General features: G+C 25.5%; 2 protein-coding genes across 2 annotated transcripts; both read left to right on the top strand.

The window, feature by feature from the left end:
- The first annotated feature begins 4,574 nt into the window (after window positions 1–4,574).
- Window positions 4,575–9,678, top strand: LOC135922414 (uncharacterized). Its single transcript, XM_065456798.1, has 4 exons — window positions 4,575–4,620; window positions 4,719–4,893; window positions 5,610–5,749; window positions 9,614–9,678. Exons 1-4 carry the CDS (start codon window positions 4,595–4,597, stop codon window positions 9,654–9,656), a joined length of 384 nt encoding a protein of 127 aa, XP_065312870.1. The 5' UTR covers window positions 4,575–4,594; the 3' UTR covers window positions 9,657–9,678.
- A 26,569-nt stretch (window positions 9,679–36,247) lies between these two features.
- LOC135931838 (uncharacterized) lies at window positions 36,248–71,029 on the top strand. The gene is made up of 10 exons (XM_065469144.1): window positions 36,248–36,330; window positions 36,384–36,450; window positions 36,495–36,627; window positions 36,669–36,808; window positions 36,851–37,013; window positions 37,117–37,226; window positions 55,504–55,647; window positions 69,070–69,207; window positions 69,815–69,984; window positions 70,459–71,029. Exons 1-10 carry the CDS (start codon window positions 36,323–36,325, stop codon window positions 70,601–70,603), a joined length of 1,218 nt encoding a protein of 405 aa, XP_065325216.1. The 5' UTR covers window positions 36,248–36,322; the 3' UTR covers window positions 70,604–71,029.
- Window positions 71,030–72,089: the final 1,060 nt, after the last annotated feature.

Here is a 72,089-nt window from a genome sequence, read left to right as displayed (position 1 = left end):
ATTTTTATTTTTATTAAATTTTTATTTTTAATTAAATTATATTTGGTTATTTTAAAAAAATGGATTATAATATTTCAATTTTTTTATTAATTCATTGAAATAAAAATTTTATAATTTCATTAATTTTTAATTTATATTTTTAATTAAATTATTTGGTTATTTTAAAATAATGGAATTTTTAAAATTATATGTATATTCTATTTAAGTTTTTTTTCAAAACTAAATTGATAGTAAGTATAACGATATTGTGAGTACTGGATTAGGGAAAAGGCTAACATCTTATATGCAATTTTGAATATTTTTATATCATTATACTCAGAATTAAATTTCCTATCTAAATATGCTTTGATGTATTTTTTCACGTTATTGGTTCAAAAAATAAATTTTAAAAATTTTTTTGTGGTAAAAACTTTGGAAGGGAAAAGGCTAACATCTTATATGCAATTTTGAATATTTTTATATCATTCTACTCAGAATTAAATTTCCTATCCAATTATGCTTAGATGTATTTTTTTACGTTTCCGGTTCAAAAAATAACATTTTTGTCGCGAAAACGTTCGAAGGGAAAAGGCTAACATCTTAAGTTTAATTTTATAAATTTTTATATCATTGAACTCAGAATTAAATTTCCTATCTAAATATGCTTTGATGTAATTTTTTACGTTATCGGTTCAAAAAAGAAATTTTAAAAATTTTTTTGTGGTAAAAACGTTGGAAGGGAAAAGGCTAACATCTTATATGCAATTTTAAATATTTTTATATCATTCTACTCAGAATTAAATTTCCTATCCAATTATGCTTAGATGTATTTTTTTACGTTTCCGGTTCAAAAAATAACATTTTTGTCGCGAAAACGTTCGAAGGGAAAAGGCTAACATCTTAAGTTAAATTATAAATTTTTATATCATTGAACTCAGAATTAAATTTCCTATCTAAATATGCTTTGATGTAATTTTTTACGTTATCGGTTCAAAAAATAAATTTTAATAATTTTTTTGTGGTAAAAACGTTGGATAGGAAAAGGCTAACATCTTATATGCAATTTTGAATATTTTTATATCATTCTACTCAGAATTAAATTTCCTATCCAATTATGCTTAGATGTATTTTTTTACGTTTCCGGTTCAAAAAATAACATTTTTGTCGCGAAAACGTTCGAAGGGAAAAGGCTAACATCTTAAGTTAAATTATAAATTTTTATATCATTGAACTCAGAATTAAATTTCCTATCTAAATATGCTTTGATGTAATTTTTTACGTTATCGGTTCAAAAAATAAATTTTAATAATTTTTTTTTGGTAAAAACGTTGGATAGGAAAAGGCTAACATCTTATATGCAATTTTGAATATTTTTATATCATTCTACTCAGAATTAAATTTCCTATCCAATTATGCTTAGATGTATTTTTTTACGTTTCCGGTTCAAAAAATAACATTTTTGTCGCGAAAACGTTCGAAGGGAAAAGGCTTACATCTTAAGTTTAATTTTATAAATTTTTATATCATTGAACTCAAAATTGAATTTCCTATCTAAATATGCTTTGATGTATTTTTTTAAATTATCGGTTCAAAAAATAAATTTTAATAATTTTTTTGTGGTAAAAACGTTGGAAGGGAAAAGGCTAACATCTTATATCCAATTTTGAATATTTTTATATCATTCTACTCAGAATTAAATTTCCTATCCAATTATGCTTAGATGTATTTTTTTACGTTTCCGGTTCAAAAAATAACATTTTTGTCGCGAAAACGTTCGAAGGGAAAAGGCTAACATCTTAAGTTAAATTATAAATTTTTATATCATTGAACTCAGAATTAAATTTCCTATCTAAATATGCTTTGATGTAATTTTTTACGTTATCGGTTCAAAAAATAAATTTTAATAATTTTTTTTTGGTAAAAACGTTGGATAGGAAAAGGCTAACATCTTATATGCAATTTTGAATATTTTTATATCATTCTACTCAGAATTAAATTTCCTATCCAATTATGCTTAGATGTATTTTTTTACGTTTCCGGTTCAAAAAATAACATTTTTGTCGCGAAAACGTTCGAAGGGAAAAGGCTTACATCTTAAGTTTAATTTTATAAATTTTTATATCATTGAACTCAAAATTGAATTTCCTATCTAAATATGCTTTGATGTATTTTTTTAAATTATCGGTTCAAAAAATAAATTTTAATAATTTTTTTGTGGTAAAAACGTTGGAAGGGAAAAGGCTAACATCTTATATCCAATTTTGAATATTTTTATATCATTCTACTCAGAATTAAATTTCCTATCCAATTATGCTTAGATGTATTTTTTTACGTTTCGGTTCAAAAAATAACATTTTTGTCGCTAAAACGTTCGAAGGTAAAAGGCTAACATCTTAAGTTTAATTTTATAAATTTTTATATCATTGAACTCAGAATTAAATTTCCTATCTAAATATGCTTTGATGTAATTTTTTACGTTATCGGTTCAAAAAATAAATTTTAATAATTTTTTTTTGGTAAAAACGTTGGAAGGGAAAAGGCTAACATCTTATATCCAATTTTGAATATTTTTATATCATTCTACTCAGAATTAAATTTCCTATCCAATTATGCTTAGATGTATTTTTTTACGTTTCCGGTTCAAAAAATAACATTTTTGTCGCTAAAACGTTCGAAGGGAAAAGGCTAACATCTTAAGTTTAATTTTATAAATTTTTATATCATTGAACTCAGAATTAAATTTCCTATCTAAATATGCTTTGATGTATTTTTTTAAGTTATCGGTTCAAAAAATAAATTTTAATAATTTTTTTGTGGTAAAAACGTTGGAAGGGAAAAGGCTAACATCTTATATCCAATTTTGAATATTTTTATATCATTCTACTCAGAATTAAATTTCCTATCCAATTATGCTTAGATGTATTTTTTTACGTTTCCTGTTCAAAAAATAACATTTTTGTCGCGAAAACGTTCGAAGGGAAAAGTCTAACATCTTAAGTTAAATTTCATAAATTTTTATATCATTGAACTCAGAATTAAATTTCCTATCTAAATATGCTTTGATGTATTTTTTTACGTTATCGGTTCAAAAAATAAATTTTAATAATTTTTTTGTGGTAAAAACGTTGGAAGGGAAAAGGCTAACATCTTATATGCAATTTTGAATATTTTTATATCATTCTACTCAGAATTAAATTTCCTATCCAATTATGCTTAGATGTATTTTTTTACGTTTCCGGTTCAAAAAATAACATTTTTGTCGCGAAAACGTTCGAAGGGAAAAGGCTTACATCTTAAGTTTAATTTTATAAATTTTTATATCATTGAACTCAGAATTGAATTTCCTATCTAAATATGCTTTGATGTATTTTTTTAAGTTATCGGTTCAAAAAATAAATTTTAATAATTTTTTTGTGGTAAAAACGTTGGAAGGGAAAAGGCTAACATCTTATATCCAATTTTGAATATTTTTATATCATTCTACTCAGAATTAAATTTCCTATCCAATTATGCTTAGATGTATTTTTTTACGTTTCCGGTTCAAAAAATAACATTTTTGTCGCGAAAACGTTCAAAGGGAAAAGGCTAACATCTTAAGTTTAATTTTATAAATTTTTATATCATTGAACTCAGAATTAAATTTTCTATCTAAATATGTTTTGATGTATTTTTTTACGTTATCGGTTCAAAAAATAAATTTTAATAATTTTTTTGTGGTAAAAACTTTGGAAGGGAAAAGGCTAACATCTTAAGTTTAACTTTAGGTATTTTTATATCATTAAACTCAGAAGAAACTGATATAATTAGCTTTGTGAATCGCTATGGATAATCGTTGACGAAGAAAAAAACCCTCTCGTGGTTCTTCTGAGAGTTTGCTGATTTGTGATCCTAAGTTTTTGAAAAATGCTAAGGCGAGTTTGCCGAAGGTGCCAAGAGTGGTTGATATGATTGGGATGAATTTGATATAATCATAACAAACCTACTGTGCGACCAACACTATACATTATGAATTTTAGCGTTCTTATTTCTGGGAGAGAAAGTTATATTAATTACCGTATATTCATTTAATTATGAATGTTGGGTAATAATATAGAGGACAAATAGGCACTTGAAGGGATATCCCAAATCATTTATTTCCCCATCTTATTAACCTTTTCAAATATTTTCTTAAAATTCAGGTATTTTAGCCCTGTCATTTTATCCCAAAAAATTACCACCTTCTGTTTGAAATCAAATTAACAATAAAAAAATTTGTCAATATATTTGAGTAAGATTTTATTAAGAAAATTAATTTCAATTATTCGAATCGAATGCAATGGTAGATTTTATTATTCGTACGAATTCAAACACTATTCGATTCTAATTTATTTGTTTATTATAATTTTTTTTTCTAAATTGTTGAAAATATTATTTACTTACATACAAAATCACCGACATAATTATTCTTTCATATTTTTAATTATTATCCGTCTGAAAAAAATGTTTTTTTATTTATTCTCTTACAATAAAAACTCTAAATTTATAAACAAAAAAAATAAAACAATAAAACGACTCCATTAGCATCCTTCCATATTCCTTAACTGGTTTACCTAAAAATTTACTATCCTTATTAATTATGGATATTGAAAAATTAATTAATAAGTAAGTAAAATTAATTTTATATTTCATATAATAAATACTATATATAATTTTTTCGGGGTTTATTTTCTAAATACCAAAATTTTCATCATTTCTTTAAGATTATCTAGATGTCCAACAGAGGATAATGCCAATGCTATATTGACTAAAATTTCGGCTTACGGAGAGTCTTTACCCCATCGTTTCCCTCAATTTACTGGCACACAAGATACAACAGCTGAAGAGATCTTAAGATTGACACAAGCTCAGGTACTTACGCGGTATAATCCATTAAAGGTAATATAATATAATTTATGACTATTTATATACTACTATTTTTGTATATTATATATTATTATTTTGCCCTTTTATAAAGGTTTTGTTCCATTTCGGTTTTTTTTGAAAAAATTCATATCGGTTCGGTTCGGTTTATAATTTATAACGGTTCTTATCGGTTTGTTCCGGTTCTTATAAATTTGATTTAAAAAAAAATTTAATCATAAACCATATATATTAATATTAGAGAAAAATCTTTTTAATTTATATTTTTATAATTTCTTATTTAATTTAACTACGATAATCAAATAGATATTTTTATTAATGGGTCGAGATATATAGCTGAGCCAAAACGACATTTTTCAAATTTATTTTATTGCAGAATAGAAACTAAAAGTATGGCAAAAAATTTCTTCAAGGAAAATTCAAATTTCAAATTTAGGTTAATGGTTTAAAATTAATTATTTTTTAAAACCGTTTTGAACCGTTTAAACCGGTTTAAAATATTTATAACAGTTCGGTTCGCTCTTTTTATATTTTCTTTATAACGGTTCGGCTACGGTAACGGTTCATAAAATTATAACGGTTAATTCCGGTATGGCGGTTCGGTTCGAAACCCTGATTTTTATAATATAGCTTTTCTGGCTACTTAAGACGGTAATTATATATACATCAACTAAATATTATGTTTATATATTATATTACCCATATGTAATTATAAATTTCATTTATAAAAGGTTGATTCAGATGGTAATTGTGCATATAGAGCTGCATCTTTGGGTCTTTTTGGAGATGAAAAGTATCATCTATACATCAGACTTGTGGCCGGAATAGAAATGATTCTTTTTAGACATATATACGACACCAAAGACCCCATGTATGAAATCATTATTAGTAATTATATTATAATAAGTAGTTATGACAATTTATTAAGTGATATTTTAAGAATAGGAGGTTGGGCCGAGACAATGCATTTATACGCTATAAGTGCTGCCATTAATTTACCAATTTCTACTTTTTATCCTCCTGTTAATGGCAATCTTTTAATGGAAAACCCCTATACAATGAAAATATATGGACGGGGTGTTAGAAAACAAACCCCGTCTAAATTAGTACTAATGTGGTCCAGTTGTTCTGAAATTTATAACTTAAATGATATATTTAACCATTTTGCTTTGTTAAAACCCATTTTATCAGCCCAACCACCTTTTGAAGATGTAAAGATTAAGAAAGATAATATTTTTAATGATAAAAACAATAATTCCTTTATTATAGATGAGTCTACACAAGATATATCTTATGAAATAATAGAGAATAATTTCGTCGATTTTGATTTATCTTTACCTATTAATAATATAAAAAATCTATCTTTTAATAATTCTTCTGACTTAAGTGTTAATTTAAATTATAATTTAGGCGATTTAGATATAGATTTAGAATCAACTTTATCTATACCTATTAATGATAAAAAAATGTATCTTTTAATAATTCTTCTGATTTAAGTGTTAATGATAATTATAATTTAGGCGATTTAGATTCAACTTTATCTTTACCTCATAATGATATAAAAAATGATACTTTTGTTGTTAATGAAAATAATAACGATATGTCTTGTGTAGATTCTGATTCAGATATAACATTATCTATACCATTTACATCAAAGCATATTTAGATAGGAAATTCAATTCTGAGTTCAATGATATAAAAATTTATAAAATTAAACTTAAGATGTTAGCCTTTTCCCTTCGAACGTTTTCGCGACAAAAATGTTATTTTTTGAACCGGAAACGTAAAAAAATACATCTAAGCATAATTGGATAGAAAATTTAATTCTGAGTAGAATGATATAAAAATATTCAAAATTGCATATAAGATGTTAGCCTTTTCCCTTCCAACGTTTTTACCACAAAAAAATTTTTTAAATTTATTTTTTGAACCAATAACGTAAAAAAATACATCAAAGCATATTTAGATAGGAAATTTAATTCTGAGTTCAATGATATAAAAATTTATAAAACTAAACTTAAGATGTTAGCCTTTTCCCTTCGAACGTTTTCGCGACAAAAATGTTATTTTTTGAACCGGAAACGTAAAAAAATACATCTAAGCATAATTGGATAGGAAATTTAATTCTGAGTAGAATGATATAAAAATATTCAAAATTGCATATAAGATGTTAGCCTTTTCCCTTCCAACGTTTTTACCACAAAAAAATTATTAAAGTTTATTTTTTGAACCGATAACGTAAAAAAATACATCAAAGCATATTTAGATAGGAAATTTAATTCTGAGTTCAATGATATAAAAATTTATAAAATTAAACTTAAGATGTTAGCCTTTTCCCTTCGAACGTTTTCGCGACAAAAATGTTATTTTTTGAACCGGAAACGTAAAAAAATACATCTAAGCATAATTGGATAGGAAATTTAATTCTGAGTAGAATGATATAAAAATATTCAAAATTGCATATAAGATGTTAGCCTTTTCCCTTCCAACGTTTTTACCACAAAAAAATTTTAAAATTTATTTTTTGAACCGATAACGTAAAAATTACATGAAAGCATATTTAGATAGGAAATTTAATTCTGAGTTTAATGATATAAAAATTTATAAAATTAAACTTAAGATGTTAGCCTTTTCCCTTCGAACGTTTTCGCGACAAAAATGTTATTTTTTGAACCGGAAACGTAAAAAAATACATCTAAGCATAATTGGATAGGAAATTTAATTCTGAGTAGAATGATATAAAAATATTCAAAATTGCATATAAGATGTTAGCCTTTTCCCTTCCAACGTTTTTACCACAAAAAAATTTTTTAAATTTATTTTTTGAACCAATAACGTAGAAAAATACATCAAAGCATATTTAGATAGGAAATTTAATTCTGAGTTCAATGATATAAAAATTTATAAAATTAAACTTAAGATGTTAGCCTTTTCCCTTCGAACGTTTTCGCGACAAAAATGTTATTTTTTGAACCGGAAACGTAAAAAAATACATCTAAGCATAATTGGATAGGAAATTTAATTCTGAGTAGAATGATATAAAAATATTCAAAATTGCATATAAGATGTTAGCCTTTTCCCTTCCAACGTTTTTACCACAAAAAAATTATTAAAGTTTATTTTTTGAACCGATAACGTAAAAAAATACATCAAAGCATATTTAGATAGGAAATTTAATTCTGAGTTCAATGATATAAAAATTTATAAAATTAAACTTAAGATGTTAGCCTTTTCCCTTCGAACGTTTTCGCGACAAAAATGTTATTTTTTGAACCGGAAACGTAAAAAAATACATCTAAGCATAATTGGATAGGAAATTTAATTCTGAGTAGAATGATATAAAAATATTCAAAATTGCATATAAGATGTTAGCCTTTTCCCTTCCAACGTTTTTACCACAAAAAAATTATTAAAGTTTATTTTTTGAACCGATAACGTAAAAAAATACATCAAAGCATATTTAGATAGGAAATTTAATTCTGAGTTCAATGATATAAAAATTTATAAAATTAAACTTAAGATGTTAGCCTTTTCCCTTCGAACGTTTTCGCGACAAAAATGTTATTTTTTGAACCGGAAACTTAAAAAAATACATCTAAGCATAATTGGATAGGAAATTTAATTCTGAGTAGAATGATATAAAAATATTCAAAATTGCATATAAGATGTTAGCCTTTTCCCTTCCAACGTTTTTACCACAAAAAAATTTTTAAAATATATTTTTTGAACCGATAACGTAAAAAATTACATCAAAGCATATTTAGATAGGAAATTTAATTCTGAGTTCAATGATATAAAAATTTATAAAATTAAACTTAAGATGTTAGCCTTTTCCCTTCGAACGTTTTCGCGACAAAAATGTTATTTTTTGAACCGGAAACGTAAAAAATTACATCTAAGCATAATTAGATAGGAAATTTAATTCTGAGTAGAATGATATAAAAATATTCAAAATTGGATATAAGATGTTAGCCTTTTCCCTTCCAACGTTTTTACCACAAAAAAATTATTAAAATTTATTTTTTGAACCGATAACTTAAAAAAATACATCAAAGCATATTTAGATAGGAAATTCAATTCTGAGTTCAATGATATAAAAATTTATAAAATTAAACTTAAGATGTAAGCCTTTTCCCTTCGAACGTTTTCTCGACAAAAATTTTATTTTTTGAACCGGAAACGTAAAAAAATACATCTAAGCATAATTGGATAGGAAATTTAATTCTGAGTAGAATGATATAAAAATATTCAAAATTGCATATAAGATGTTAGCCTTTTCCCTAATCCAGTACTCACAATATCGTTATACTTACTATCAATTTAGTTTTGAAAAAAAACTTAAATAGAATATACATATAATTTTAAAAATTCCATTATTTTAAAATAACCAAATATAATTTAATTAAATAAATTAAAAATTAATGAAATTAAATAAAATTATAATCGCAATTTATTTCAAAGAATTAATAAAAAAATTGAAATATTATAATCCATTTTTTTAAAATAACCAAATATAATTTAATTAAAAATAAAAATTAAATAAAAATAAAAATAAAACCGCAATTTATTTCAAAGAATTAATAAAAAAATTGAAAAGATCTTAAAATTTCCATTTTTTTAATATATTATAATGTAATATTATTATAATATTTTTCTCGTAAAAAAAGCAATAAATCAATCAAATTACACATTAATCATTTTCTTTGTTATTTTTATTTTCAATATTATTTTTTAGCCTTTCGTATCATGTAGCCTTTCGACTTATAGGCCTACCCTAAAATATGGGTTATTGCTTAACGGGTATATTATTTTTTTTGTTATTTTTTTTATGTTTTTTTTAATGTTTTTTTTTGTTATTTTAAATTAATGTCAATTTTATTCATTAAATTGAAATATAGTCTTAAAATCTAAGCAATTTTAGGAAAATTAGCATAAAATCTTAAATTTTGTATTTATTAGGGGTAAAATAGACCCCATCTTTAAAGTTTAAGTGATTTTTTTAACCTTTGTTGGGAAAGGTTAATTCGAAATAAATTGAAATAAATTGAAATATATTATTGAAATTTATACAAAATAAAAATATTGAAATATAGTAATAAACGAGTCAATTTTATTCATTAAATTGAAATATTGTATTAAAATGTATACAGATGATTATTAAATTCATAAGAAATTCTCCAAATATTAAAATAAAAAATTTTAGGAAAGTAATGAAAGAAAGAAAAGAAAGATCACTTAAAGTAATAAGAAAGAAAGAAAAGAAAGATTTTATTAAATTCTTAAGAAATTCTCCAAATATTAAAATTTTTATATAAAGCTAAAATATTTAATAAAAAATATAATAAAAATATTCCGAGTCCCCATGGGGATGGGGATTCGGAATATTTAAATATTTTTTTTAATTTAAAAAAAAGATTCCAAAAAAAACGTGGGGATTCAAGATCTCGAATCCCCACGTTGGGATTCCGAATCCCACTAGATTCCATATCCCAATACGACATATATATACAAATGTTTTTAAATAAGCGAGGCGATGACAGTTACAACCATAAATTGCATTTCTAATTTTTTTTAAATTTATCTAATGCATTGTATGATATTTTTAGGCGTTTTAACGCATCCTGTAAATATGCAGTCCATAAAGAAACTTTTAGACCAGAGGTGGACTGGTTATTTGGGAACATCTCGAATCATTTATGAGAACTTTGAGGCCAGTGAGGTATTATTTTACTTTTCTAATAGAACTCTTAATTCAGAGGTTTCCGCTTATGATACAGTCGAAGCCTCTGGTCTTCTATCTCAATGCGTTAATAGAAATTAAGTTATATTAGTCATTATAATTTATGAGATATTAATAACAATAGATTCACTAAATAAGTGTTTACAATCACTAATCTAGTGGATGCTAAAATTTGTATTGATTCCACGATCAATATATTAAAAAATAAAAGAAGCGATAATTCTTTTGATTTGATTGGAATTAAAGCTGAAAAACATTTAGCAAAATTTAATCTCATGCCACTAAAATCATCAGGGGTACGTAAATTACCTATAAATTTTCAAGATTTTTAGTCTACCAAATTACAATTTGATTGTGAAAAAGAAACCAATTGGAGTTCTTTAAAAAAGAATTATTATGAAATTATTGATTACTTTATTGATCGTTTTTTAGATAGATTTACACAAGATGACTATAATCTTCTATCAAGTTTTAATACATTGTCCCCCTTGACCCTGATTATTTTATATCAGATAAAATGCCCCCATTAGAATCATTATTAAACTTAAGTGTGGAAACATTATACATCATGAAAAGAAGCAAAAGGGTTATTAGCTGCAGAAGTTAAAGAAACACATAATTTTGAAAATATCCTAAATATTATTGTTGCAGTTTTGCTTTACAAAAAATTGCATTATGCATTTCGTAAACAAAAATAATGTTTTATTAAAATATCCCCGTCTATGTAAATGGGAAAAAAACGCATGATATTTGTAGATTTTTTCATACTTTAACAGTTTTAACAAGTGGGATGTAGAACTTTTTATTCTTCGCTAGGGAGACTATGTAAATGTTGATTAAAGAAAAAGGATATATAATGGAGAAATTATGATGCGAGAAAGGATTATTTTTTTTAACTAAAATTTACTTTTTAATTTTTTTATTTTTTTCTTTTCTTTTCTTTTCTTATATTAATTTTAATTTTCTTTTATTTTGATTATGTTTTTCACTTTGTATTTAATTATATTTATTATTATTTAATAAAGGATTCAACTATAATTTTAGTATATATTTGCTTTTTATATTTAGTTGATTTCCAATGACAAAATCTCCCAATTGTGACAATGGTGTTGGAGAGAGGAGGCCACAGGGCAATTACAACTTTTCAGTATAATACAAATCAATATATACGGTGGGACAAGGAGAAGTGTCAAACTGTATTCTAATACAAAAAAAAATTCCAGAAGAACCTAAGAAAAATATGCAAATAAAAGTGAAAAGAAAAATTATTTTGATAAGATTATGTTTATGTAGAATATAAAATCTAAAATTAAGAACAAAGAATTATAAAGGTAGCATTCATAGTAGATAAGATATAAAGAAGTTTGTGTTTAGTTATTTAAAGGTGATAATTAGGAATTTTATATTTAGACTGGTAAACTAAAAAGCATTTGAATTTTAACTATGACAAAGAAAAAGAAACATAAATTGCGAAGGTTGATATTAAACTAATAGTTTGCTAAGATATAATAATTTAAAAATTCGGCGAATAAGATTAGAATATAAATTTATTGTTAGGAAATAGTTGATGTTGTAATTAAATTCTTATTGAAGATTTACGTTTAACTTTTATTTTAAGGGCTGCGAGAGATAAAACAGCCTCAAGGATTTGATATGTGAATGTAGTATAATATTAGGTTGTAGATTAACCAAAAATCTTCATAAAGAGAAACGGCTTTCGTCATTAGAAAATTTATTCCGCAATCGAGCTCAATTAGAGATCGGATTTTTATTTTTTGAATCAAATAAGATTTTAAGGCAATTAGGCAACGTTATTCTAATAATAGTAAAAAGTAGAGAAATACTAGAAATACTAAAAAGAAATGATAAGATTTATTTTAAATTGTTTTAATCGGTTTTAGATAGAAGAAAATAGCGTGCAGAATGAAGAAATAATTTTTTTTAATAATGATATGGATATGAAATACTTCGGAAAAAAAAAGTAGGAATTCAGGATGTTTTTAAAAGAAAAATTTTAGTGTAATATACTGATATAAAATTGTGAAATAAAAAGTACGTTTTTTTTAAACAAGTTGTGCTAGAATTAGAGAATCATAATTTTGGGTTTTAAAATTGATGATAGACATAATTGTGAGAATCATAATTTATAAAGGAACAAATTGATGATAGACACATTTATGAGAATCAATTTCTGATGGAATGAAATTGATGAGACATAATTATGAGAATCATATTTTCAGATAGAATAAAATTGATGATAGACATAATTATGAGAATCATATTTTCAGATAGAATGAAATTGATGAGACATAATTATGAGAATCATATTTTCAGATAGAATGAAATTGATGATAGACATAATTGTGAGAATCATAATTTATAAAGGAACAAATTGATGATAGACACGTTTATGAGAATTATAATTTCTGATGGAATGAAATTGATGATAGACATAATTATGAGAATCATATTTTCAGATAGAATGAAATTGATGATAGACATAATTATGAGAATCATATTTTCAGATAGAATAAAATTGATGATAGACATAATTGATTTGTTTTTTAACAAGTCTGCGAGAGTTATGAGAATCATAATTTTGGTGTGTTGAGAAACAACGAGACTTGCGAGAAGATAAGTCATTTGGTGAAAAAGAACAAAAAAAAAGATATTTATTCCAGTTGTTTTTGAATAATGGACGTGAACATTGTTGGTAGTGGGGCTTTTGAAACCTAAAAATAAAAATAGAAAATAAATATATATATGAAAAAGAAATTAATAATAATTAGGAATCACGAAATCATGAAATCAATTTAATTCTTTATTCAAAATTATAACATTATCAAATTAACAAAATTATAAAAGTAAAAATAATAAAAAAGATTAATAAAAATAAAAAATAAAATAAAATACAAAAAAGTTAATAATTATAAGATGCTCACGAATGGTAAAAATTGGAGTTTTTATACTCTTTTCATAACTAATATTCATAACTTAAATTATTTTCAGTTCTCACTATTCAAATATAATATTTTTATCCCGCGTTATAATAATAAATCCAAAAGAACTCTTTATGCAAATTAAATATAAAGTACAAATTTAACATCTAAAATTTATTTACATATTACAACAAACATCATAAAGAAGAAAAGAAACAGATATTTTAGTTTCTTTAAAGAACAGGCGTGTACCACAAGATTACAAGATTTCTTTTAAAAATTTAGAACTAAGATTTATTTTAGATTCAAGATATTCAAGAGAATTTTAGATATAGATACAACGGTAGAGAGACATGTTGACAAAGGATGTGGATATTACCTACAAATGGCTCAAGGAAGATATGGATTTGGGCTACATTGAGGGTAGAGGGGTGATAGAATTTGACATCGATGTATTATAATTTTAAAATTTAATTAGACAAAAAAGTGAACAAATATTTCGAAGTTAAGAAATAAAATAGATTAGGCAAGGAAGAATTAGATTAGAGGCGATAACCTTACGAAGTGGACATATGATATATTCGGTGTAGTTCAAATTTGAGAATAAATGGGTAAGAAAAAGGGACAAATTATTTCAGAAGTTATAAAGGGTTAAATAGATTATTTTAGGTCGAAGTAGATTAGATGCGATCTGAAACAGTGAGACCAAGATCAAGTGGGAATAAAGACAAAGTCGATATCTAGGAACTGTCGTAAGATCTATACGGTTACAAGAATTAGATGCCTAGAACTTCAAAGACAAGCGACTAGATAGAACAAAGGGTCAAGACGTTCGAGCTGCAATCGTTAATCGCTGACCAATATAGCCAAGTGTTAACTGAAACTCTAGTCTAAGATACGAAAGTAGACGATATAGAGACAAGAATTCGTCGAAACAATAGTAATCGCAGACAAATTATCGCCTATCATTTTCCGAGAAAAAGCATTGATCAATTGGATAATTTACCAAGGTTAAAACGAAATATAATTAAAAAGAGCTAGAAGAATGTATCGGGAATCATGATAACAGAAGTGAATCGAGTTCGTAAATTGCCTATAGAGATCAAGAGATAATCGTTTACAAGGGGTTGACAAGAAACAGAAGGATTAAAGAATTTCAGATTGTAATCGGATACATAGAAGTGAAGAATATTAGACAATAGACCGCCGTCGTGAGAAACTAGAAGACATTAAAGATTAAGATGAATAGATTTGGTGGAGATACAAGATCTGTAAAGTCGAAATCGAAAGAAGTTGGTCATTCGCTGATTGGTGGGTCTAACTTAAGTGGAAGGGTGTTGCAGTTTTGCTTTACAAAAAAAATGCAATATGCAAATCGTTATCAAAAATAATGTATTATTAAAATATCCCCGTCTATGTAAATGAGAAAAAAACGCGTGATATTTGTAGATTTTTTCATACTTTAACAGTTTTAACAAGTGGGATGTAGAACTTTTTATTCTTCGCTAGGGACACTATGTAAATGTTGGTTAAATAAAAAGGATATATAATGGAGAAATTATGATGCGAAAAAGGATTATTTTTTTTAACTAAAATTTACTTTTTAATTTTTTTCTTTTTTTCTTTTCTTACATTAATTTTAATTTTCTTTTATTTTGATTATGTTTTTCACTTTGTATTTAATTATATTTATTATTATTTAATAAAGGATTCAACTATAATTTTAGTATATATTTTCTTTTTATATTTAGGTTCTTAAGTTCACAAACAAAAACATTCAATTGTGACAATTATATATAAAAAAAATATTTGTATTTAAATAATTGTATAAATGCCACTCAGCAGAGCAGCCATTTGGGTATGAACGGCTTCTTGTGAGGCCTCATTCTCGACACTAAAGAGAGTTTTATAGAGCACTAGAGAATCGATGAAACGAAAATAAAATTTAGTATTAATGGCTTATGAAAAAAGAATAACATAGAATTAATATTTTAATTCATTTATATTAAAATTTAAAAATAAAAATCTTCCTATTATATAATAGTATTATTTTATATATTCATATTATAGTATTATTTTCATATTACATTTACAAATTTTTAATAAAAATAGCAAAAAATTAATATGAATGCTTAATTACTGTTTTATTTTAAATAGTGGACCCCTAAGTAAGCAACTGGCCCACCCCCCATCTGGAAATTTATGGTTGGGCCCTGTATATGTATACATTAATTATACATATTTTCAAAACCTAATAGATTATATTATAAAAATTCATCTTAGCAGAATGCCGATGGCAAAAATAATTATTTTATTTAAAGTTGTTGTAATGTAGGAAGTGTTCTCCTTTTGTAATATATTTTCATTCTAATTCATGCTATTTTTGACGAGAGTTTTTCTAGTTAGTTAAAATTTTTGTATTTAGACTTAGCGATAAATATTAAAAATAATTAAATTATACATTTTCATATATTCGATAACTATTGCAAAAGTATTGTGCTTTTACTTCTTCATATCCACAGTTAGATGAAGATGTATAGTAGTCTAGCTATAAGAAGGGGGAGGGGTTGGGGTTAGATTTTAGACTAAAAAATGTAGATCGTACGTTAAAAAGTTTCAAAAATTATTTTATATTTAAATAAATATCTCCAAATGTAAAGTTAGTTTAATATGATTATCAACAGTTAAATTTTCTGTAGTGAAAGAATATTATATTACTATAGAATATATATCAGTTCAGTATAAAGTTATTTTTTATTAGACTCATTGATAATAATCTTATTAATTATAATTTGATATTATTGATACCTATTCTTATAAAAATAGTGAATTTATGGTACACAGTCAAAACCGAATAATTGTGAAGCGTTGAGACTAAAAGAAATTTATTTTTTCGTAACTATCCGGTTTTTCGCAATTATAAGATTAAATATAATTTTTTGTTAATATAGGGGAGAACAAGGCTTGTCGGCGCAATTTTTGTAATAATCATCATAGCTCCGAAAATAAAAATCGTATAAGATTTTGCAAAATACTGATTGATACCTTAAGCATCTATCTATAAATATATATTGTTATATTTTTTAAATATTTGTTCATTTTTTCTCTAAAAAGTTTAGTGAAAATTTTTTTTGAAACTAGTAGCCCCGAACCCGAGGTTAGTCGGAACATCGATGGGGCTAGTCGAATCAAATAGTTTATTAGGCTTTTTATGAGACATAAAAAATTGTTTTTTAGATTTTAATATATAATTATGATACTTTATTTATATAATATTCTATTTACAATTATAACAAATAAAATAACAATCTTTTTTGACACAGGACCCGCCCAACCTTTACATAATCTACTTTGAAACCATCTTCAAAATTATGAAAATTTTTAAAATCCAATTTACATATAATACCTACAGATATCTTTTATTAATTTTTTAACAATATTTTTTTTTTGATTTTTTATTCTTCTCTTTTAATAGAGGTTCCCTCTTGAATGGGGGTAGGGGAGAACAAGGCTTGTCGGCGCAATTTTTGTAATAATCATCATAGCTCCGAAAATAAAAATCGTATAAGATTTTGCAAAATACTGATCGATACCTTAAGCATCTATCTATAAATATATATTGTTAAATTTTTTAAATATTTGATCATTTTTTCTCTAAAAAGTTTAGTGAAAATTTTTTTTGAAACTAGTAGCCCCGAACCCGAGGTTAGTAGGATCATCGATGGAGCTAGTCGAATCAAATGGTTTATTAGGCTTTTTATGAGACAAAAAAAATTGTTTTTCAGATTTTAATATATAATTATGATATTTTATTTATATAATATTCTATTTACAATTATAACAAATAAAATAACAATTTTTTTTGACACAGGACCCATGCGCCCAACCTTTACATAATCTACTTTGAAACCATCTTCAAAATTATGAAAATTTTTAAAATCCAATTTACATATAATACCTACACATATCTTTTATTAATTTTTTAACAATATTTTTTTTTTGATTTTTTATTCTTCTCTTTTAATAGAGGTTCCCTCTTGAATGGGGGTAAAGATCTCAGCATTTTTTCCTTGTTCCTTTAATTTGCGAATTACGAGATGAGATTGGGACTTGGATAAATGATGATCTGGGAGATTTATGTTTGAAGGGATAGGAATATCATTAATTGAGGAGTTAGTAATAAAACTAAATGAGGGGCTAGGAATAGAAGGAAAGGTGTTGCGAAGAGAATTATTCGATGAGCTAGGAATTGAGGAATTTGGGAGAGGATGTCCTGGACTTTCTCCTATTATAAATGATCTTTCATGATTGGATGAAGAAATAAAATCCTCCATCGAAAAATATTTTATTATAAGGGTATATTCCACATGATTCAAATCCTTTTTGAATATCTTTTGAAGAGGCTGCCAAAGGTAAAATATCCTTTATGAAATAGTTGGAACCACGATATTTGGCTGTTCCATCATCGGGGAGGGGGAGGGATCAACGGAGTTCTATGGTCCGGGAATGTCGGAGGGTGGGACTGGGGGACCGGACTTAGCATGACTTTTGATCATCGTACAAATTAAATTTTTTGAAGAAAAATCGAAAATTTATTGAATCTAGTACTTTAGCCGTAATCAAAAACTCAATTATTTACAATTAGTTCGACGAAAAAAAAAACAAAATTTTACAAAATAATTTAATGATTACGATTATATATTTTATTTTGTTCATATATACTAAAAATTTTGTTTACAAAATAAAATCCATCGACATATTTTTTTATAAAGTTTTTATACGTATTGGCCATCCTTAAAACTGGCTAGGACCAGTTTAAGGTGAATAAAGTATAAAAACAAGCTTAATTTATAATTTACAAATCGTGTATAACAAAATAAAGAATAATACAAGTGGAAATAAAATAATATAATAACCATCTTTCTTTTTTTTATAAATTACAAATCGTGTAAAACAAAATAGTTATGATGGACAAAGGGAACAAAATGTGACAAACAAGGTGGGGAGGTTTGGAAAGAAGTAGTATTATAAGAGATTTCATAACAAGATGATGTAATAAACACAACACTTTATAATAAATGGAATATCATAAAGAGAAAAAGAGATCCCACGGTGATTTCGCATCCACTAATCTATCACCTTATTATAAAAAAAATTTAAAAGCCCATATACTGTTCTGTTTAAGGGTTGCAATTGAGTACATTGTAGAGGAAGAGATAAAAGTATTATACCATTATCTATACAGTATTGAATAGCATGATAAGATTGATGAGATATGTGATTATCCAAAATTAGCAAAATTTTATATTTCTGGCTGATCTGGTACTAGAAACAATGTGATTTAAAAACGTAAAAAATTCATCCTCCTGCATCCACCCAGATCCGTTGAATGCACCATTACATCCCTGAGGACAGTCTCTAATAAAATGATTATAAAATTTTTACTTGGAAAAATAAACATGGGAGGAATTTAATTTTCTAAAGCGTTAACATCCGCGCCATTGTTACTAGAGTGCCTTGTTCTGTGTAAGTGATGGATCTGACTTGTTTCTGACCCTTCTGCGCAACAATTTTTGATGGATTTTGCACAATTGTCAAGCCTGTTTCGTCCATATTATAAATTGACATATGTCTTAATTCATGTTGACCTAGTATTCATTATATAGATTAAAAAAATATAGAACGGCCTCTTAATAAAACCAACAGCTCGAGCTAAACTAGTAGCCTCGGGAGATCTTAGACATAATCTTGGATCTTTTCTCATAAATGAAGAAAATCTTCTTCACAAGCCATTTTATTAATTGTCCATGATTTGGGTATTTTTTTTGTTTAATTTGCTTGAATCTTTATCTAATATATAAATAATAATATTATAATTTTTTAAATAACTTTTTAACAGATAAACCATAAAACGTTTTACTACATGAAATAAGATATTCAACAATTTTATTTTTATCTTCATCATTAAAAAATTTTTGTTTAATATCTTGAGCTATCTTAGGCATAGTGCCAGCCATTTTATATTTTTTGTAATATATTAAATAATTTGTTGTAGGTATACCTGATAAAATAAGTAATAAATTTACTCAAAAGTGATAATTCTATATTTAAATATATAACATCATTTGATCTTATTATTAGGTAAAATTATATCCTGATAACTAAAATGTTTATATTCAATAAAATGTTAATTTGAATCATATTGTCAATTATAAAAGATATATATAAAAATAATTGTTTGCTAGATATAATTCATTTATCAGGCTAAAATTTATATACTAAAATGTTCATATCTAATAAAATGTGATAATTCGAATCATCAACCAACTATCCACGTCGCGGTCAGCATAGACCTAATCCTCAAAATATTAATGGTTTTACGAAATATTCGCCGACAAACCATTATAAAAATGATAATATTACCTATAACAGATCATACGATTATAAATATCGTGATTGTCAATTGAATACCAACCATGCTATGAACATCGAAGAAATCGATGATGACACATCATAAACACAGACGCTAAAGGGCATAATCTTCAGAATCTGGAAGTGTACAATCTGGGGGTCAACGACACCAGATATGATGCGTACAATGCATCGGCGTATCCAGGATGTCCTAAGGGTGGGAGGGGGATAAAAATGATATTAAAAATTAATCTTCATATTATTCATCCCACATTTAAAATATATTTTCTGATGTCCTTATCAATATTTATAGTTTTCTGTAAAATATATAATTCGCTAAAATGGTAAAAATTACTTGATTGTCATATGATAATTGATAAAATTAGATATATACTGTAAATCTACAACATATAATATTCCACTTTTGTATTCTGCTTTTTTTATTTAATTTATGATTTAATTTTATCAATAGTTTTATAATTATATTTTACTTTTATAAAGATAAATAAATTAAAATTACTCACTTTATAAAAATTTATATTATTTAATTTTATGGATCTATTATTAATAATTATAATACATTTCACTTTTGTCTTGAGACTTATCTTTGGCTTATATTCCATTTCTTAAAAAACACTTTTGGTTCACTTTTTTTATATATAAATGCTTTTTCCAAAAATGTATAGACTATGATGAATAGTTTTATAAAAAAATATCAAATTTTACATTCTTTCTTTCAAATTATTGTTTAAGATATATGCATACATTTTTGGGGGTCAGGGAGTGGGGGAAGGACTTAGGGGAATATTTTTTATTAGTTTAAAATGATATTCACAAAAAGTGATAAATTTTTGAAGGGGGAGGGGAATTTCTCATTGTCCCACCCACTGGCTACACCTATGGAACAATGTAACGGTGAGCATCAACAACATACCCACGTTGATGCAAGTAGACACCGGTACTAGGTACACAATAATTCCAAAGCATACAGCTGAGACTGTAGGCATAGCCACGATGCGTAAGACGGATATAAAACTTAGGGTATGACGGCAGTGCCATCAAGATATTGCGTCTAGCCAATGTGAACGTTAAGTTTGAAGATACCTAACAAACGCTGGAGGTCATAGTGATGGATTGTGATAAGATCCCCCAGCTAGGGCGTATGTGGCTCCATGCCTTCAACAACATATTTAAAACGTTCTTAATGAGTAAAGTAGAGATTCGATAAGGTGATCTCGACAACAAAAAAAGATTTCGAATCAACTTACTCCTACAAACCCAAAATGGTCAGACAAGAGAAAGTTCACTTGAAGCCCGATGCCGAGCCTAAGATCATACCTTCAAGGAGAGTTCCGAATGCCAAGATCGATGCAATGACTCAAAAATTGGACGGCTAGCTGAAGGACAACATAAACCTTGCGCGAGAGGAATCTAGATGCCCGATACCATGCACAAACGATCCGATTGGGAAGTTAGCTAAGGGCTGCCTTTGCTTTACCTAGCTATCGTTTGGTTTGAAAAGAAGACTTCACCATGAACCTGGGTGGCGTATTGCGTGGCGATCATGAATGTCGATGGCGTTTACCACTCAACATATCCAAGGAAAACATAAGCCTAATTTCTTTGGAGGGTGGAATGTTAAATAAGTCGATAAAGTTGATTTAAAATTTTATTTTATTTACACCTTTCGACAAAATTATTTTTAGTTTATATTAACGTTTTATTTTATCGTATTAATGTTTTATTTTATCGTTGCGATTTATGTTTGTTTCTTAACTTTAAAATCAATTTATTTTGACAATTGATATATTTTTTGATATTAAATTAAATTCAATTTTAAACAAACATTTTCTTTTTATATAATTGGTTATTTTATGATTTATTTATTATTTAAAAAAGATATAAAAGGAACATTTTTTATTGTTAAAGAAATAAAGAAAAAATGTAATTTATTTTAATATGAATAATAAAAATGTAATTTATTTTATGAATAATCAAAATGTAATTATAAAAATATAAAGAATAAAAATGTTGTTGTATGCTAATTCTTCAGAAACATTTAATAAATATATATTTAAAAAAAAAGAAAAATATTGTTTCTGTTACCTGTTTACAATGTTGTGTATATTTACATCTTTACAACACTTAATAAAAAGTCTTAAATTCATTCTTATAAATAATTTTCAAAAAATTTGATATAGAAAGCTAGGCAACTTAAAAGTTGTTGAAAGCTAAGCAACTTAATAGTTTTATAAAGATATATAGTATTTACTCCTTACTTTATAACATGCTAATTAGGATAATCCTTTAATTTATGTATGTATAGACGTTGCTAAATAAATCAGAATCAATCAATGATGAATAAAACAATGAATAGTATACAATCTAATTTTACTCACTGAGAAATGCTTTTAATTTCTTATTTGAAAAACTTTTTAATTTTTGCAAAATTAAAATTACACATTATTTATATTCCTTCCTAATTTATGTAAGTAGAACCTGCTCTTTCTTTCTTTCTTTAAGATTCAATTAATGATAAAAAATCAAAGTGAATAGTAAATAATCTAATTTTACTCACTGAGAAATGTTTCCAATTTCTTATTTGAAAACTTTTTAATATTAATTTATGAATTGCAAAATCAAAATTTCACACATAATATTTTATTTTCCTTTATTTTATTGAATATATAAACAGATAAATAATTTTTATATAATTAGTTAATTTGAAATAAGTAATGAATGTTTAAATAGGCCTTGTAAAATGACTTCTAGCCTTCTTAATGTTTCTTGGCCCTTCAAGTTAACATAAGCATACTGTATTAAGATGTCATATCCATTCATAGCTTCGTTTTTATTAGTAAAAGTTTGATCAAAAAAGGAAAATTACAATTCAAAAAAGAAAAATAGTTATTTTTAAAATATTTCTTAAAAAATAATATTCTTAAAGATCCTATATTATAGAAAGCTTTCCATAATGGTTCTCAAAACTATTCTTCTTTATTCACATACTTATTATTTTGCATATAGTATATAATTGCATTATTTTTATTTCTCATCTTTTTTCCTCAATAAAATTAGCTATTGAAAATTACTCATTTATATTTTAGCATTACATAAATTAATAATATTTTTTTTAAATATCCCTCCTCAGCCCCAATACTATATTATATTAAACTATGATATCTTATAATTTGTGAATCATCGCCATTTATGATTCCCAGGCTATAGTCCCCTGGCCAAAGGCCATACTAAAAGAAATAGGCACATAAAAATTACTTATGAGTAAAAAAAAGAAAACAGGGTTATAGTGACAAGTTTTATTTTATATTTATTGCAAAATTTGAGATCAATAAAGATTTGATTTATGTTAGATTATTGGTGTTAAATTTAATGGTTCTACGGCGCGGAAAATTTAGCGCAGCGTCAATTCGGCGCGTGTTTAATACAGTTGAAATTTATTATAAATATATTTTTATAAAAAAAAAGGATGATTAAATACAGTGAAACGATACACATGTTTAAATATACTATAAAAGGGGGTAAACAAAATAAGATTTTATTTTTAATAGAATAAAGATTGAAATTAAATATGGACAAGCAATTAATTAAGAAGATTAATAGTTGATTAATCATTATAAAAAGAAATGTGTTACATATATATAATTTGTGATGAAAAATGAATTTTTTTCTTATTTTCTTTGAGAATGCTCAAGTAAGATATTTGATTAAATTTCATTTAAAATTCTAAATCATTTTTTGTAAAAAGTCTTTTTAATATTTGAAAATATTTTAGAATTTCTTAAATGTAATCTATTTTGTATATCCATTTATTTCGATAAAAATATGATAACACTATAAACTTTTATAATAATTTCGATAAAATAATTAATACATAAAAATTATAATTAAAATTTATCAAACATTTGTTGTTCTTCCGGCATTGATAACATTTTGGTAAATATATCTAATTTTTCTTTATTCCAATATTTGTGTATTCTTTTTGGTCTTTGAATTCTCGACGAAGATTGGGAGTTTTCATTTAAATTGGAAAAATTAGTATTACTATTGGATAATAAAGATTCTATATTAAACATTTTTTTTTATTATTTAAGAAAAATTAAAAATAATTAATATGTAAGTATTTTAATTTTTTATTTTGAATTAAATTTTAACACATTTTTTTTATAATGATTAATCAACTATAAATCTTCTTAATTAATTGCTTGTCCATATTTAATTTCAATCTTTATTCTATTAAAAATAAAATCTTATTTTGTTTACCCCCTTTTATAGTATATTTAAACATGTGTATCGTTTCACTGTAGAAGTCATTTTCAATGTTGGTATTAATTATTTCTTCATATTATTTACAAAGATCTCAATTTATTTACTAAACGTGCAATATAAAATATTTAATAATATCAAAAAAAAAATTAACGGATCAATATTTATATAGCTTTCTTTAGTGAACCAATTGCCAGCGGTTCCGTTCGTTTCAGTTTTTAGTTTAAAATTTTATAAAGATTTTGTTCCATTTCAGTTTTTTTTTGAAGAATATCATTTAGGTTCGGTTTAGAATTTATACCGGTTCTTTTCGATTCGTTTCGGTTTTTATAAATTTAATTTTTTAAAAATAATTAATCATAAACCATATTTATATTCTTAGAGAAAAATCTTTTTGATTTATATTTTTTATACCTTATTTATTTTAACCATAATGATTATTTCTTATCTAATTAACTAGAATATCTATTAAATTAAATATATAAAGTAAAAACGGTATTTATTGATATGAAGATATTAGTTAAGTATAAAAATTTTTGATTTGAAAAGAAATCTCGAATTTAAATTTCCTCCAAGGAAAATTATAATTTCAAATTTAGGTTAATAATTTTAAATTAATCATTTTAAAAAACCGTTGTGAATCGCATAACAGTTGGGTTCGCTCTTTTTATATTTTTTTTATAAAAGTTCGGTTACGGTTCAGAAAATTATAACGGTTCATTCCTGTCTCGCGGTTCGGTTCGAAGCCCTGATTTAAAAATTATATTTATTTTTATGATTAATAGAATTATTTTAAGAATTTTTAATAAATCTATAAAATGAGTCAGGCTAAACGGAAAATCTATTTTTAGGTCAATAATTATTTTCTAAATTAATACAATCTCTGAATATGATTGGAAAATTTAACCTCTAGCATAAGACTTCCATTTTGTTAATCCCTCACTTCTAAAAAATAATTGAATTTTTGTGGATCAATATATCTTATTATAACATGGTAAATTGGTCCACCAAAGAAATCAGAGTATGAATATATGTTTATATCATAAACAAGCCTTAAAATAGGCATAATAATATTTTTTTTAAATGTTGCGTGTAAGCCTTGATGACACCAGGTACAACACTCGACTGCATCTATTTTTTCCTACAAAGTTCATAAGTTCATTAACTTGTGGGTAATAAGCCTTTGTGATATGCTGCACATTTAGGAAAATAATTATTTACGTAATTATAGAACTCCGTGTCCTGGTTATTGATCTGAATTTAAATAAATAAAATGTATAACACTTATATTAAATCACAATATAAGAAAAATAATCAACTACATACAACAATTAAATATTAAGTTGAAGGGAGAATAGATGTATATCTACGCCTATTCTTTTTTTAAAATAGGAACACTAATTAACTTTGGATTACTTTTCACAAATTCACTATCTGATATCTGACATATCTCTCCTAATATGGTCTCTATTATCTTATTGCATTTTCAATAATGTTAAATTTCGATTCTAACTCCTGGCTTCAGGCAACACTTCCTTGCAAAGAGGCTTAGGACCAGGGTTGCCATGTCTACCCCATCAGCTGGAGACTCCCGCAATTTTTTAGTTTACACGCAGACATCTCTCTCCCGTAAAACTACGCAAATTGGAAATCTGCCGTAAAAATATACCGCTATTTTTTAATTTCTCCCACAATTATTTAACATGATTCTTGCAAGAAGGCAATGAATGTACTATCTGTGGATGTCGAAATAATTGTGATGAAATGTTTTAACGAATTTAGTTCAAACTAAAAGTTAATGAATTAAATGAGTTGGTGAAGTGGTCTGACTTGGAATGGTGTGAGTTGTTGCGATATGTACCTATCAGGTGCCATCGATAGAATTTTTAAAAAAATACTTTTTAAATAAAGATTTTAAAAGCTGTCCTAAAATTTTGAAAAATTTTTTGGATTATGAAATGGCAGAAGCATATTTGGGATTAGTTTCACATGTAGGAAATCTACTTCATGTAGTTAATATTCAGTTGTAATCAGAATATTCTTTATTAATAAAATCATGCTACAGCTCTGTTCATCTCTACACTTAAAAATTGATAATAAATTTTATGGCGCTATTGATAAAAATATTATATTAAAATGTTCATATAATACTCTAAATAATACATTTTTAAATGAAGCAGATAAATGAAGACAATTTTAGAATATTTACAATCAAAATTTGATTTTAATAACTCTATTTACAAATGGATAAATATTATGACCTTGGAACAGAAACCATCAATTGATGGTTTTTATAATTTAATAAATATATTAAAAATACTGAAAAACATTGATGTCTTGTTTGAGGAGATTGTAATTCTCTCTATTTTTTTATGATTAGTGAGAATACTTATAGTTAGGTGGTCTAAAAGTAGAGGAGAAATAAGTTGAATTATTTCGTATTAACAATAAATCACCATGCTTGGAAAAAATATGCGAGTATGTCTTCTCCTTACCTCATTCTAATGCCTCATCCGAGCGCATTTTTAGCCTGATGAGGACTGCCTGGAAAAGGGAGAGAAATCGGATTGCTTTAACAACATTAAAGACCGAGCTAATAGTTAAACAAATTTATAATATGTCATGCCAGGAATTTTATAAATATCTCAATAACGAGGGTAAAGTTTAGTTCCATTATTTAAATCTCAAATAAAATATAATTAACATTATAACTATTTAATTTTCCATATTTTTTTTATATTTTAAAAAATCTTATTTAAACATTCGCATAAAATAAATATATTTTTTACTTTGTAAATCAAAAACAGAGAGCATTACAATCTCCTCAAACAAGACATCAATGTCTATCGGTATTTTTTAAATATTTGAACATTTTAATATAGTTTTATCAACGGCGCCATAAAATTTATTGTCAATTTTTAACTGTAAAGATGAACACATCTGCAGCATAATTTTGTGAATCTTTATTAAAATTCTTCTGATTGCAACTGCACATTAACAGCATGTAGTAGATTTCCTACATGTGAAATCAATAAATTTTCAAAATGTTAGGACAGCTTTTATAATCTTTATTTAAGAAATATATTTTTAAAGGTTTATTCTATGGATGGCGGTAGTGTTGTTAAAAAGTCGAGTTCTTACGACTTGCGACTCGAGTCGTAGTCGTAAAAAACGGCTCCGACTCAAGCCGATCAAGGAGCCGCATGAGTCGGCTCACTTAGTCGGCTCGCTTAGTCGGCTCACTTAGTCGGCTCGCTTAGTCGGCTCGCTTAGTCGGCTCGCTTAGTCGGCTCGCTTAGTCGGCTCGCTTAGTCGGCTCGCTTAGTCGGCTCACTTAGTCGGCTCACTTAGTCGGCTCACTTAGTGGGCTCAGAGGGTAGCTTGAGTTTATTTTAAATTTAGAGCCAAAAATTATTTTTATGTTATTGAGAAATTTTAAATAATAATGTAGAATTTTATTTATTTATTTTTAGTAAAATAATTTATTTTATTTATATTTTATTTAATGCAAATAATATGTTTTGATTTGATTATAAAAAAATGGATTTATTTATTTGATTTTTTTTTAAATAAAAAAAAATTAATATTTTTGAGCTAAAAATTTTAAGCAAAAAATATTTTTGAAACATATTTTGCTGATTTTTTGAAGAAATTTTATTCTTTTGTTTTATCATAAAATTTTATTCTTTTTTTAATTATATCATAAATAAATAATCTTTTAGGTCAAATCTTCTATAGTTTTTTTATATTATTTTTATAAATATATCTATATTTTAAGTTTATTATTAGAGGTGGCTTTTTCTAAATATTTTTTTAATAAATATATTTATATTTTAAGAATATTAAAAGAGGTGGTTTTTCTTTTTCTAAATAATTTTTTTTTAAAATATATCTATATTTTAAGTATATTAAAAGAGGTGGTTTTTCTAAATTATTTTTTTATTAATATTTATGTCAAACTTTTTTTTAATGCGACAATTGTCATATGCGTTATTTTTTAAGATTTTTGAAATTTTTGGACACAAAAGGGTTATAATATAATTTATATTGTAAAGATATTATATTATAAATTCAATGAAGATGTTCCCTGGAAAAATGATAATTATCATAATAGGTAGGTATATTTTTGAACATATAAGATTTTTTTGTGACGCTAATGGGCAAAAATATGTTTCTTTAACAGGTAAAATTTAATGTAGATGTACCCTAGATAAATGACAATTGTCATAATCATTGTTTTTAAAGTTTTTCGAATTTTTTTGACGTAAATGGGCTAAAATAAGCATTGCTAACATGTTAAAATAAAATTTAAGTGAAGATGTACGATAGATAAGTGACAATTGTCATAATCGTTGTTTTTAAAGTTTTTCGAATTTTTTTGACGTAAATGGGCTAAAATAAGCTTTGCTAACATGTTTAAATAAAATTTTAGTGAAGATGTAAGATAGATAAGTGACAATTGTCATAATCGTTGTTTTTAAAGTTTTTCGAATTTTTTTAACGTAAATGGGCTAAAATAAGCATTGCTAACATGTTTAAATAAAATTTAAGTGAAGATGTACCCTAGATAAGTGACAATTGTCATAATCGTTGTTTTTAAAGTTTTTCGAATTTTTTTGACGTAAATGGGCTAAAATAAGCATTGCTAACATGTTTAAATAATATTTTAGTGGAGATGTACCCTAGATAAGTGACAATTGTCATAATCGTTGTTTTTAAAGTTTTTCGAATTTTTTTGACGTAAATGGGCTAAAATAAGCATTGCTAACATGTTTAAATAATATTTTAGTGGTAATGTACCCTAGATAAGTGACAATTGTCATAATCGTTGTTTTTAAAGTTTTTCGAATTTTTTTGACGTAAATGGGCTAAAATAAGCATTGCTAACATGTTAAAATAAAATTTAAGTTAAGATGTACGATAGATAAGTGACAATTGTCATAATCGTTGTTTTTAAAGTTTTTCGAATTTTTTTGACGTAAATGGGCTAAAATAAGCTTTGCTAACATGTTTAAATAAAATTTTAGTGAAGATGTACCATAGATAAGTGACAATTGTCATAATCGTTGTTTTTAAAGTTTTCCGAATTTTTTTGACGTAAATGGGCTAAAATAAGCATTGCTAACATGTTTAAATAAAATTTTAGTGGAGATGTACCATAGATAAGTGACAATTGTCATAATCGTTGTAATTTATATACATTCTTAAATTAATTGTTTAATAGGTTAATATAAAATAAATTGATTTAAACAAACGAATATATAAAATATAAGTTTTATTTATATGAATAAAATTATAATTCATGCTAAACATTTACTTTTTAATTAATTAAACAATTTGATATATAAATGCCATAATAACAACACGCGAGCTTAAATTAACATGATTAAAATCTATATTTTTATCGATTTGCATCAATAAAATTATAAAATAATGATTATGACAATTGTCACTTATCTAGGGTACATCTTCACTGAAGGTTTATTTAGATATGTTAGCAATACTTATTTTAGCCTATTTAAGTCAAAAAAATTAAAAAAACTTTAAAAATAATTATTATGACAATTGTTACTTTTCTAGGGTACATCTTCACTGAAATTATATTTAGACATGTTAGCAATACTTATTTTAGCCTATTTACGTCAAAAACTTTAAAAATAACTATTATGACAATTGTCACTTATCTATGGTACATCTCCACTAAAATTTTATTTAATCATGTTAGCAATGCTTATTTTAGCCCATTTACGTTAAAAAAATTCGAAAAACTTTAAAAACAACGATTATGACAATTGTCACTTATCTAGGGTACATCTTCACTTAATTTTATTTAAACATGTTAGCAATGCTTATTTTAACCCATTTACGTCAAAAAAATTCGAAAAACTTTAAAAACAACGATTATGACAATTGTCACTTATCTAGGGTACATTACCACTAAAATATTATTTAAACATGTTAGCAATGCTTATTTTAGCCCATTTACGTCAAAAAAATTCGAAAAACTTTAAAAACAACGATTATGACAATTGTCACTTATCTATGGTACATCTCCACTAAAATTTTATTTAATCATGTTAGCAATGCTTATTTTAGTCCATTTACGTCAAAAAAATTTGAAAAACTTTAAAAAGAACGATTATGACAATTGTCACTTATCTAGGGTACATTACCACTAAAATATTATTTAAACATGTTAGCAATGCTTATTTTAGCCCATTTACGTCAAAAAAATTCGAAAAGCTTTAAAAGAAAGGATTATGACAATTGTCACTTATCTATCGTACATCTTCACTAAAATTTTATTTAAACATGTTAGCAAAGCTTATTTTAGCCCATTTACGTCAAAAAAATTCGAAAAACTTTAAAAACAACGATTATGACAATTGTCACTTATCTATCGTACATCTTCACTAAAATTTTATTTAAACATGTTAGCAATGCTTATTTTAGCCAATTTACGTCAAAAAAATTCGAAAAACTTTAAAAACAACGATTATGACAATTGTCACTTATCTATCGTACATCTTCACTAAAATTTTATTTAAACATGTTAGCAATGCTTATTTAAGCCCATTTACGTCAAAAAAATTCGAAAAACTTTAAAAACAACGATTATGACAATTGTCACTTATCTATGGTACATCTCCACTAAAATTTTATTTAAACATGTTAGCAATGCTTATTTTAGCCCATTTACGTCAAAAAAATTCGAAAAACTTTAAAAACAACGATTATGACACTTGTCATTTATCTATGGTACATCTCCACTAAAATTTTATTTAATCATGTTAGCAATGCTTATTTTAGTCCATTTACGTCAAAAAAATTCGAAAAACTTTAAAAACAACGATTATGACAATTGTCACTTATCTATGGTACATTTCCACTAAAATTTTATTTAATCATGTTAGCAATGCTTATTTTAGCCCATTTACGTCAAAAAAATTCGAAAAACTTTAAAAACAACGATTATGACAATTGTCACTTATCTATCTTACATCTTCACTAAAATTTTATTTAAACATGTTAGCAAAGCTTATTTTAGCCAATTTACGTCAAAAAAATTCGAAAAACTTTAAAAATAACTATTATGACAATTGTCTTTTATCTAGGGTACATCTACATTAAATTTTACCTGTTAAAGAAACATATTTTTACCCATTAGCGTCACAAAAAAATCTTATATGTTCAAAAATACCTACCTATTATGATAATTATCATTTTTCCAGGGAACATCTTCATTGAATTTATAATATAATATCTTTACAATATAAATTATATTATAACCCTTTTGTGTCCAAAAATTTCAAAAATCTTAAAAAATAACGCATATGACAATTGTCGCATTAAAAAAAGTTTGACATAAATATTAATAAAAAAATAATTTAGAAAAACCACCTCTTTTAATATACTTAAAATATAGATATATTTATAAAAAAAATTATTTAGAAAAAGAAAAACCAGTATATATTCTTAAAATATAGATATATTAATAAAAAAATTATTTAGAAAAACCACCTCTTATAATAAAATAAACTTAAAATATAGATATATTTATAAAAATAATATAAAAAAACTATAGAAGATTTGACCTAAAAGATTATTTATTTATGATAAAATTAACAAAAGTATTTCTTAAAAAAGTTAAAAATTTATTAAAAAAATCAACAAAATATGTTTCAATATTTTTGTTCAAAAATTATTTTTTGCTTAAAATTTTTAGCTCGAAAATATGAATTTTTTTTTATTTAAAAAAAATCAAATAAATAAATCCATTTTTATTATAAGATCAAAACATATTTGAAATAAAATTTAAAAAAATTTTTTGTTTGCTAATAATAAAATATTAACATTAAATATAAATAAAATAAATTATTTCACTAAAAATAAATAAATAAAATTCTACATTATTATTTAAAATATCTAATAACATAAAAATAAATTTTGACTCTAAATTTAAATTAAACTCAAGCTAACCTCTGAGTCCACTAAGTGAGCCGACTAAGCGAGCCGACTAAGCGAGCCGACTAAGTGAGCCGACTAAGCGAGCCGACTAAGCGAGCCGACTAAGTGAGCCGACTAAATGAGTCGACTAATGCGGCTCATTTAGTCGACTCGAGTCTGAGCCGTTTTATCGACTAGAAACTAGGCTCGAGTCGTAGCTAAGTCGACTCGGCTTAGCCGTTTAACAACACTAGATGGCGGGTAATAGGAACATATCGCAACCAACATTGTGCTGACTCAATTCTCTAAATACACTCTGTCTGATTTTTCCAAATTCACTGAGGCATTATCAGATCAGAAAGCTGACATGCAATTTATTGATAATGCCGAATCTGCTATATTTACCATTATATGGTTAACTATGTCTTTAGATTTTTCACTATTTAAGTGGAAAAAATTTAATAGTTTTCTTGAAACGTCCTTAATTTTGTTGAAATAGCGGAGGATCAAGGGGAATATTTAAATATTTCTTTAGATGTGCCTATCTTTCAAACCGTCAAGAATTGACCTCTTGAATTCAGGTTCTAAAATATTGATGATATCCTTGCTAAACCTTATTACGTATTTAAACGTGATACGTGATAATTAAGCGCCTATTCCTATAATGTTATACACACATACAAGGTAGATTTCCAATTGCGGATGTTTTGCGGGACATTAGCATAAAATATATTTTTTACATTGTAAAATTAAAATCGTTTGTTTTTTTTATAAAATTTTATCTTGTTTACATTATTTTATATTTAAAAAGGATCGTTGGTTTTATTATAAATTAATATATTTTAATAAATCAAGATGTTATTTTATTTTGAATAATAGTTATCGACATTGTATTTATATAAACTAATTATAAAAAATAAGTGGATAATTAAGTCAATTCAAAATCCCGGCCGAAAGTTGGAACATTTTAGCAATTTTTATATTTCTACCGCATTCATATTTCTCCCGCAAAATACCAAATTTCCCCCGCAATTTGAAAATTTTGACCTGGCAACCCTGCTTAGGACTGAGATTGGCATTAACTATTGCCCTCGTTTCTTTCATATCTTCCTGGAATACACAAGATCTCCCAAATCATCTCAATTGATAAGGATAGTTTGATGGACAAAGCCTTAAATTGTGGGATATTGATACCTTGCCAGAAGACCTTAAACAATTTCATCAAATAAAAAGATAGGAATCTAGGATTGGTATTTGTTCCTTCGCTTACCTTCCTAATATAGTTTCTATTATCCTCATGTATGTTATTTCAATATCAATAATGTTAAATTTCGATTCACTCCTGGCTTCATATAACTCTTTTTTGAAAATCTGAAGGCTTAGGACTGAGATCTGCATTAACTAATGCCCTCGTTTTATTATCTTCTACAATATCCGTAAAACACATTATGTCTCAAATCATTTCGATTAATGATAATTTGATAGGCGAAGCCTTAAATTGCGGGAGCATCATTACCTTACCAAATACACCTTAACAATATTTATCAAAACAGGAAGACTGAAATCTAGGATTGGCATTTTGTTCCTTCGCTTATCTCAACTTAAGAGATAATCACCAATACAAATCCTTCCTCAGGACGCTTAATATCAACAACTCCGGCCATAAATGGCTTGATTCCTACCCCAGTATTATAAATTCGTTATGCAATCAGTTTGATCCTGGATACCATTTTTAAACCAATACACTTGCAACAAATATAATCAGGTCGCAGACTGATGTCATGTGCTCCATTATAAATTCATATCAAAAATTAAACGAAAAAATTAGTACACGTATTGCTAAATTTTTCAGTAAGGCAAAATCTTGAGCATTCTTGAATCCACCTCCAGCATAAATGAAAACGCCCTGACGACAAAACTATTATCACATTTGTATCAGGCAAACCCTTGGTCTGCGATTTTACTCGCATAAACCCCTATTTCCCTTCTAATAATATACATGACCCTCTTATCAGAGCTTAGTCATTCAAATGGCAAGAATATTCTTACCTGATGTGTGATAACCACTTCGTTCCAATCGTATATTTATAATCCTGCTCATTCGGGTAAGCCGCTTTGAATCTTTTCAAAGCTGTTAAGAAATCCGTAAGAAAAAAATAATATATCTCTCCTATTTATAAACTAAACCAAAACATTGTTATCATAATAATTCAGTCCAATTATTTAATGTTTAAAAATTTTTGGTCAGAATCATTTATTTAACATTCTCCTTGTAAAAATTTAAATATAATATTTTTTTTTTCAAAATATTTTTCTTGTGTTATTTTAATATAATTTTATATATAAAAGTTTAATATATAAAAAATGTATTAAGTTTAACAAGGGATTGGTAGTTATTAACTATGCGAGAGAAAATTGGGAACCGGCTATTTTTTTATATTTTTGGGTTCACTTTATTTTTTCCTTCATTTTACTTGTGATTTTTTTTTTTACACTTTGAGAATTTGAAACAAAAAATAAAGGAAAAAAAATAATTTTATCATTCTAATTTTTCTCTATTTATAATTGAAAAAAATAAATAAATAATATATATATCCATTATTAAAAAATAAGAATCATGCAATATATTTTTATGCGATAATATATTTATAATAAAAACTTATAAATAAACAACATATTAATCTATAATGCACTAAATATATCTACACCTTGATCGTGATAATAAAAAAAACTACAAAATGATTTTTTAAAATATATATGGAGAATCAATAAAAAATATTGAAACCTAAAATTCTAAAAAATGTGGAGACCTAAGGATTACTAAGTAGAAATAACTGAAAATCTATATGATATGAATCTATTTTTAAATCTGATTTTGGCTAGAGACAGAAAATCTGAGATCTACAGGCTGGATATATTGAATCCTAAAAATACAAATCTATATAATTGATTTAATATAAATACCTTTAATAAAATTTTGCAAAACGTCGAATGTGTGAATGATGGGAATTTAGGAAATAAATTTGTGAATTGCATTCAATTTACCACAAAAGTCATTCCATGTTTGGTACCATTATTCTTGGAACTATCATTGATTTTGGAGTTTGACGCGTCTAATGTGGGATTAGGGACGATTTTGGAATGGAAAAGTTATATATATATATATTTGTACAGGAGAAAATTATTATTTTTTGAATATACTCCAATTCATTGGAGAAACTATTAAGAAATAGTGAAGATTAGACAAAAATTGTGAATAAACTACTATCAAGATGTACCTGAAAATTGGCTAATCTTATATAGATATTATGAGAACATGTTAGCATATGCACTATATCGACTACCTACGAAGGTAACGGAAACGAATAATTAAGCATAGCACATTTGCGAAATACAAGTTATTAACATGGACAATATAGATATGATGGAGAAATGGCTGAAAGAATGCATTACAGAACTTAAATCGTTTGCAAGAAAACGAGATAAGCTATCATTAAATAACAGTTTGATAGGACGGGATGCTTTTCGTAAAATCTTTTATAAACATCTCCATAGGGGCCATCCAGGATTGAGACGGTAAAGTTAATACGACTTATTCATGCTGAATTGTTAGAGTTAATCACTATCGCGATATATTAGAAATTGCAATAAAGCGGTTATACTTTAAGTATATTTATGATCCATAGGAGGGGTTGCATATCGATTTTTAAAAACTAATTTATTTTTGAAAATCATAATATAAGGAAAAAAAAGAGATATATTTTTCAAAAAATATAACTAGTTACAATTATTTGTTACATATTTTGAATTGTAACGTAACTATTTCGTAAAATATAATTAGTAACAGATGTTTAAACAACACTACTTTACATATATAAGATAATTTGTGAAACACCTTATTTTTATCAATTAAAATATATGAATTGATTAGTTATGATAATTTATATCAAATTTTGCAATATAAATAATTAAACATAATTTTATGCTTTGCCATATTTATTTTCATAATTCTCGAAATAATATATTTTTCTACATAAATAAATTGTTAAAATATTTACCGAGTTCAGTTAACTAAACATATTGTATTTTTTACCGGAAAATCATTCGAAAACCACTGAAAATTATGTCAATGTAAGTTTAAATGAAATGCAATAATTATAATATATATTTTACAAAAAATATAGAGAAGATGATAATCGAATAGGAAACGACATTAATAATGTTGAAAATATTCCTGATGAAGATATTGAAGTAAACTTAAAACTTAATACATTCGTATAAAAATTATTATAAAGACAAATTACTATGAAATCATTGACAGCTTTGATAATATGAATTTAAAAGAATCACTTTGCCGTGGTATATATAATTATGGTTTTGAAAAACCATCCTCTATTCAACAACGTGGCATAAAACCTATAATAGAGGGTTATAAAATATTAGTTTTCTCTAATTAATAATATTTATAGGCTATGATGTCATTGCACAAGCACATTCAGGTACAGGTAAAACTGCAACCTTTGCCATAGGAATATTACAAAAGGTAGATACAAACGTTAGAACCTGCCAAGCTCTTGTAGTAGTTCCAACAAGGGAATTAGCTCATCAAGTAATATTAATGAGATAAAAATAATTAATCATATAAAATTAGATACATAAAGTTTTTATGGCAATTGGAGATTATTTAAATGTACAATGTCATGTTTGTATTGGTGGCACAAATGTTGGAGCTGATATGGCAAGATTAGAAGAAGCCCAAATTGTGGTTGGAACTCCAGGAAGAGTTTTAGATATGTTGAAGCGGAATGCACTAAGTTAGATATTATTTTAATATATAAAATTTTAATTGCTATAATTAAAAAAATATTTTGAGATTAATAATAAATCATCTGATAAATTTATAACTAAAAAATTAAGAACCTTCTGGAATCAATATGTTTGTATTAGATGAATCTGATGAAATGCTCTCAAGGGGGTTTAAGGATATGATTAGAGACATGATTGAATGTCTTAGACCGGATACTCAGGTACTCTTATAAATACAATTTTTTAAATTGAATTTTACCATTTAATTTTTAATTATCAATATCATTTTTTTATGGAATTGATTTGATCATTAATCTAAGGGCTGTGTATAGGTGCTACTTAAATGCAAATAAGAATAATGATATTGGCAATATTTTTGATGCATAAATAAAAACTTGATATATACCTCCTTGATTGCAATTATAAATAATGATTTTTGAGATGTCAAATATAAAAAAATGCCAAAGTGGGTAAATATAAAAAATGATATATACTTAATTTAAAAGTGAATATATAAAAAAATGATAAAATCATGGCTTAAAAAATAGACAACTGATATTATTTTAATAAAAATATATGATTTTTTATTTATATTTTAAAAATTTATATATTCTATTTTTTACAAATAAAGATAAAAAATTGTCCATTTAATAGATTATGTTCAGAAAGATTATACAACATCCAGCTTATAGTATTTTCAGAAAATTTATTTTTATACATTAATAAAAAAAAGATATATTTCAAAAAAGTGATTCCATTCATTTAATATTATAATTTCTTTTTTAAACTTTATTTGGCTTTAATATAAATAAAAAAATTAGAATTTAAAAATTGTTCTAGTAAATTTAATATAAAAATAATATCACAAAAGATAAAATTATTTAAAATATAATAATTAATGATATGAATGAATATTAATTTCATACATAAAATAATATAATTTATAGTATCTTCATTATTTATCATTGGATTTTTTTTTGTTTTAATGCTTGCCTAACTTAAATATAAATGAGATAAAATCAAGTAAACATGTAATTTAAATTATTTTATTCAATATATTCATTTAATAAACAAAAACATTTAATAATAATAATTTTGTAAATAAAAATATATTTAACCAATAAATCTTACAAGGTTTTTTTAAAATTTGACATTTAAACTGACCAGCACACAGATATCACAAATTATAAATGCATCATCTAAAAAAGTTAATTTCTGACAAATTCAAGACTCCACCATAATATTATCTTATAAATCTTGAACTTGCACCCATGCATCACTAGTCTCATGATATTATTATTTAGACATTGCATATCACTTGTAATAGTAAGAATGTCATAAATATTAATGATTAAATTATAAATTTAATATTGTAGCCAGTTTACAAATTTTACTTATAGCTCATCTAGCCTTGTGTTCTTTGGATCAGAGACCTTCATGGGCCTTAAAGGCTGGCCCAGACTTGGCATAAAAAATTTTAAGCCCAGCCTGGCCCATATTTAATATTTAAAAAAATTCTCACACAATAAGCTTTAAAAAATTTTCTCAAGCCCATCAAATTATTTTATGTATACTTATAATGAGGTACTAAATGGAAATATATTTTATTTAGTAATTATACATAATATTAATAAAAATGATATAAACAAAATTTTAATATATATTATCTTTCATCATTTAAATTTCCTTCTCTCTTTGATAATCCTTCCAATACAGCTGAAATTGTGCTCATTGGAAATATTTGATGCTGGAATTGCTTGAATTTTTTTTGTTTAAACTTGCTAATTTTGGCCAATTTTTTTCGTGCTTCTTCCACCATTCTAAGATATGATCATCATAATTATATCCCCCTTAAGCTTAATATCCAAATATAAATTAACCTCATCAAAATCATTAAACATGTATCATCCTCACATGAAGACATCTATTAATGAGGATGACACTAAAAATATTATATAGCTAAAAAGATTTATCAAAAATAAATTACTGGTAGCTCTGGTAATCTCCAAGTAGGAACATGCTCTTCATCAAGATCTGAAGGTAGTTAAAAACATTTATAAAAAATAAGTTACTTATAGCTCTGATAGAATTCTTCACCCAGATCATATAAGGGAATAGGCTGATATTCTGAATCATCTTTCATTATGGCTCTGAGATAATTTTTCACTTCTAATGCTTCTTCCAAAGTAAGCAGTCATAATTGGTGGTGGACTTAAAAATATTGCAATTATATGGAGAATATCTAATTGGAATTTAGATATTAAGTTTTTGGCTCTTAATTTTATTTTTTATATGCATCTTATAAAATACTAGTAAATTTGCCAATGTTTTATAGATTAATACAACTTTGGATAAAATAGGCCCTGTATCTCCCTCCAGCTCTTTGGTTACCTGATCATAAGGGGTACCAAAGATTTCAATTTATTTTTATCAATAGAATTTAGCTTATACTTATTTTTTTCTGTAAAGAATCTAAATTTCTTCATTTTGTTCATATATATTTTTGAGCATTTTTATCCACTTTGTTTCTATCTTGGTAAAGTGATTCTTATTATATCCACTTTGCCTAAAAGATCTGGTTAGTTATTTACATAAAAAATGAGGTTATATGATAAGGGTGTGAATGTTGGTAGTTTGTAGAATAGTGCTAATTGATGAGAACAGTTTAACTCTATATATGGTTCTAAAGTATTTACCCCTTGATCAGTGATGAATGTGATTTTATAAAATGCACCAGAATGATATAAAGTTTAGTTTAGAAACAAGTTCTTTGTGAATTTTCACTTGTTTTTTTATCTTCAAGAGAGGTTTACAAAATACGTTTTATTTATTTCCATTTAGCTATATAGTGAAGAGTTAATGTTATATATATGTATACTTCTGTGTATAAATCAGTTGTTGCATTACAAAAAAAATTATTAAAGCATTTTATATTTCTGGTTATATATTTTTATGCAAATTTTGAGAAATACCATTCATATGCCTTGATACAGTTATAGGACTTAACAAAATATTTTCTATCATTCAAACCCCTCTTTGAATCAACTTCAATAAAATATTGTACTAAGTTTAAAAACAGTTATATAACCACACAGAATTCTACACATCTATTGTTAACTTCCTTTTTTCATTTGTATATGATGCTTTATCATATTTAATTGAATAAAAAGGAAATAATTTAATTATAGGATTTGGTTTACATTTAAGCCTTAATAAATGGGATGACCCTACTTTATATGAATATGAAAGTATATCTTGACATACATTGGACATATTCAATTTAATTATTATAATTGTCTATTATTATACTGAAAGTATCCCAGACTTTGCTCTTCAATAAGTTGTTTTCAAATAATTTATATTCTCGAGAATGTAATTTTTAACTACTTTATTTTTATTCATTATACCTAAAAAAATTAAAAATATTACCATTTATTTTAAAGGAAAAGGTAAGTAAAGTTGTAGTGAACTAATAAAAGAAGCCAGAACTATCAAAACCCTAAAGGATTGCCCAAAATGCAGATTTATTTGGTGCAAATTTATTGGCAAAAATGAGAAGAAATTCATAATGAATTTTGGCAATATGAATGCAAATTTCTATGATTTAAATATAAGTTATACTACTATATTAAAGGTCAAAGCTGTTCTTCAAAATGAATCTATTCATATAATATAGCTATCATTATCATTTAATATTACCCCTATTTAAAAAACAAAAAATCAATTAGTTCACAAAAAGAGCAAGTTATGCTACATATTAACAATTTTCCTAGCCTTTAATCTCATTACTGTAATTTACAATGGGAATATATAGAAATTTAATTTACAAATGATGTATGATCTATATTTTGATTATTGTAAAGATCATTCTAGATCTTTTTAAATATTATCATTATAGACTGTTGTAATCATGATTATATGAGAGAAAGATATGGTGATTGATGTTATATGTATTTTTGATAAATTAATAACCTTTTTTATCATTGTTTTAAAAGAGACAAAAAGAAAAAAAAGGCAATAATGTAATAAATATTATTTTTATAGAAAAGTTTTTGATATAATTGTAAAATTGAAGAAAAGAATGATTTTTTATATGAAAGTTTTGGATATAATTTTAAATAGAATAAAATAATTTGGATATAAGTGTAAATTGAATAAAATAATAATTTTTTTATACGAAAAATTATCATTTTGGAATTCTGCTAGCGTTTTATTCTAAGAAATTACTATATAGACATTTATTTAATTTCTATTAATAAAAAGTTACAGTCTGATTTAGTTACATAAGAATGAAATAAACGATATTTTAATAAAAAATATAGTATTTTACAGGGATGTGAACTATTCAACAAAAAAAGGGTCCGTGTTTGGGTACAGTAATAAAATTTAAAAAGGGTTTGGGTTCAGAGTTAGAGTCCAGGTTCAGTGAACATAAAAAAATTGACTAAAATAAAAAACTTTGAAAATGAAATAAAGATATTTTAAATGTTTTATTCAATCGCACAATCATAATATCTTATAAATTATCATTCTTGAGACTTCAATATAAATAAGGCAATATATATTTCAAAGATGAAAATCCACATTTTCTAACCTAAAATAGATAGTTATCTTTATAATACATAAATTATTTTATTTGTGTTGCTCTTACAGCCATGATGATTCTAAACAAGATATATAATTCTGGATATATTGAAAAATTTTCTTCCCAGAATTTTAAAATATTTGTATCCTTATTTTTTTTTTAACTTCTGAGACCTTTCCTATTAAAGATGCAATAGGCATTTTTTGATACTCCTTTCTATCTGATGATAATTTGATTTTTTTCTCTATCTTAAAGTAAAATTTCAAGATTATCATTACTATCACTACAACCAGTAGATATTATTGGAGGCGAAATAATGGAATTTTGTGTATGCCATAAATCCTTAAGATGGTTTTTAGCAGGGATTTAAACCCGGACCCTGAACCCTCCTTGGACCCTTTTAAAAAGTGGAGGGTTCAAGGGTTTAGGGTGCTAAAAATTTTTAACTTAAAATTATTTTTTTTAAATTAATGTAAAAATATAATTTTTTAAAAATTATAAAAATTTTATATTATTTTTTTAAATATTAATTTTTTAAAAATTATAAAAATTTTATATTATTTTTTTAAATATTAATTTTTAAAAAATAATGTAAAATTTTTATAATATTTTTCGTGGAATCTCCCTAAAAAATAGTAACTTTAAAACTATAAATGATAAAGCAAGGGATGTTGTAAAATATTTAAGAACTCCCACAATTGTTAGAATATTAAAATCCATAAAAAGGTAAATGGCAATTTTAGATTGCACAACACGTTGGTCCTCTATGTGTATGATGCTAGAGCGATTATTAAGTTTGAAAGATTTCTGTAATGATTTTATCTGGAGCATGTGAAATCATTTTGTCAGAAGATGATTGGAATCAAGTAAAAGAGCTTACTAGTGTGCTGGTTCCTTTAAAAATAACAACATTAAGAGTGCAAGCTGAACAATTATGTTTATCGGATTTTTATGGCATATGGTTAAGATGTCGATTAGAGTTAGGGAGATTAACAAGTTCTTTTTCAAATGAAGTATTAGAAAATAAGAGAGCAACAATATTTACAAAATAGTGTTGTATATGCTTCTATATATTTAGACCCGTGATATCAGGTTTTATTAAGTAGTGAGCAAAAACAAATGGCTATAGACCATCTTGAAGATTTATAGCATACCCAAAACTCTATTATTTACAATACATTGGTGGTTACAACAATATCTACTCTTTGTAGCGATAACAATGATAATAATAACAATATTGATGATCTGGAAATTTTACTATTAGATAGAGAAAAAAAATTAAATTATCATCTGATAGAAAGGAGCAAAAAATATCTATTGTATCTTTAATAGAAAAGTTCTCGGAAGTTATGAGAATAAATAGAGATGCAAACATTTTAAAATTCTGGGAGGAAAATTCTTCAATATATTTAGAATTATATACTTTTTCTAGAATCGTCATGGCTGTACCGTAAACACAAGTACAATAATTTATGTATTATAAAAATGACTATCTATTTTAGGTAAGCGTAGAACGTGGATTTTTATCGTTGACTAATTTACGTGGAAATCTGAAGGATGATATTTTAGAAGATATCATGATTGTGCAATTGAATAAATTATCTCATTTCAAATTATAAATGTGTATATATTGAATTATAATAAAAAAATGAATGAAAAAAGTCTTATTTTGAGTCATTATTTTTATGTTTCCTCTGAACCCGAACCCTGGACCTGGGTCCTTTTTAAATTTATTACTGAACCCGGACACTTTTTTTTGTCGAAGGATTCACATCCCTGGTTTTTAGCCATTTGTTTTTGCTCAATATTCAAAAAAGTTGATATTGAGGGTCTAAATATATAGAAGCATTTACAACATTATTTTACAAATATTGTTGCTCTCGTTTCTATCCATGAAACGAAAATATTAATTTTTTAATTATTTTTATAATTCATAAAATAAATCCAACTATCATTACTGTCTCTTTGGCCCATCATTGCTTAGATGTGCAGGATCAAAATTCAAACAATACCTCTCATAGTTTTCTTGCACATTAGACATATCCTCAAACTTGTAACAAGCAATTTTGTAACATCAATTTAAATATTCATAATCCTATATACATAGTTTTGCTAAGAAATTTTAATTTTTATAATAAAAATATCTTATGTTAAAAAATAAAACAATATCAACAATTTGTAACATCTGTGCTAAACTAATTAAAGTGACAAAAGGCAATCTTTTATACAAACATAGTTACAAAGGGTCAACATGTCCTTCCTCTCAAAAATCTCCAACCATTGAAATTATAACAATACCCAAACCCTTATTAAATATTATTGAGCCTCATCCTCCCTCTATTAACACATATTTTCTTGAAAGATTTTTTGAATGAAAAAAAGGATCCACTTTAACACATCTACCAAATAAATCTAGTAACCTAATTTCAAATTTTGTTATTAAACTTATCACAAAAGTTAATGATAACTTAAATTGTTTAAAATCATGGGAAGACTTATTAACCTTCTCTCACAAATGTCTTATACGTCCTGTTAACAAAGAGATAAAATCAAACATTGATAATTTTGACACTATTCAAATGATTAACTACAATCATAATGTTAAAAAGCAAGTAGATGATGTAACACACAAATGCAAAATAATATCAAATAAAATAGATCAAGGTGACATAGGTGGTGCAATTAAACTCATATCCTCATATAACCATCTTTCTCCTATCAATGAAGAAACATTACAACTATTGAAACAACTACATCCTGAAGCTTCTACAGATAATCTACCCATCTCTCCAATCCACCAGACTGTAATTTTTACCAGTGATGAAATAGTCAATGCTATCAATCTTCAGTAAAAACTCAGCAGGTGGTCTTGATGGTTTCAGACCCTCCTATTTTCAATACTTAATTAATTCAAAAAATCCTTCCCATAGTTCTGTCATCAAGGTTTTAACAACTTTTTAACATAATAAATAATGATATTCCAATACAAACTCACCAAATCCTTTTTGGTGCACGTCTAATTGCTTTATCTAAGCCAGATGGTGGTACCCGTCCTATTGCAGTACTCCTTTTTCAGAAGATTAATAGCCAAAATTTTAATCAAACATGATGCTGTCAACATTTTAAATTATTATCAACTAGTTTTTGGGATCAAGGGTGGCTGTGAAATAGCGGCTCATACCTTAAGAATTTACTTAGAAAACCCACCACCTGATTCTGTAACATGTAAACTAGATTTCAAAAATGCCTTCAATAGCCTACATCGTACCTCATTTTTAAAATTCTTCTATGAAACTTTTCCCTGTTATTCTAAATTTATTGAATCCTCATATGGTTTTCAGACGCCTTTGACATATGGATCTTATCAGATTTTATCCCAACAAGGGGATCCATAAGGACCTCTTCTTTTTTATTTTGGAATCCATCATCATCTACCAAATTAAACAAAATTTTAACCTAGATCTTAATCTATGGTATTTAGACGATGGGACCATCTATGGCCCTTCAGCTAATGTACTAAGCACCTTAAAACACCTGGAAACCAATTCCCAAGCTATCGGCCTGGTACTTAACACAAATAAAACAGAATTATGTTTCTTAAAAATAAGCCACAAAAGTTGGAAGGCGACAAAATCATTACCCCTGACAGCTTAATCTTACTTGGGTCCCCATTAGCTAATGCGACCAAGTCGGAAGATTTTCTCCACAAGATTTTTAAAAGCTTTTACAGTATGGAGCACATTCTAAGTCTCCTACCAGCTCATCAATCTTTATTTTTAATTCTCAAATGCCTGTACATACCTAAATTTATGCACATTTTCCAATCATCATCTTTTTTCAAAAACAATGAATTCAGGATAAATTTAAAATATTTCTGGAAAAAAATTTAAACTCATTCAATTGGTCACTTGCTCAGCTACTTTCTAAACTAGGCGGTTTAGATTTTTTTCCGCTCAATCTTTTATCCTTATCATAATTCGTATCATCTAGATTATCTAACAATTCTATGATTTCTGGCTTCATATGCCCTACCGATCGTTTTTTAGACGACGCTATTGACAAATGGAAGGCAAACACACCCATTAACACCGTATTACCATCAATCATCACACACAAAAAAATTTTCACACCTTTAATCTCGAAATACAATCAGATATATCAGTCAATCTACCTTTAGATTGCATTCAACTCCTCCAATTATCTGACAGACTTGGTCATGACTGGTTAGAATCACTCCCTAGTCGCAACCTTGGTAATCTCTTATCAGATGAACAACTGAGAGTAACCATTGGTTTATGTCTAGGTTGCGATATAGTACAGCCTCATGCCTGCATCAAATGCAAATCACCCGTTGATTCAAAGGGTAGACATGGCTTAATTGTATTTTTAGTCAAGGGCGACATCAACGCCACTCAGCTGTAAACCATATAATAAATAGAAGACAGCTGCACACATTCCAAACAGTCTTGAACCATCAAATTTATCTCAAGTAGATGGTTTAAGACCTGATGGTATGACTACCATACCTTGGGCCCTCGGCAAATCACTCATATGGTACTACACGTATGTCTCATCATTCCCTTCAAACATAAATTTCAATTTAATAACAGAGGCAGAAATTAAAAAGACAAACAAATACAAACATTTTAAAAATTTCATATTCACTCCAATAGTGACTTCTACTAACGGGCATTTTTCGCCTTCAACATTTATGTTTTTAAAAAATCTGGGTAATAAAATACGACTTTTCACAAATGAACCCAGAGAATTCCTTTTTATTCGGCAAAAAATTCAAATAGAAATTTTTAGACACAATTATGGTTCCTTTTTGGGGACTCAATTATAAAATTTTATTTTTAATTATATAATTATAAATTATAATATTTTTAATGTCGTAATTTTTAAAGGGATCATGACTATCCGGGATTTAAAGGGATCCCTTTAAAATTTTTAAAGGATAAAGAACTATACGGTATTATCACTGGGGCAGAGATTGACCTCCAGTTGAATAAATCTTTTGATTAGCTATTGAATGATACCCTATACTAGACATATCTTATATCATAAGACCAAAAAAAACAAAATTAAAAACGCAACGAAACTCGTGGAAAACGCTTTTAAAATAAGATTCCTCTTTATCACGATTAAAACGTGATAATCCCGTATTATCATTCCTTAATTATCAATCCTAATTTTTTTAGTTATCCCTTTAAATCCCGTGAAGATCCCGAATAGTCATGATCCCTTTAAAAATTACGACATATATATAAAGAAAAAATGAATAAATAAAATTTTAATAAAAAAAAAATATTTCATATGAAAAAGGAGTAGTAATCTTTCTAAATCTAATTGGCATCTAATCCATATGCCATAAAAATCAGATATACATAATTATTCTGATTGTAATCTTAATGTTATTATTTTCAAAGGAACTGAAACATTAGTAAGGTTCTTTATTTCGCATATAATAAAATAATTACAGAAATCTTTTAAGCTTAATCGTTCTAGCATCATACAAATTGAGGACCAACGTGTTGGAATCTAATATTGTCATTGACCTTTTCAAAGATTTTAATAATCTTACAATTGTGGATTTTGCAACATCTCTTGCTTTATCAGTGATAGTTTTAAAGTGATTATTTTTTAGGCAATCATTAATAGCCAATTGTAGAGTATGGGCTGAACATCTGATACAATATATATTTGTGGGGAAATCTATTAATAAATTTACATATTAAAATATTTTACCTACACTTCCACGAAAAAAAGAAAATAATATTAAAAATTTAATATTATTTTTTTTATTACACCTATAACCCTTGGGCCCTCCACCACTTTTCCTGGTATTTTATATAATTAAATGAATTATTAAATATACACATCCTTAAATTACAAAAATAGAATGCATTACTAATATCAAGACACAGATAATGAATTTTTAAAATTGCTCTGATAACATTGGAAAATTGTGATAGAATAATTATACATGTTAGCGTCAATGTGTTATTTTTTGAACTTTAATTCATTTTTTGCGCTCATTTTAATAAATTTTAAAATCGGATTTTACCAGAAATATATTCTATCATACATGGAATATCTATCTTATGAATTGTAGACAATTTTACCATTAACCATTGAGACATTTATAATTTATAAATCGACCAAAAAAATGAGATTTTCGGCCGACCATCTCAAAAATGAATGAAACTTGGCATGTTAGTTATTTATGTTGTAAATGTTAATAAAATCAAAATTTTAGAGTGCTAGCTCAACCAGATCCAAAGATATGCGCCTTCAAAGTCGAAAATCGCGAAGTGCCTGATTTCATTAAATCTTGTTATTTTAAAAAATACTTAAAATAGAGTTTCTAATTATATATCATTTTATAGCCCTTAAAATTTTACGTTGGAAAACATAAAAAAAATTTAAAAATTTCAAGCGTTTTCTTATTTCCGGTAAAAATAAAAAATTAACATTGTTAGGAAGGGATTTTTTTTGGGTGTTAAGATTCACTAAAAATGTTTATTACCTTTATATTAAACGATTTAATAAAAAATCTCGATAGCCATTTTTTAATTTTATTATAATTTTTATTATTTTTTTATAATATATAATTTTTAATTAAAATATGAATAGTATTGTGATTAAAATTAAAAAATCAAAGGAGTATAACCAAAAATGATGTCCTGGGGCGATATGTAAGTAGGCAGCCCATACAGATATGATTTTATTAGGATGCTATATTGTAAAATAAACATATTTTAAAATTTTATATTCAAACTATTATAATTTTGCGCTTATTAATAGAAATTCCTAAGGCCATAATTTGTAGATATATCATTTCATTGTTGTGGATCTACTATCGTTATTATTTGAAAATAACGATTTTATCAGCTCATTTTATTTTTTTATATCTATCATCGTTACCAATCAATCATCATATATTTCAAAACTTAAACATTTTTTACAACCAAATGAATTTATGATAATTTGTGATTTCTCTGAAAATTATGAATTAATAATTCAAGACGCTGTTCAAGGATTCCACTGGAATAAAAATCAAGCCACTATCCATCCTATGATAGCATATAATAATAATAATGGCAATATAGAAACCCTTAATTATATGGTAATATCAGAGTCACTTCAACATAGTACATTTATACTAGACTAAAATGATAAAATTTTTGATTATTCAATTCAGCAAAAAGCCAAACAAAATATATTACTGCCCTGACAGATCAGCTGCACAATATAAAAACAGAAATTTTTTTTATAAATCTGTGTTATCATGAATCAGATTTTGGTGTAGCAGCTGAATGGCATTTTTCACCTACATCCCATGGAAAGGTCCATGTGATGACCTTGGTGGAACATTACAAAGATTAGCAGCATGTTCAAACCTTCAGCGAATCAGTTCTGGACACATTTTAAGCCAGTTGATTTATATCAATTTGCAAAACAAAACATGCCATCAGTAAATTTTACATATATAACCAAAGAACAATACAATTTACAAGATTAAACTACAAGAAAGATTCAATTTAGCTCGTCCCATTCCAAAAACTCCAGAAATACATGCTGTATTGAGTTTGAGTAAACTTAAATCAAAAATATATTCATAACAATATCTTAAATGCCGATAATTTGTCTTTTGCCGATATTAAAGGATTCGTAACATGTGTTTACGATTTTTGGTGGTTAGCCACAGTACTAAAAAAGAATGAAATTACTGAGGAATATTTCCTTTTTCATCCCCATGGACCATCACCATCCTTCTTTTACCCCACAATTGCGGAAATGATATGGTTACCCATTAATCAAATAATATCAATAGTAGTTCCTATTATAGTGACAGGACGTGCCTACAAATTATCGTCTCAAGAAATCTATTAATAAGTACAAAATAGGATAAGATTAAAACAAGAGGTATTTATTTTTATATTGTTTGTGTATAAAATTTTAAAATATGATTATTTTAAAATATAGCGTCCTTATAAAAATATATCTGTATGGGCTGCCTGCCTACATATCGCCCTAGGACATCATTCTTAGTTATACTCAATTGATTTTTTAATTTTAATCACAATACTATTTATATTTTTATTAAAAATTATATATTATAAAAAATTTAATATAACGCCATCTATATTACATTTTTTATTAATAAAAATATAAATAAAATTAAAAAAAACAAAAATGGCTATCGAGATTTTTTATTAAATCGTTTAATATAAAACATTTTTAGTGAACATTAACACCGAAAAAAAATCCCCTCCTAACTTAATTTTTTATTTTTACTGGAAATAAGAAAACACTTGAAATTTTAAGGGCTATAAAATGATATATACAGTAATAATATGAATTGTTGTAACACATTTTCATAATGTGAAAAAACATTTTTATATAGTTAACTTTCCATAATTATTGTAAAAACATTTTGATAAAATTTTTAAAAATTTTTGATATAATTTTTTTTAAATTAATAATAAGAGTTTTTAAACTTTAATGAAGATTAACGTCAAAGTTATGAATCGAATAATTTTAAGGGCTATAAAATGATATATACAGTAATAATATGAAATATATACAGTAATAATATGAATTGTTGTAACACATTTTCATAATGTGAAAAAACATTTTTATATAGTTAACTTTCCATAATTATTGTAAAAACATTTTGATAAAATTTTTAAAAATTTTTGATATAATTTTTTTTAAATTAATAATAAGAGTTTTTAAACTTTAATGAAGATTAACGTCAAAGTTATGAATCGAATAATTTTAAGGGCTATAAAATGATATATACAGTAATAATATGAATTGTTGTAACACATTTTCATAATGTGAAAAAACATTTTTATATAGTTAAATAACTTTCCATAATTATTGTAAAAACATTTTGATAAAATTTTTAAAAATTTTTGATATAATTTTTTTAAAATTAATAATAAGAGTTTTTAAACTTTAATGAAGATTAACGTCAAAGTTATGAATCGAATATAATTTTTTTATGTTTTGGACCCAAGTTTAAGTGGGAAAATGAGAATAAAAATTTTCTAAGATTTTTAGAATAATTTTTTTTTAAAATGCATTATAAATTTTTTTAAATTTAAAGTATTATTACAATATATTAATGTTACTTTTAGTTATCTAAAGAATGGAAATCAGGATAAGAAATTTGATATTTTCTTAATAAACATAGGTGAAAGAAAATTCGAATTAAGGGTAATTCTTATTTTTTTTTGGTTTTAAAATTAAATAAAATTTAAATGTTGTAGTTGCTTTTATTAACCTAAAATGACGCATATCAAAAATCATCGAGATGTGCCACCAACCATTCTACCCATAACGAAAGCCCCGACACTTTAATTTAACTTTCCATAATTATTGTAAAAACTTGTTGAGAAAAATACATCCTTTTTTAAAAAAACTTTTAAAAATTTTAAAGAAAATTTTGAGAAAAACATATTTTTAAAAACTTCGAGTAATTAACTTAAATTAAAACCTATAATAATTCTTTCTTGAATTTGCGACAATTTTAATTTTAAACTTATATTTATTTTATAATTTTTTTTTCCATAAAAACTATATTTCCATTTTTTTAAATGTCAAATTTTACTATCGTTAGTATTTTGAATCTATCTCCAGTTTCAGGTTTGCAGTTTCAGGTTTGTTAATATAATATTCTATTATTTACTAACCTTATATATAAAATTTTAGATACACCTAATGAATCTTCTAATTCTCTCGTGGGGTTATCTGAAATAACAAATATATACCAAAGTTATTCACCTATCCCATCAAATTCCCTTAGATGCCTAACTGACATTACAAATCGATGTCATTCTAATATTCAAGAGCAACCAAATTTTGATCCTATTCGTTTGAAGAAAAAAAATGAAATTGGCTAAAATATGGCTGAGCAAACCAATTGATGATCAGCCCAATGCAAAGACAATTGCCCATGATCTAAATTTATCCATTGGTTCTGTTTATCGTTTCAAACAGGAAACTTTTCATGAATATTATGACGACCCTTTATCTTATTATATAATAAAACAACGAGGGCGTAAGAAGAAATACACTACAGAACTTCAATCGCATATAGCTGAATTGTTTGGTAATAATAACGGCTATACAATGAAAAGTATTATAAAACATTTGCCGCCACATCTAAGGTTGAGCGAATCAGCTATATCTAAATGCATTAAATTAATGGGCTGGAGTCGAAAAAGGGTTGGGAAAGAACCCGATAGTTGAAACTCTCCAGATGTAATTCAAACTCGAAAGTTATATTGTGAAAAGATGATAAATATTTCTTTTAAAAATGTATACTTTCTGGACGAGACAGGGTTTAATAACCATATTATTTCTCATTATGGGTGGGCACCTTTGGGGAAACGGCCATCTGTTAAGTTACCTCCCTCCAAGAGGAAAAATATATCAGTCCTATGCACAATAGGAATAAGTGGATTGAAAAAATTCACAATAATAGATGGGGCTTTTACTGCGATAAAATTCAAGGCATACCTGGATTAATTATTCGCACTTTTACCATCAAATTCATTACTTATAATGGATAATGCTCCTATACATCGAGCGAGGAAAATTAGTGAGAATTATCCAAATATCATATTTTTACCACCCTCGCCGCAATTAAATCCGATAGAAAATTTTTTCGGAGTAATTAAAAATCAATATAGATCAAATTCTCCCAAACCCAATAATTGAAATGAAGTTATTTCAATTGTTACGAGTATTTTAGGCAATTATTTTACATATAATTTTTCAAATTTTTATTCTCACACCATAAAGTTTATTGAAAAGGGAATTCGATGCATTCCTTTAAATGATTGAATTTGTAATTGATTTATATTGTGTAATATTTTATTTATATTTCGAATTGATCATAAAAAATTCTAAACAAATAAGAATTATCTGAAAACCCTAAATTCGAGTTTTCACTCATGTTTATTTAAGAAATTATTCAAATTTCTTATCCTGATTTCCATTCTTTGGATAACTAAAAGTAAAATTAAAATATTGGAATAATGCTTTAAATTTAAAAAAGGTATTGTAAAAATCTTAGAAATTTTTTTTTATATAATATCTTTTAAAATTCTAATTTTTCCACTTAAACTTATGTCCAAAACATAAAAAAATATATTCGATTCATAACTTTGACGTTAGTATAAAAGTTTAAGAACTTTATTATTAAAAAATTTTTTTTGAATTCTCATTTTTCCACTTAAACTTGTGTCCAAAAAAAACTATTTGATTCATAACTTTGATGTTAATCTTCATTAAAGTTTAAAAACTTTTAAATTTTTTTTATCAAAAATAAAAATTTTTTTAAAAAATTTAATTTATATCAAAATGTTTTTTACAATAATTATTGAGAGTTATTTAACTATATAAGAAAGTTTTTTCACTTTATGAAAATGTGTTACAACAAATCATATTACTACTGTAATTAATTAGTATTTTTTAAAATAACAAGATTTAATGAAATCACGCACTTCGCGATTTTGGGCTTTGAAGGCGTATATCTTTGGATCTGGTTGAGCTACCACTCTAAAATTTTGATTTAATAACATTTACAACATAAATAACAAACATGCCAAGTTTCATTCTGTTTTGAGATGGTCGGCCGAATCTCTGGTCGATTTGTCATGGAATTACCCATATAAAAAATATATGGAAAATCGAATATATATTATATTAAGCTTAAAAGTTTATGAAAAATTGTCTTAAATTCATAGGTTAGCTATTCCAAACATTATAGAATACATTTCTGATAAAATCAAATTTTAAAAAACACACTCTAAAAATGTTTTAAAGTTGAAGAAAAAACACATTGACACTAACATATATATAATGTAAGGGTTTTAATATAATTGTTTTAAAAAAAATTTAAATAATAATCTAATTCTCAGCTGATGATATATATATATATAATGAAAAGGTTTTAATATAACTGTAAAAAAAATTTTTTAATTTAAATTAGTATATTTGAAAAATTTTCTGCAAAAAGTTATAAATGCTGCATTTTATTTCCTAACCATGATGTATTACAAACTAATCTATACAAGAAGCTGCATATATATAAAAAACATGTTATTGTTGATAAAATACTATTTAACTCTACCTTTCCCTCAAAATATAAATAATATTTTATTTTATACACTTTAAATCAGTTATGTCAAGAATAAATGCCAATTTGAGATTTTAAAAACAAAATTACACTCTCCCAAAGTGTCTAGGAAATGTGATTAACACTAATAAAATCAGAATGATTTATTATATTTGCCCCAAGTTCATTGCAAAAAACTGTTATGGCTCTCCACATTTGTAATATTTATTATAATTACCAGAGGGCTGGCCTAGTTCATAAGATCTCTGTTTTGGATAATGATGTAAGGGGTTTAAATAACTTTTCTGATAAAAATCAATGCATAAATATTATTTATTTAACAGTTACTATGAATTATCTGATTATTATCATAATTTGTGCTATTTATCACCTAATTTTATATATTTTAATATTAATAACACTAACCTGCAGCATTGATTGTGAAATTTATAAACTCCATTTGAGAATTATTTATAACTGTTTTTTCTTGTTAAAATAATAACATAAATTTTATGATAAATACCTTCCCATGTCATCAGCAAATTTAGGTATTCTTTTAATGCCAATAATATCTGTCATCTTTAATTGCTTTTTTATTAAAATTATAAATATTTTTCTTTTTTTACTTATCTTTCCTTTTTTTAGATAATCCTATTATAGATATATCAGACCTCCTTGACCTGCCTTCTTTTCATCTGAGCTGTTAATCTTAGACTATTAATTTTTTCACAATCTGTATTTTACTGTCTGAGAAAAAATTAGTAATTTTTACATAAAAAATAACTATTAATACTGTCTTGTTTTATGTTCCTTTTTCTATAATGAAATATTAATAGAAATCTAAATTATAATATTAAACTTGTTTATTTTATTTTATCTCATTTATATTTAAGTTATGTTAGAAATAAACCAAAATAAATGCTTTTTTGGAGGATAATGCATTTTTTCTGGTGTAAATAAAGAAGATTCAATAAATTATATTTTGTGTATAAAATAAATATTCATTAAAATCATTAATATTTTAAATATTTGGGCTGTGCCAATCCACACATTTACACCGATCCGATATTTATACTGATTTTCACTTACCATTTAACTTTCAATATTTTCTACTATGAAAAATAATCAACTTTCACGATTAGGTGTATTTGTATCCTTTGCTAATTCATGCCACTGAGAAATTATTTTAAAATGATAGCTAAATGTAATTATGTAATATAACATTTTTCTTCATTCAGTATTTTAAATGATGGGTTTCTAGCATATATTTTCCTCAGAGTTTTTGAATTCATTATCCTTTATTTAGTACCATCTATTAACTTGTTTCAGTTATATTTTTACTAAAATTTTTATTTTTTTAATATAATTTAAGATCAATTACCTTTTTTACATCTATATAAATTATAAATAGGCCTTTTTGGGCTTTTAGAGCATAATATTCTTTAAAAGATTTTGGCTAGGCTTATATTTATAATTATAATATTCAATTTTGTGAAATAAATTGATGTATATTTTAAATTTTTGCAGGAAAGAATGCCCTCCTAATACCTTTTATTTGTAGTATATTTTAAAATTAAATAAATATTTCATTTTCTTTATATAAATAAATTTGGGCCAGGCCAGGCAGACATAATTTTTATTATACTGGGCTGGTGTTGGAATTATAAATCGACACAAATGGATTCGTAATTCCAAATTATGCATTTTATCTATATGCATAATCAAATATTTAAATTTCAAAGTATTTATGTTACAAAATGAATTTTTTTAAACAAAGATCATCTTATTATCTGCTACTATGCCCATAGAAGTTTTACAAGTAACCCGACAATTCATGAAAAAGAACGCCATCAAAATTTTATTGAAGAAGGAAGAACTAACTCTCGAGGGGATCAAACAATTTTACATTGGAGTTGAAGAGGTATAATAACATGCTATTGATTATAGGTTAATCTACAATTAAATTGACAAATACTATGTTATGGTGAATAATAGGTCTAGTGTCAATATACAAAATTAATAATTTTATGGTTATTTTAATATCCATTAAAAATTTTAAATGAATATTGGTATTATCATTATATTCAAAGTAGAGTATAAAAAACCACAGTGGACCCTATACTACTTAGTCAAATTCAATAAGAATATAAATATAATTAAACTTGACTCGGAGTGTTTAATTTAGCCAACTAAATTCACAACTTGAGTCTTAAATTAAAAAATATTTATATGATAAGATTCGTCTGTCTAATTTTTGGTGAAAACCAATAAATCACTTTTTTTGGTATAAATCTTGATTTTTATTGTGAATTCGAGTTGTTTAATTCAGATTTAAAATAAATAAAAATATCTATATATAATTTCGATTTAGCACCTTTATTTAACCATTCAATTTTTTCTACCCAAATTTAAATATATTGTTTATACTTTGCCTTTTATAAATACTGGAAGCAAATATAGATGCCCACATATGCCTTGAGATTTTGCTAATAGATGACCAAACCTTTGTTGCTATATGAGCAAAATCATGAGGCGTGCATAATTTTTCTGATAAAAATATTGAGTTAGCTGTTTTTAAGAAATGTTCCAAATTGATTGACCTATTTGACAACACTAAATAAATCATTAGTTATTCATTTAAAATAATTTCGTTTTTATATGGAATATTCATTAATAACTAGTGCGTAAACGTTACTACAAAAATGAAACGCGTTACTGACTCGTTACATCTGAAAAATGGAACGCGTTACTGTTACTCGTTACCATTTTATAAAAGGAACGCGCGTTACAGACTTTTCAAAAAAGTAACGGGCTACTCATTACTTAAAAAAATTAAATGTTATATATAATGCAAAAAAATATTTATTTTTTTCCGACAATATATAATAAAATAAAAATATATAAAAAGAACATATAAGATAAGATCTTTTTATAATAAAATTTTCATATATAATTATAATATGAACTAGAAGATAGCCTGTCAAAAATGACGGGGAATGAGAATTTTCTTCTTACTTTTATGATAGTTGTTACTGAAAATAATATCCAATTTATTCTTTTAATCCCCCCCCCTCCCCCTTTAGGCCAGGTTTAATCCATTAAAACTAAGTGTTAATACTATGGTTTGGTAGAATTTAATTTAAAGCTTTTACTTGATAATATTAATATTATTTGTTAAATATTACTGATCATTTATACCTAATATTTAATATTAAAAAAATTTCCAGGCAAAGTACAAAGCCATAATAATTTTGAAAAATTCTTCCAAGCCCAATGAATATAATAATTTGGTAGTTGAGAACTGAAATAAAATATTTAAATAATCATAATTAGAGAACTGCAAAGTAATTTTTTCGCAACCCGAGCCCAAATTAAAAAAATTTTTTGTCCGAGCCCGACCTGAGCCTGAGCACACATTTTTTAATCCAACCCGAGCCCGACCCGAATAAAATTTTGCAATTTAAGTTTTAATATTATAATAACCAAAAAAAAATTTATGTGTATTTATTCAGTTCAGCCACCTTAAATAAAAGTTTATTTGACGGCCATAATCTATTCAAGATATATATTAAGTTGCATTTTATTAAATTTGTAAAAAATATTATAAAACGATTAATATACAAGCGAATTTAAAAATTATAACGATTATATAATACAATAAGCATCATTTATGCGAATATAGAAATGATATAAAAGTTAATAAATATATAAAAAATATAATGAACATATTATATTATATTGACTTCATCAATATCATTATCAAAATTAACACAAAGTGAATAATTATGATATATAAATAAAGAGGCGTCCAGTTTATCTGGCTTTAAACGAGTCCTTCTCTCCTCAAAGGCCCTACCAGCAGCTGAAAACGCCCTTTCACTGCTAGCCGCCTAAAATAATTTAATAAGATCATATTTTATGTATAAATATCTAACCTGTTGTTATTGAATTATATACATAAATAAATTTTCATATAATACAAATGACATAATTAAGTTTTTCTTTATTTTCATCATATATAAATGAAAATTTCTTCCATACATTGGATTTTCCATTAAGATTCTCTTTACTTCATACTCTTTTATCTTAATCTTTTCACCATTTTTTTTTAATTTTGCATCCATTGAGATATTTTTTTTAATATGGCTTTGTCTAAAATCTAAAAAAAATATTTAAAATGGCTTTAATCAATTAGACTGAAATAAACAGAGTTGGGCAGTACTGCGAATACTTGTATCTAAAGATACATGATACAAGATCCCTTTATATCTTGTACTCAGTATATTTTGACATTTTTAATAAGATACTGATATCTGTATCTAAGATCCTTAATTCTGAAAAGAATCTTGTATCTTTTTCATTTTCTTGACAAAAGATACAGATACAGATTTTTTTTAATATTCATGTTTTAAATTTTACATATCAGTATACATCTTATTTTCTTTGAGAATCTTGTATTAATTTCCTAATTTTTTTCTGCCATATTTTAAAATATTGACAACCAAAATTAGCTTTAAAATTTACAACTCATATTAAGGTAGATAGATAAAAAAATAAAATAATAATAATACCAAAACGAAATAAGTAAAGATTATATTTTATATATAAATGTAACTTAGAATATCATTACCATATTTATATAATATTTTTTAATTTCTAGGATGATTAACATTTATGGTGACAACCAAAATTAGCTTTAAAATTTACAACTCATATTAAGGTAGATAGATAAAAAAATAAAATAATAATAATACCAAAACGAAATAAGTAAAGATTATATTTTATATATAAATGTAACTTAGAATATCATTACCATATTTATATAATATTTTTTAATTTCTAGGATGATTAACATTTATGGTAGTGAAATTTAAATTAGAAATAAGTTCCCCTGAATCAAATCCCAATCTTAAATTTTATATGGAAATTTTTTAAAACAAATGTTAAAAAAGACAATGTATAATAGGCTAGATAAATAATGAATAAAACTTATCTTTAGTACATAAAATATGTCTTATCTTGTAATTCACGGGAAACACACAATTTAGTGATAAAATAGCTTGGTATCCGGTTGTTAGGTTTATAAAATAATAATGACATGACATGTTAATATGATTGACATTTTAATCCTAAAATGTGATAAATATTAAATAATATGATTTTATAATTAATATAAATTATACTGACTATTTAAGATATTAATATTATTATTTATTTTCGGGTCGGACAGCTTTTACAACCCGAACACGAGAAAAAATTTTTTTGATGTCCGGGGTCGGGCTGGGCTAAGGACAGCCCGTGCAGTTCTCTAATCATAATGTTAAAAATGCAATCAAAATCAGATTTTTATGGGCCGAGGTTTTTTGATCAGGCCGAGCCCAGGCCTATTTTTTTAAGCCAATGTCTGACTCATGGTTAATAATAAAAAAAATTCTAAAGCATTCTAGCTCATATTATTTTTGAAAAATTTTCCCCAAGTCTAACCTAATATAATTTATAAAAATATTTTTCAAACCCAGCCCAACCTATAAAAATTTTATAAAAAAAATTTTCCCAAGCCTGGCCTACCCATAGTAATTTTCAAAATTTTTTCCTAACCTGGGAGATAGGTAAATCTCTAAAAACCATATCTATATTTTATTCTATTTTAACCCAGCTCACCCCTACTTCAGACAAAGGCCAACCCATTAAGACTGAGAATGAATACTATTTTTGAATAAAAATATATTTAAGCTTTTACCTGAGGGCCATATAAATAATTGTGTTAAATATTACACCTATGCCCAATATTAAAAAAATTCACAAGCCAGGTCCATGCACTTGGAAAAATTTTCTCAAAAAGACCATAATAAATTTGATAAGAACTGAAATAAAATATATAAAAAGTCACAATGCATTTAAAAATTATGGAAGTTGCATGGGCTTTGGTTTTTGATCAGGTCTGGCCATGTCTCCAAAAGAAATTTTCAGCCCAATTTCTAACCCATATTTAAAATTAAAAAATTTCAGGAATCTAAGACTATATTAATTTTAAAAAATGTTTCCCAAGCTACTTCCAAGTCCATATTAATTATAAAAAATATTTCCCAAACCCAGGAAAACCCAGAATAATTTATTTTTTCCTTGGATTCAGAAAAATAGGTGTGATATAGGGGTTTATAAGAATTAAATCTGTCTATTATATATTTATTTTTTGCCATTTATATTATTGGGAAAATTTTTCAAAACTAGGATCAAATGAAGGGGAAATATCTGATTTACCTATCATTCTACTGGTTAGCTCCTGGTATTTATATGAATATGTTCATCCTTATTTAAATTTTAAACAAACCACCACCCTTCCAAATGATTTATTACTTAGTTACAAAATATAAATTTAAATTTAAGACATTGTTATTAAATTACAATAGAAAAAATAAAAAGATATTCGAAGTTAACAAATAATAGGAGGTTAACTTTAATCATAGTCAAATTATATATAAGTAAAACAAAAAAGTTATACATTTAATAAAAATGTTATAATAAGTTATGAAAAATATACATTCTACAATTAAATTATGAAGTTATTAGAGAATATACAAAACTATGGAATGCATGTAGAAAGACCAATTTCAGAAAAGATAAGAGAGATGCAAATATTTACTTATGCATAAAAATTACCTAATTAAGAGATATAAAGTTGTATAAAATTCAATGTGGAATATATCCTTCTTAAGGGTTTTAACATAAAACTCTCATCTGCAAGAATAAATTTTTAGATTATAAAATACAAATGAATAAAAATTTAATTTAAAAGACTTTTTAATTGTACACATAAATTAAAATTACTAAATATATACTTTATTAACATATTTTATAAAAATAATGGGAAATTTTAGAATAACCCCAAATAAATATAAATTTTTAAATAACACCTCATAAGATAGGAAAATTTTTGATTCATCCCTTCATCAAATAAAAGATAAATTCTGATTCCCCATATAATGGTTTAAATTTCAAATTATACATAAATTCAAGAATTAAAAAAGTATTTAAATAAATCTCGTACTTGAATTAGTTCTAATGATCCCTAAATATTTAGGAATAGGTATAATATTAGGTGTGTATTCAATTATCTTGTGCAGGAAAATAGTTTGAATTTTAAAGTAGCTAAAATTTGAATCGTATCTATTTGATTAATTTTGTCAAATTAAGAAAAAAAAAATATTTTACCAGATTAAAAAAAAACATTTGCCGCGATTCGAACCCAAGTCCTATAATCCATCTTGATTTGTAAGCAAAGTTCTTGCCCGATTGGGCCATAGGCACTTTTCAAATTTAACGAATTTTTGAATATATATTATAAAGTGTGATATGAAAAATGGGACATAAGAGCGTAACGCTATTTTTATGACAAGGCTTTTATATATATATAGATAAAATTATACAAAAATAATGTATTATAAGATAACATCTTTATTGTAACAATTTTTTATTTATTTTACAACAATTGATTTTCAAAATTTTGATCATAAGCGTTTAGTACTCAACACAGCTTTTGCCATGCTAAACACGTTCAATTGGCGCAAAGGATGGGAGAGTGGTGTTATATTTAATAATCAAAAATTTCAATTCGGGGAATTTATTAAAATATTTAAGGAAATATCTTTATTTTGAAAAAAGCTTGAAAGATCATCTTCACAGAGATCTTAATTCATTTCCTCATCAAAATTTTTTTTATCATTATCTGAAGATATTCTAGTGTGTGTGTTGGATAAAGGAATCAAGCCTGTTCTTTCTTTATCAATATCTTTTCTCAAACTGGAAATAAGTTTCAGCATTCTTCCTTTATTGACCTCTAATTTTATCCAGGGCCAATCCAATTTAAATAGTGGGTGAATTATTGCCGATAGTATATATTCATCATCATAGATGTGTTTGAATCTATTGAAATATGATAGTCAAAATATAAATTATAAGCAATATTTGAACTGTATACCTTTTATCTATGGCTTCCAGGATTGAATCAATAAACGGCTTACAAAACTTAAAATTATTTAAAACCTCCCAAATGCATATTTTCTTCTCTCTCTAAAATTGAAAGAGCCATAGCGAGTTATAGAAAGAATTCCATCTTGGTAAGGTTTAATCAAATATCTTCCCACTTTATCTTAAAAATGGCTGCTCAGTTAGAAGATTGCCCATGTTTATTTCACAAAAGCTTACATTTAGAAAATGTAATTTTTGAAATGGTTTTATTATGGACATCATTGAGTGCCTTTTCAGTGTCAATACTTGCAATAAGATTTTAAGTGTGTGCTGAACAGGAATGATGCTTAGGTAAGTATACAATACTATCATTAATATTTAGATATTCAAATAGATCAAATAATGGCATAGGAACATTTTCATCACCTGATTTCTCTCCTAGTTCATATACTCTAATAAATTTTTAATAAATATATTATATAATTTTTTTTTACTTGAAGGCTTTTAAATAATTTCTAGCATTATCGGTAATGCATTATGGTAAAAATTTCAAAGATTATTTTTGCTAGATAATCATATGTATGTTTTTGGTTTAGCCTTCTACAAGCTAAGCAGGCTGAAACCCTCTCAAGAGTGTCTGGGTGTAACCAGTGTGCCGTCATACTTAAATAAGAACTTTTTATAAAGACAATATTATCAATCTATAGATTATATATTTTTATATACCGATGATAAGCTGACCAAGAATCCACAGTTGTGCAGACAATTTTTGGGATACACATTAAATCCACTAATTTCTTTGTCATGTGTCATATGCTTTGTTAATTTTTAATATGAGAGTAGGCCTTGACATCACATTTTTATATGGCTGCAATTTTTTTTTTGTCTTTGACATAGATGGATTCTGCATCTCAATGAGTGTGTGTTGATTGGTTACAATTTTTTTTACATCTTGACAGAATAGAGCACTCTTTGAGACCTTAAATTAAATGATTTGCAGACCTTTTCCATGTGAATTACACTTTAGATTCCCTGCCTAATATCAAAACAAATTTTTTTTTATATTTTATTACCTTACATATTAATACCTGCACTAAAGAAAGGTCATTTTCAACTTTAAAAAGGTTAAATAACCAAATCTATCTCAGAGTTCTCACTTTTTAAATTCAAATAATTAAATTACAATAAGATTAGAATATTTTTAGTATTAAAATTTTTATATGCAAAACTTAATTATAATAAATTCTTAGTCTAGTCATAATATTTATGTTTTTTATAAAGATATTACATTTGCAATAAAAGTTATTTATATTTTGATAATATACTCATTTGTATTAGTTATAAATATAATTGTTAAATTATATATTTTTTTTAAATACCATTATAAGTAACAAGGATACTTAAATTTTATTGTAATCTTATTTTTTAAAAAATATTTATATAATAATCTGTATAAAATTTATACATTTCAAATTTATTTTATTGTGTACTTTCATTAAAATAAATACATGGTTAAATAATAAGATGCTATATATATAGTATTTTAATAATAAAATCTATAATAAATTAAATAAATTTTTTTAAGATCATTTCATGATTAAGTTTTTATATGTTTAATTATATATTAATTCATTCTTTACCTTCAAATGTTTTTTTAAGTTTGAGCTACTTGACGTTGGCGTTGGGACATAATTTACATTTACAAAGTGTAGATTTGGTACCATTAATTTTCTTAATTGGTTTAAAATAATAAAGGGAAGGGTTTTCATCTGAAGAAGTAAGTACTATGGACATAATATTCTTTTAAAATAAATGATAAATTAATTAATAATATCATTATTTTACTTTGAATATTAATTTCGACTGATAATTTAACAACGAGAATTTAAAAAAAATGTTGGAAGGGGTTTATATGAATTAAAACTCGGCTTAAATTATTAATATTAAAAAATATAAAATAAATGAAAGTAATTTTATAATACAATAAAATATGTTTTTCTTTTTATTGATATTTTAAGAAAAAATATAAAGTAACGTTTTGCGTTACCGTTACTCAAAAAAAAGAAACGCGTTACTCGTTACCTTTAGATGAAGGTAACGAATGGCGTTCCATTTCTTCAAAAAAATTAGTTACTTTTTTAACGTTACTTCACAGCACTATTAATAGCTTTTATCAGAAGAAACAACTCTTTACCCATAGCCATTTAGCCCCAAGAATATTATTAGATAATCATATAAAATAAATTTAATAATTTATATTTGATAGCTTAGAATTAATATTATAATCGCGCAACAAATTGTTTGATGTTTTTTTAGTATGAAGAATTATCTTCTTAGACCTTGTCTTAAAACGGCAATTTTGAGAAGTAGGGACCTTATTTTTAAAGTGTTCCTTTATTATAATCCTTGCTATTTTGGTTATCTTCCATTATATGAATAGTTCCCGTTAAAATCATGCAAGTTTTGAGATTTACATAAATTTTCTAAGATTATTGTTTGACTAAGGGGTGTTGTTAAGCTTGATTTTTAAAATTATCCCAATATTTTAACCAAAAATATATTACGCAAACCCGGAAATTTTGCCCATAGATGGCAGAAAGATTTGGACATTAATTAACGAAATCTCGAGGCTTACATAATATTTTTTATTTAAAATATTGGGTTAGCCGTTATTAAAAATCGAGTCGTTTAGCATCACTAGATTAAGGTTTAAAATTTCTATCCCTTTTTAAGACATAAATTCACATAGTATATATTAGTAATTATAATATTTATTTTTTATGGTTTGTATTTTTGGTTTTTTGACATTAAAACGCTTTTTATTATAAAGTTTAAAATTGTAACTCATTAGGCATTAGTAAAAAAATTATTCTAAAGAAAATTTAATAAAATCCCCATTTAAGCATTATGAAATTTTTCGATATTTGTTTTTAAGCAATTTGTGAAACCTTAGATAAAAGCTACTAAAAAGCCTTCATAATCTTATATTAAATAGATATTTACTAAATGAGTCATTCCACAAATCAACCAATCTTTCAGATGACCATCTTAAAAATGTTTGTTATAAAATCAAAATTTTAGAGCGTAGCAAAATGGTTGATTAAGAATATATCCAAGATATTATATGAGCCTGGAGGTTTTTCTCATAGATAGCAGAAAGGGTTGGACCTCTATTAAACAATCTCGAGGCTTGCATAATATTATTTTGGCTAAAATCATAATTGGACTTCATTTAAAAATCGACCAAAATTTGGCCGTTTTGTTAGCTCATCTGAATCCAAAAATATTTACCTCAAATTTCATTAATTGTTTTTAAAAAATACTTAGAATTACATGATTTTATAGCCCTTAAAATTTTACTTTTTTGGAAAATATTAAAAATTCCAATTGTTTTCTTATTTCAGTTAAAGATAAAAATTTGAGAAGGGATTTTTTGGGTTGATATTGCCCAGAAATTTCTATTACCTTTATATTTGACTATTTAATTAAACAAATCAATAGCTTTTTTTCTTTTTTAATTTTATTTAAATTGATTTATGTTATAAATAAAAAATATAATATTGATGGCGTTATATCTAAGAATCTTTATAATAAAGTTTTATAAATTACTTTACATCCCGACCATCTCAGATTTTGCTAAAATTTGGTATATAAGTAGAGGTCTGCAAAATTTACGAATCCAAAATATTAGCCCCTTAACTACTAAAACTGGAGATATAGGGTCACAAAATGTCTCTGCTTGGTCATTCTGAAAAAATCATTTTATAAAATTGGGATAACTTTAATATCCTTTTATGGAACTAAGTAAACTCTTCCACATATTTCGAATAAAAAATTTTTTTAATTTATAAATTTTTTTAAAATTGCGCTCAAAAATTTGTTACTATTTTTTTTACATTATAGGTTAATATAAATATTTTTTCCAATTCAGATATTTTATAAAGTGTAAGGGTGTACCGATGCCATTTTATATCGGATCCGATTCGATCCGATATTAAATTGATATCGGTCGACTAACGATCCGATATCATATATAATTTTGTATTCTGTAAAAATACCAATGGTTTAATTTTTATTAGTATAACATCTATAATTTAAGTACACCATAACTTATGTCATTTAAACATATTATATTGATCAGTTATAGTTTATATTCAATTACAATTCTAAAAGTATATTCACTTATTTATATATGTATAATAAGTAGTAAACATATATATTATGAAATTTGAAATAAATATTTAAGTTAATATATCGAAGATTTCTTTTTAGAAATACCAAAATTTTTAATTTATCAAAGGTCAGTCTGCGGAGATGGGGACTGTCAATTTCACTAAAAACAGATTCTGAAGAGATTATCGCACACTTATAAGAATGCGCAATATGGCAGAATGTTAATTAATTAATTATTATTATTATTAAAAAATTAAACATAAAAATGAATTTCGATTTTATTTATAAGATAACTTTTTTATAATATTTTATTTTTGTTAAAAACGCATTTTTTATCGGATCGGAAAATTTTATAATATTTGCCAATAACCATATATCGGCCCGATCCGATAAAAAATATCGATACATCCCTAGCAGGGTTTCGAACCGTTTAGTATGACGGTTCGGTTCGTTCCGGTTTTTAGTTTAAAATTTTATAAAGGTTTTGTTCCATTTCGGTTTTTAAAAAAAATCATATCGGTTCGGTTTATAATTTATAACGATTCTTTTCGGTTTGTTCCGGTTTTTATAAATTTAATTTTAAAAAAAATTAATCATTAACCATGTATATATTAATTTTAGAGAAAAATCTTTTTAGTTTATAATTTCTTATTTAATTTATCCATGAATCTAATAGATATTTTTATTAAATTTAGGAAATATAAATTAGACAAATTAGTTTTTTTTTATTTTATAAATAAATAAATAAAAATAAACATGCGTAAATACAATAATGAATAAAATAATATGTATACTATACTATTTAGGTTTAAAAAGAGAATTCGCGGATAACTAAAATATTTTATAATATTTCTGGATTTAATTTAGTTCTCTGGGCAGAGAGTACAAACTTAAGGCTTGAAAATGCTCTTTCTACGGAGACCTGCGTAGCTGGAATAGCACAGTTATAGCTAACTTATAAAGTTCTGGCATACTATTCTTTACATTTTCCCAATAATTAAAAAGATTAGTATCTTTTTCTAATCTCTCTATATTATCAAATGACCGAATTATATATTCTATTTCTATACATTTATTATAATTTTCGATACCCTGAGAATTATTCTTATTAAGACTTTCATGCGACTTTAATAAATCTTCAAAATCATCATCTAAATTATCCTTCGAATACGAACACGTAGGCATAGTATTTAGAATTTCAATATTCTGATTATTTAGATTTTGTATCAAGTTCCAAGTTTTACAAAAATGTTTTCTGGCGATCTCTCTTTCTTCAAAAGTTAAAAATACATTATATCTAGGGTCGAGATAAATAGCAGAGCAAAAAACTTCATTTTTGAAATTTATTTCTCGTGCTTTCATCGTAGAAACTAAAAGTCTGGCAAATGGAGTGTCTACTTTACTCGTTTGCATGAGACATTTGATCCACGCAGCATAAAAATGGCCCATTGTCAATTGTTCACTTTGTAAATATTTTGTCAAAACATAAGCTGGAGGATATAAAGCTTTTAATATGTCACTAATTATTTTCCATTCATTTTCTGATAAACATTTTTCGCGATCGCTTTGGAGCGATATTTCTTGGCAAAAGCTTTTTAACTCTAGTTATCTCTCCAATATTAAATAGATAGAGTTCCATCTTGTGCAACAATCTATTAGTGGTTTTTTTCAAATTTAATTTTGAGATAATAGCCATTGTTGTAAAATTTCTTATTTTTTTGCAGATGTTTCTTGCTTTATTTATAATGACAATTTCATTTGAATTTTTAATGCAATCATTAATTGAAATGTATGTGAAGCACATCTAATACCTATTAATATGGATCTGGCATTTGGTGCAAGATTAATATTTTCAATATTAAAAAGTTCTTTATTTTCATCATGAATTATATCATTATTATTTAAATCGTCATTATATATATCATTATTATTTAAATCATCATTACATCTTCTTCATCGTGTAGTATTAATAGCTAATTAACTTAATCATATTTGCTGCATTATCGGTGGTTATTGTGTAAATCTGCTCAATTTTTATTTCATATTCTTTTAGAACATCTAGAATAATTTTTTTAAGATATTCTGATGTGTGTCGTTCTTTAATCACTTTCATGCATAGAGTCCTTAATTTTATTTTTCCGTTATTTATAAATTGAATATTGATCCCCAATATGGACCTATCATATCTAGTTGCTATATCTAATTTTAACGAATTAAGTTTTTGATATACTTCAGGAAAATTAAAATTTTAAATTTAGGTTAATAATTTAAAATTAATTATTTTTAAAACCGATTTATAACGGTTCGGTTCGCTCTTTTAATATTTTCTTCATAACGGTTCGGTTAAGGTTACGGTTCAGAAAATCATAACGGTTCATTCCGGTTTTGCGGTTCCTAGTAAAGATTATCAAGAAACATTTATATAAAATTTTCAGTGGTAAAAAAAGTTAAGTAAAATAAATGCTTAAAATAAAAATACCGCTTGATGGCGTTATAAGTCATACATTTTTTATATTCCATAATATAATATTTGTTTGAATAAAATAGCAATTTGTCACAAAATAAATTTGCGTTAGATAGAGCTAGTAATTTTAAATCGCATCTTCATTTTTGTAAAATATGTCGGTAGATTTTTTTATTTATTCGATAATAAAGAGGTCAAAAAATTGACGACAGTTAGACAGGTATTGAAGGATAAAAGGAATTAGAAGGTCCATTAGGGTGTAAATATATTACCTTTACCTCATCAGCACTAATAATCGCTAGAATATAGGCCATTCATTATCATAAAAGGATATTTCATACCCTTTTATATCATTGGTTGATATCTCGCCTATTCGATTTTGAATATTTTGTTATTAGTGCTGATGAGGTCACAGCATTCTTTTACCCACACATGACATCAAATAATAACGATAGTGGATTCATAACAGACAGACTAACCTACAAATTATGGACTCTGGAGTTTTAGTAATAAGCACAAGTTAGAATTCGACAAAGATATGAGCCAAATGCTTATTAAAATATCTAATAATTATGATATCCGTATGGGCTGCTTGTTTACATATCGCCCTGGAACATCATATTGGCTATACTCAGTGAATTTTTTTTATTTTAATACTATTATTTAAATAAAAGTTTCAGTAAAATTGGCTGACTTAATAAATTTAATAAAATTTTATTACATAAATGCCATTATAAGGGGTGGAAATTGGAAACACTTCTCGATTTATACAAAACCATAAACGTATCCAAAGCTGTCATATTTTGTAACACTAAAAACAAAGTTGACTATCTTTTGTCGAACCTCTTACAGAAAGATTTTGTTGTATCCGCCATGGTATTTATATAATATATTATACATACTAAAAACTATTTTATTATTTAAAATGTTCTCAGTTAGAGGTCTGCATTTGGTCGGTTTTTATTAGTATGTGGGTTAAATTTTTTTAGCAAAATGAACAAAATAAGCATATTTATTCAATTTTTTTTATTTCATAATTTTGCATGCAAATTAAACAATTATAAAAGGTGGATGGATAGGTTAAACAATTTATTTAAGATAAATGGGATGATTGGTGCATTAATATTTTCAAAAAACCATAGGCCATATTTTTAGGGTAACACTCGCCCATTGTAAATCTCTATTCTCTATATTTTGCATGTTCTAAAATTGTTTGTAATGATTAACTCCTTAAGTTTAATTTAATATTACTGACATCTTTTTAAGATTTCTTATCCTTTAACAGACTAGATGCAAAATCGCAAGTAGTGTAGCATAGGGGCTTAGTTAACTTCCATTTTAAAACTAGTTACATCTCACTCATATTTATATATTAAGCCCATACCAACTTCTCGGGCCAGATAGTACCGAATTTTAAAAATTTAGAGCTGATTCACCAATACTGAATAAAATAAATAAAACTAAATGTTATTGCAATAAATAGCACTCAAACATGGATCAAAAAGGGCGGGACAAAATTATGCGAGAATTTCGAACTGGATCAAGTCGTATTTTACTATGTACAGATTTGATATCGCGAGGAATAGACGTTCAACAGGTCTCGCTCGTCATTAATTACGACCTGCCAGCTAACAAGGAGATTTATATTCACAGGTAAAACCATTAATATCTTTTGATTGAATTTTTATTATTAACATTTTTTAGATCCATTAATATCAGTTTTATAATATGAATCTATTTTGATTAAATTTATATTATGAACATCTGTACAGACATTTTTTTACAATAAACAGAAAGTCTATATTTCTATGCTTATATTTTTCCATTTTTTTATTATACAAATAATGAAGATTTTTTATTTATTTAACAATCTTATTAATTAAATGGCTCGATTTGAGCCTATTTTTAAAAATATAGCAAGAAAGATATTGCCTATTTAGGGTTGCATAATATTTTTCTGATTAAACATTGAGTTAGCCATTTTTAAAAATTGGCTCAAATCAAGCCGTTTAATAACACTAAATCTTATATTAGCCCATTCAATAATAAATAAAATCAGATATTGACTAATGATTAAGCTTAGATATTATATTATTTTTTAACCTTTTATTTGCTGGATTATTATAGGATAGGGAGAAGTGGCAGATTTGGCAGAAAAGGAGTGGCTATTAATCTTGTTAGCTCCTATGATATGCCACACATGCTAGAGATCGAGACTTATTACCACACGAAAATTGTCGAATTACCCAATAATATTAGTGATATTCTTTAATTACTTTATCTTTAAGTTACGCAAGAGAAACAAGGTGGCTTCTAAATAAATTATTTATCCTACACACTTATTTTAATAAATACCTTTTGCATCCACTAAAAAACATATTTTAAACTCTCCAGCCCTAACCATCTAATTATATATACTCGAAGATCTAGACAATATAACTATAATAATAATAGCATTACTTCTTGCTTGTACATAAAATATGAAGAGCCCTTAAACATTTTAAATAATTTTTTACTATAATTGAACTTTTTTTAAAAACTTATTTACTTTAATATTTATAAATGTCCAGATTTTGTAAATTTTTGATTTCAATGAACAATCATCATCGAGCTTGTAAAATTATTCTAATGTTATTTTATTTTTAACGTGATATTTATTTCGTATATGTAATAGATCATCTATCTGACTCTTGATTACTTTTCTCGAGGATCTAACAATTTTATCAATTATATTTATCTCTTTTTTGTATGAAGTGATATTTCATTGTAATAAACGAATTTCATAATTATAATATTTAATTCTAACATTAAATTTATCATTATAATATTTAATTCTAACATTAAATTTATCATTATAATGAATTTTTTTTTATCATACAATAAATATTTTAATTTTATTTGTGTTTTTATACAGTGCACATATCATGAATAGGTTGAATTTAAAAAAACAGTATACAAAGTGAAAATATATAATGTACCAACATAACCTTTTTAGCTGATACCCAAACCGATACTAACTTAGTATCAGACAAAAAATTAAAATAAAAAATATATAATCATATCGAATCGTTTTATTATAGAGAACAGTACCTCCATATTAGCAAAGGGAGAAGTAAGATTATTGGTTCCCTTTCTGGCAGGATTAGTGTTGTTAAACGGCTCATTTTTAGCCGATTTTTAAAAACAGCTAACTCAATATTTTAGCCAGAAAAATATTGCCTTAACCTCGAGATTTCGCCATTAGATGTTTAGACCTTCGGGCCATCTGCAAAATCTTTAAACTAGCGTAATATTCATCTGAATAAAATATTGAGTTAGCCGTTTTTAAAAATCGGCTTAAATGGAGCCTTTTAACAACACTAGGCAGGATAGTCAAGGTGAATTGATATTAACCTCTTATAGTATATTTAGCTTACTCTGGGGTTGTAGGTTGGCAACATTTTTAAATTAAGGTCATGTTGCAGAAGCGTGCATAGCGGGAGGGGGGCAAGGGGACAAATCTCCCTCCCCCCCCCCACCAAAGCTAAAAAATAGAGATGCCGGATATATTTTACAAATATTTATTGTTTATATTAATTTATATTTGCTAATATTTATTCCTATCTCATATTAAATATATTTAATTAATATCACATTCATCAACTAAGTTATTTTATCAATTAATTTCTATTTCAAGTTTTCCGGCGTAATATTAACTTATTATTTTCAAATTTTTAGGCGTAATATTTATCTACCATTTTCAAATTTCTAGTCAAATA

Source organism: Gordionus sp. m RMFG-2023, chromosome 1, assembly GCF_954871325.1.
Source record: "Gordionus sp. m RMFG-2023 chromosome 1, tfGorSpeb1-WG-v2, whole genome shotgun sequence".
NCBI lineage: Eukaryota > Metazoa > Nematomorpha > Gordioida > Chordodea > Parachordodidae > Gordionus > Gordionus sp. m RMFG-2023.
The sequence above is the reverse complement of the archived record's forward strand: the minus strand, read 5'-3'. Positions and strand labels throughout refer to the sequence as shown.

Excerpts from the sequence above, each read along its gene's own strand:
- LOC135931838 (XM_065469144.1), top strand. Across the intron at positions 36,451-36,494 it reads TTCCTGATGAAGATATTGAA|ACAAATTACTATGAAATCAT; the intron begins GTAAACTTAAAA and ends ATTATTATAAAG. Across the intron at positions 36,628-36,668 it reads CATAAAACCTATAATAGAGG|GCTATGATGTCATTGCACAA; the intron begins GTTATAAAATAT and ends TAATATTTATAG.
- LOC135922414 (XM_065456798.1), top strand. The coding sequence starts at position 4,595 with ATGGATATTGAAAAATTAATTAATAA. Across the intron at positions 4,621-4,718 it reads ATTGAAAAATTAATTAATAA|ATTATCTAGATGTCCAACAG; the intron begins GTAAGTAAAATT and ends CATTTCTTTAAG. Across the intron at positions 4,894-5,609 it reads CGCGGTATAATCCATTAAAG|GTTGATTCAGATGGTAATTG; the intron begins GTAATATAATAT and ends CATTTATAAAAG.